General features: G+C 44.2%; 2 protein-coding genes across 3 annotated transcripts in view; both read left to right on the top strand.

The window, feature by feature from the left end:
• The first annotated feature begins 42,197 nt into the window (after nt 1-42,197).
• On the top strand, nt 42,198-57,176 carry LOC121560240 (collagen alpha-1(XXIII) chain-like). Of its 2 annotated transcripts, none has more exons than XM_041873260.1 (8): nt 42,198-42,282; nt 43,077-43,135; nt 43,218-43,307; nt 44,357-44,404; nt 44,707-44,892; nt 45,032-45,162; nt 55,380-55,555; nt 56,256-57,176. In XM_041873260.1, the coding sequence occupies exons 2-8, from the start codon at nt 43,093-43,095 to the stop codon at nt 56,386-56,388; spliced, it is 807 nt and encodes a 268-aa protein (XP_041729194.1). In that variant the 5' UTR covers nt 42,198-42,282; nt 43,077-43,092; the 3' UTR covers nt 56,389-57,176. The 2 variants fall into 2 exon arrangements, with proteins under 2 accessions (XP_041729194.1, XP_041729196.1); XM_041873262.1 differs by lacking the exon at nt 56,256-57,176 and adding an exon at nt 45,552-45,624 and having other exon boundaries at nt 55,380-56,141.
• A 12,533-nt stretch (nt 57,177-69,709) lies between these two features.
• LOC121560251 (somatostatin-2) overlaps nt 69,710-72,089 on the top strand; it is a 5,136-nt gene continuing 2,756 nt past the window's right edge. The window contains exon 1 of the mRNA XM_041873273.2: nt 69,710-70,040. Within this exon, the coding sequence (XP_041729207.1) occupies nt 69,894-70,040 (147 nt within the window). The 5' untranslated portion in view covers nt 69,710-69,893. The remainder of the gene's footprint in view (nt 70,041-72,089) is intronic.

Raw genomic sequence — 72,089 nt, 5'->3', positions numbered from 1 at the left:
ACCACAGGCCTTTTTAGGTTGGAGGGTTTGTATTTTGACCTGTGGTTCATTCAATGTAATTGGAGAATCCAGTGGGTTCTGGTAGTCTTTAATAGTTGATTCTAAGATTTGTATTTGATCATGTATATGTTTTTGCTGTTTGTTCATTGTTATAGGGCCGAAAAGACTGGAGAAGTGGTTTATCTATACATCTCTGTTTTAGATAGATAACTCTTCGTGTTGTTGTGTGTTTAGTGTTTTACAATTTTCCCAGAAGTGGTTAGATTCTATGGATTCTTCAATTACATTGAGCTGATTTCTGACATGCTGTTCCTTATTTTTTCATAGTGTATTTCTGATTTCTGTATTGTTTTAGTGATTCTGCTACAGACCTATATCCATCCTGCCCTGCCTTTCGAAAGTATTTGAAAGCCAAGTTAACAAACAGATCACCGACCATTTCGAATACCACCGTACCTTCTCCGCTATGCAATCCGGTTTCCGTGCTGGTCATGGGTGCACTTCAGCCACGCTCAAGGTCCTAAACGATATTATAACCGCGATTGATAATAGACAGTACTGTGCAGCCGTCTTCATCGACCTGGCCAAGGCTTTCGACTCTGTCAACCACCGCATTCTTATTGGCAGACTAAATAGCCTTGGTTTCTCAAATGACTGCCTCGCCTGGTTCACCAACTACTTCTCAGATAGAGTTCAGTGTGTCAAATCGGAGGGCCTGTTGTCTGGACCTATGGCAGTCTCTATGGGGGTGCCACAGGGTTCAATTCTTGGGCCGACACTTTTCTCCGTGTATATCAATGATGTCGCTCTTGCTGCTGGTGACTCTCAGATCCACCTCTACGCAGACGACACCATTTTGTATACATCTGGCCCTTCATTGGACACTGTGTTAACAAACCTCCAAACGAGCTTCAATGCCATACAACACTCCTTCAGTAGCCTCCAACTGCTCTTAAACACTAGTAAAACTAAATGCATGCTTTTCAATCGAACGCTGCTGGCACCCGCCCACCCGACTAGAATCACCACTCTCGACGAGTCTGACCTAGAGTATGTGGACAACTACAAATACCTAGGTGTCTGGTTAGACTGTAAACTCTCCTTCCAGACTCACATAAAGAATCTCCAATCCAAAGTTAAATCTAGAATCGGCTTCCTATTTCGCAACAAAGCCTCCTTCACTCATGCTGCCAAACATGCCCTCGTAAAACTGACTATCCTACCGATCCTTGACTTCGGCGATGTCATTTACAAAATAGCCTCCAACACTCTACTCAGCAAATTGGATGTAGTCTATCACAGTGCCATCCGTTTTGTCTCCAAAGCCCCATACACTACCCACCACTGTGACCTGTACGCTCTTGTTGGCTGGTCCTCACTACATGTTCGTCGTCAAACCCACTGGCTCCAGGCCATCTATAAATCACTGCTAGGCAAATCCCCGCCTTTTCTTAGCTCATTGGTCACCATAGCAGCACCCACCCGTAGTCTGCGCTCCAGCAGGTATATCTCACTGGTCATTCCCAAAGCCAACACCTCATTTGGCCGCCATTCCTTCCAGTTCTCTGCTGCCAATGACTGGAACGAATTGCAAAAATCTCTGAAGCTGGAGACTCTTATCTCCCTCACTAACTTTAAGCATCAGTTGTCAGAGCACCTTACCGATCACTGCACCTGTACACAGCCCATCTGAAATTAGCCCACCCAACTACCTCATCCCTATATTGTTATTTATTTTGCTCTTTTGCACCCCAGTATCTCTATTTGCACATAATCTCTTGCACATCTATCATTCCAGTGTTAATACTATTGTAATTATTTTGCACTATAGCCTATTTATTGCCTTACCTCCATAACTTGCTACATTTGCACACACTGTATATATATTTTCTGTTGTATTTTTGACTTTATGTTTTTTTACCCCATATGTAACTCTGTGTTGTTTTTATCGCACTGCTTTGCTTTATCTTGGCCAGGTCGCAGTTGTAAATGAGAACCTGTTCTCAACTGGCTTACCTGGTTAAATAAAGGTTAAATAAAAAAATTATTTAAAAAAAGGCGTAGGCTCAGGTTTTATGGGTCTCTATGTTTTTGGTTGGATAGGTTTCTCAATTTCTTTCTTAGGTTTTTGCATTCTTCATCAAACCATTTGTTGTTAATTCTCTTAGGTTGTCTGCTTAATTTTTTTTTTTTTTTGGGGGGGATAGGGAAGCTGAGAGATCAAGTACACTGTTTAGGTTTTCTATTGCCAAGTTTACACCTTCACTGTTACAGTGAAACATTTTGTCCAGGAAGTTGTCTAAAAGGGATTGAATTTGTTGTTGCCTATTTGTTTTTTGGTTGGTTTCCACACTACTTTCCTTCCATCTATAGCATTTCTTAATATTATGCAGTTCCTTTGGCTTTGATGCCTCATGATTGGGTATTGCTGTGTTCAAGTAGACTGTGATTTTGCTGTGATCTGATAGGGGTGTCAGTGGGCTGACTGTGAACGCTCTGAGAGACTCTGGGTTGAGGTTAGTGATAAAGTAGTCTACAGTACTACTGCCAAGAGATGAGCTATAGGTGTACCTACCGTAGGTGTCCCCTCGAAGCCTACCATTGACTGTGTACATACCCAGCGTGCGACCGAGCTGCAGGAGTTGTGACCCATTTTTGTTGTTAATGTTGTCGTAGTTGTGCCTAGGGGGGCATATGGGGTAGGGAATGCTGTCACCTCCAGGTAGGTGTTTGTCGCCTTGTGTTTTGAGGGTGTCAGGTTCTTGTCCAGTTCTGGCATTTAGGTCGGCACAGACTAGTATATGTCCCTGTGCCTGAAAATGATTGATGTCCCCCTTCAGGATGGAGAAGCTGTCTTCATTAAAGTATGGGGATTCTAGTGATGGGGATATAGGTGGCACACAGGAGGACGTTTTTCTCTGTTGAGATTATTTCCTTTTGAATTTCTAGCCAAATGTAAAATGTTCCTGTTTTTATTAATTTAATAGAGTGAGTTAGGTCTGCTCTATACCAAATTAGCATACCCCCTGAGTCCCTTCCCTGTTTCACACCTGGTAGTTTGGTTGATGGGACTACCAGCTCTCTGTAACCTAGAGGGCAACCAGTGGGTCCATCTCCTCTATACCATGTTTCTTGTAGGATGACAATGTCTGTATTTCTGATTTCTTGGGGTCCCGCAGGTCTGGGAGAGTGTCTCGCTGGTCTGGGCGGGATGTCTGTTGATCTGTTGCTCCTGTGTGAGGTGTTGGGGCTGCGGTTGAGGGTGATGTCCTTTAGGGTCCTGGCGAAGGTGGGCACTGCTGCCTTGTATTGGTGGACCTGGTTGTAAAGGCTGTTCAAGTCCAGGGTGGAGTGCTGGGCCAGGTAAACATCTGGTTTTGAGGCACAGTCACGGAAAATACTTGCATTTACCCGCTGTATGGCAGCAGGGTGAAATTATTTTTGTGGTAGCAGGGTGGAGATAACCACTCTCAGGTCATTTGTGCCTGTGTGTATTATTATGTGGCTGGGTGACCCTAGTTGGTCCTCAGACAAAAGGTCTAGGGCGCGCTGGGTGTTTGGGCACCAGAGTTTAGAGACTGTGTTTGGGAAAAAGTTTATTTTCTTGTATATATTTTCCATTTGAGTCCATAAGGAGTACAATCTGTGGCTTGTGTATGTCCTGTACCCATACTGTTCCAGACTTGTACAGGTTGACATTGGCTGACTCAGAGTCCTCGTTGTCTAGTATCCTGAGTTTCCACCCATCGCTAACACCCCAATATAGCACTGTGCCATGCCAGGGGATGGTCTGTGCGGAAGATGTTCCCGTTTTTGTAGTAGTCATCGAAAGGTGTCTCTGGATTGTCCATGAGGAGCTTCTTTTTGTACTCTTTCCATGCCTTCTCATTTTTTACATCCAGGGGGTACTGTATTGTAATTACGTCTGCACAGAGGGAGGGGGCTTCAAAGGCCTCTGCGTTTGGGTGGGGGAGGCTGTGAAACTCTCCTGCCATTGTTGGGCCCAAGGCCTTTGACACCTCTCACGTCACACCTCAGTGCTAATTGAAGTTGCAGGTGGATCTGTTCTATCCTAGCAAGCTTGGTAGCCTTAACTTAGCATTCAGTCCTTATAAACTAAAATATATTAATATATGTAATTTATTTTTCTTCTTGGCTTTAAAAGTAGCTTCAGACTAAACATTACTCATTCAGTTCCAGGTTGGATGGTATTTTCAGGTTTCTGTTGTGCTTCTTTTGCTGGTTGTTGGTTTGCCAGAGCATTTGCTGTATAGTCCTTGGGAGTAAGAATCTTTGGTAGTAGGAATCCTTCCAGGTAATTTTGTCCAACATCAGGTTGTAGGTTTGGAGTTTTGATTTGGAGTGAAGGTTATTTTGTAGAGGGTAGAATCCTGTATATGTCCTTGTGGAAAAATCCAATTTTATCTCATTCTGAATCTATCTTTTTGTAAAAACATGCTGAGAAATTGAGGAGCTAATCTGCTCATGCCATCTCTTTCTCTCTCGCTCTCTTCACAGGGTGAGCCTGGGTATCCAGGTTATGATGGGTTGCCTGGAGTGGTTGGTTATCCAGGTTTTGAAGGTCATCCTGGACCTTTTGGCCTTAAGGTGAGAGTCTCACTATATTTGTCATTACATGAGACATAGGTGTATGCTCTGTGTGTGTGTGTCTGTGTCTGTTTGTTGGTGTGTGTGTGTGTGTGTTAAGCACATGTGTGTTAAAACATTGTATCAGTAAATAATGATTTTGTGTGGGGAGATTTTAGAATTATTTTGTGTTGATTAAATGTGTTGCCAACTGGCTGCGTGTATTTGGATTCACAGGGAAATCTTGGCTTTCCTGGATTGTCAGGTCCCAAAGGCTCACGGGTATGTTTGGAAAACAGTGTGTGTGATTGACTGCACGTGATTATTGTTTACATTACTGGGCTGTACTTGTTACGCCTAATGGGTTTGCTCCATTGTTTTAGGTCACACCCAAACTCCCTCTAATTCACTGTTTTGCCAGTTGACTCCAATGCTAGGATCGACTCTAACAGTACCTATTGTTTTAACAGGGTCTCCCTGGGAAACCTGGGTTCTCCAGACCACCTGGGCAGCCAGTAAGTAATACTCTCAGGCTATGTCCCAAATCTACCCTATTCCCTATAGTGCACTACTGTTGACCAGAGCCCAATGGTTTTGGTCAGTATTGCTTTTCCTCTGAACACATCGACAAATGTCACCGAAGAAGCATCGTTACCTGTCACTCCACAAAAGCCATGACTCTTGCAGAGCAAGGGAAACAACTACTTCTAGGTCTTAGAGCGAGTGACGTCACCAATGGAACTCCACTTGCGCACACCGCTAACTAGCTAACACTTTCACATCGGATACAATTGCAGTAATTACTCTTCACTAGATGACTGTTAAGTAAGTATAATTATACTAATACTTAGTGTGACCTGCTTCAGCAGTCACACTCTTAATCTTTCACTTATTTCTGACTTTTTATTAGATGTGCTTGCTGAAAGCAAGAACAACCACTGAATCCGACATACTTTTTTATTATTATCCGCTGGCACCTGTAGCGCCATAACCGTAAAAGATATCAACACCAAAACAACTTTAAAACGTGCAAATTGACTGTCTTCAGGGTTCTGGGGGGGAAATGATGATACTACTTATACATTGAACACTACAACCCAATTTGCATAAATCCCTATGCATTTCAATGGCCATAGGTTAACATGGCTAAAGTTTTGTTGGTAACTAGTTTTCAACAGTTTAAGCTACAAACACCAAACCAACTTTAAAATGTTCAGAATAACTCACAATAGATAGCTACTCAAAATAGTTTTTAACCGTTCACACTTTTTAAACTATAATTTCCATAAAAAAAATAAAATAACTAATAACATAAATACCTTATTTACATCAGAATTCAGCTCAGGTACATCTTGTTTCCATTGATCATCCTTGAGATGTTTCTACAACTTGATTGGAGTCCACCTGTGTTAAATCCAATTGATTGGACATGATTTGGAAAGGCACACACTTGTCTATATGAGGTCCCACAGTTGACAGTGCATGTCAGAGCAAAAACCAAGCCATGAGGTCGAAGGAATTGTCCGTAGAACTCTGAGACAGGATTGTGTCGAGGCACAGATCTGGGGAAGGGTACCAAAACAATTCTGCAGTGTTGAACATCCCCAAGAGCACAGTGGCCTCCTTCATTCTTAAGTGGAAGAAGTTTGGAACCACCAAGACTCTTCCTAGAGCTGGCCGCCCGGCCAAACTGAGCAATCGGGGGAGAAGGGCCTTGATCAGGGAGGTGACCAAGAACCCGATGGTCACGCTGACAGAGCTCCAGAGTTCCTCTGTGGAGATGGGAGAACCTTCAAGAAGGACAGCCATCTCTGCAGCACTCCACCAATCAGCCTTTATGGTAGAGTGGCCAGACAGAAGCCGCTCCTCAGTAAAAGGCACATGACAGCCTGCTTGGAGTTTGCCAGAAGGCACCTAAAGGACCATGAGAAACAAGATTATCTGGTCTGCTGAAACCAAGATTGAACTCTTTGGCCTGAAGGCCAAGTGTCACTTAAGGAGGAAAACTGGCACCATCCCTACATGGTGGTGGCAGAATCATGCTGTGGGGATGTTTTTCGGCGGCAGGGACTGGGAGACTAGTCAGGATCGAGGGAAAGATGAACAGAGCAAAGTATGGAGAGATCCTTTTAGAAAACCTGCTCCAGAGTGCCCAGGACCTCAGACTGGGGCCAAGGTTCACCTTCCAACAGGACAACGACCCTAAGCACACAGCCAAGGCAGGAGTGGCTTCGGGACAAGTCTCTGAATGTCCTTGAGTGGCCCAGCCAGAGCCCGGACTTGAACCCGATCTAACATCTCTGGAGACCTGAAAATAGCTGTGCAGCAACACTCCCCATCCAACCTGACAGAGCATGAGAGGATCTGCAGAGAAGAATGGGAGGAACTCCCCAAATACAGGTGTGCCAAGCTTGTAGCGTCATACCCAAGATGATTTGAGGCTGTCATCAGTGCCAAAGCTGCTTTAACAAAGTACTTAGTAAAGGGTCTGAATACTTATGTAAATGTAATATGTAAGTTTTTATTTATTTATAAATTACCAAAAATGTCTAAAAACCTGTTTTTGCTTTGTCATTATGGGGTATTGTGTGTAGATTGATGAGGGATTTTTATTTTATTTTAATACATTTTAGAATAAGGCTGTAACATAACAAGATGTGGAAAAAGTCAAGGGGTCTGAATACTTCCCGAATGCAAGACCCAGATGTTTTCACGAAACCTGGATACTTTGAAAGGTTGAATAGACTTAAATAAAATATATCTCTCTCTCTTCCTTCTGTCAGGGTGAGAAAGGAGATGTGGGTTACCAGGGACCTCCTGGAACAGAAGGTTCAATGGTAGGTCCTACTGCCTTCAATTGGCTATTGTACCAGTCAGTCAGTCAGTCATGCAGGACTGAATCCACACTTAATTATTTTCTGTCCGGGTTACGTGCATGGTTAGAGTCAGAGTTACGTGCACGGATCTCAAGTCAGTATTCCGACCTCAATAAATATGGTTGGGGTCAATTCCATTTAAATTCCAGTCAATTCAGGAAGTACACTGAAATTCAAATCTCTTAAATGCTTTTCAATTAGGAAAATGTGAAATTGAAATTTGGTTTACCTTATGAATTGACTGAAATTCTAATAGAATTGACCCCAACTCTGCCCTACACTCATGTTCAGTATTGCATTCACTCTACTGTCTTTGTAATGTATACATGTGGGTCATCCTCTCTGTGACTGTGTATTTGTGTGGATTCAGGGTGACAAAGGTGACAGCGGACCCACAGGTCCACCAGGGGATGTGAGTGACAATATATTCTTCCATCATTATCATGTTCATATTAATGTCATATCAATATCAAATCAATAGTTGACAATGGTGAAACAATAGCAAATAGTGCCTTTAATTAGTTAACTTAGTTAACATACACATCTTGTATATCTGCAAATCTGAAAATACACCCTATTCTACTGTCGTATCGGGTGAATGGTGGCAATTATTGCTGTCAACAAAGAGTCCGCTTATGCTGCACAATGATTTAGAGGCTTTTATTAATATCACAAGGTTACAGCATAAGTTACAGACCCGCGGTGTCCGGAGAACGGCGTCCCAGATTGTCATGGCCGTTCTGCCCTTTCTGTAGTCTAGCCCCTATTTATAAACAATGCAAAAAGATGCTCCCTCTTCTGGCCAATCACCAGTCTCCCCTGTCTACAACACACTTCCTGTCTGTTGTATGTGACGTTACACTAAAACATTCCCTTTTGATACTAACATAAACAACATTCCATTTCTTCATGAAAAACATTTAAACAAAGACATAATCTTCATATACGATACTACCATCTCAATTTAAATGTGTTGTTTGTTTGTTTGTCTTATTATGCACTTTGAGATTATTTTCTGTAATGAAAAGCGCTATACAAGCTAAATCAATTATTGTTATTATTATTATTCCCCATATAGTGCACTGCTTTTTACCAGAGCCTTAGCACTTTTCACCAGAGATGCAACAGCTGTGGTCAAAAGAAGTGCACTAAGGGGAATGGGGTGTCACTTGAAAGTCAGCCTATTATACAGTGTATCAATCTGCAATGCTGGTCCCTTGGACTTTGGCTAGTTTTAAGCTCTGCTTGATTTACTTCACCTACAGTTGATTCAGATCAATGGGATAATCAAAGGCTTGCCGGGTTTGCCTGGGCCCCTCGGACCCTCTGGCTATACTGGTGGTCAAGGTACGCCAGCACACTGACAACTAATTACCTATTCCCTATATAGCGCAATACTTTTGACCAGAGCCCTATAGGTCCTGGTCAAAAATAGTGCACTAATATAGGGAATAGTATGCCATTTGGGATGCATTTGGGATGCAGACATTGTTAGACAAATGCTGGGAAATGTACTGTAGACCACTGAGTGAGTCAGTCTCTCTTTCTCTCTCTCTCTCTCTCTGCATGCTGGGAGTGTTGGTGCATGCTGGGAATTGTATGAGCAAGTGGAAGTGGTGTCTGGAGTTAGATTGCCTGTGTTCCTTTTTGTTTCCTTTTTCTTGGTGGTTTTCCTTGTTCTATGCATGATTAAAGGTTTTTCAGTGGTAGAATTAGGTATATTGTATTTCTTGTTGGAATTGCCCTGGTTTTGGTGGGGATGGCGACCCACATGGGGACGCCGTCCCTGTCACTTTGGCACGGCTTCAGGTGTGTTACTGAAACTACTGTCACTGTTGAGGAGTTTCTGGTCGCCGTAGGAGAGAAGGTAGGCTATGAAAATGTTTCTTATGCGTCGCGGATGAATAAAGCGGTGGTGGTTTTTCTTAATGAAGAGCGTCTTGTCGATCGGATGGTTGAGCATGGCATACTTCTTAAAGGTATGTTTATTCAAGTTATGGCGCTTTTTTCTCCGTCAACAAGAGTTTCAATTTCGAATTTTTATTCCCAATGAGCTATTGGAGCGTGAGTTATTGCAGTTTGGGAAGTTTGCAAGTTCAATTAAAACTGTCCCGCTGGGTTACAAACATCCGGCTCTGAATCAGGTTATGACATTTCGGCGACAGGTGTTTATGTTTTTGGACTCACCGGAGCAGACTTTGGAGTTATCGTTTAAAGTAAAGTATGACAACAGACTGTATATGGCTTATGCTAGTACGGGTAGTCAACTGTGTTTTGAGTGTGGGGATGTTGGCCATAAGCGACATGCTTGCCCAAAAAGGGAGAAGGCGGAGGCCGGGACGCAGGTGGTCCTCGTAACGCCTGGGCCCACTGATGTAGGGTGAGGTGGGCCGACAGTGGTAGAGCAGCCACAAGCACCTGTTGCTGAGGAACAAGTTGTTTGTGTTGAGGGCACAGAGTTGCAACTTGGACCAGAGGGGAACATAGCGTCTGATGTGCAGCAGAAAATATTGTTGTAGGAGGTAAAGACGGATCTGGGGAGCCATTTCCCCAGACTGGTGAGGAGATGCCCAGTACGAGTGATGGGGTACAGGAGGGGGTTCAGGTGGAGCTAGTCTCCCAGGCAGTGGAGGAGATGCCCGGTACGAGTGATGGGGTGCAAGTGGGGAGTGTTGAGAGGGATGTGGCAGAGGGGAGTCAGGGGTCTGTGGCCTCAGTTGAGGAGGATCAGGAGAAGGATATGGACATTTCTGATATCTTTGTTGACATGATAGCAGCTGGCGATGACTCAATTTTCAATCTAGATTAGGTAAATGGGTTCCTGGACCAGACCGTTGGGAAATCATTTAAATTGGCAGATTTGTTTGATGTTGATATGATTGTGAGGTCAGCTGTGGTGTTACGGTGGGGTTAGACCAGTTGAGTGTGAAGAAGTGTTTCCGCTTGAGGAAATGTGTTACTGCTGTCACAGCAGCAAAAGGTAGTGGGAAACATGGTAAGGTTAAGAGAAAATTAAAACAATGATAATTATCATGCTTTTTTCTCTTTGTCTGTTTACTTTGTGGTTTCTTCTGTTTTTCCTTTCTCTTTTCTATATGGAGGTACTAAGGGTAGGTTCTCTCAATATTATTGGGGGAAGGGACAGGAATAAGAGGGCTTGGGTATTAGAAGTAATAAAACAGAAAGGGCTTAATGTAGTTTTTCTACAGGAGATACGTAGTGATGAGGCTAATGAGGTTGACTGGGGTATGGGGTGGGAGGGGCAACATATACTCAGTCATGGTACTAATTTCAGTGATGGGGTGGTCATTTTGTTTTCCTCAGGCTTAGGGGTGACTGTGGTATCGACAACAGAGATTGTCAAGGGTTGAGTTTTATTTTTTTATTTTTTATTTTTTAATGTTTATGCTCCTAATGAGGGTACAGAGTGTATTGCTGTATTTGATAAAATAAAGGAAACCTTAAGACAGTCTGACCAAGAGGGGTGTATGGTTTTAGGGAGGCACTGGAACTGTACAGTGGATTTTACTGTTGATCACACTGCTGAAGAACCTCACCTGTGGTCAGCTACTTGTCTGTCTGGTCTATTAACTGAGTTTGAGCTTTCTGATGTGTGGAGAGTAAGACATGCTAAAGTTAGTTAGTACACATGGCTAAAAGTTAATGAAGGTCGTGTTAGTGCAGTAAGGTTAGACAGGTTGTATGTATCTGAGCAGTACTGTAGTAGGGTTGTAAGGTGTGACATTACTCCTGTGGGTTTCTCTGATCACCATATTGTCACTGTTGATATTCACTTGTCCTGTCCACGAAGGTCATCACCTTATTGGTATTTTAATGTTAACTTATTACAAGATGCCATGTTTTGTGAAATGTTTTTGTTGTTTTGGGAAAAATGGGGGGTATTAAATTGCATTTTGAGTCCTTGAGACAATGGTGGAAGGTTGGGAAGACCCAAATATGTGTGTTTTGTCAACAGTATACTGCTCTGTCTAGTTTTGAAGTTAAAGAGACTATCAGGGCCCTTGAACACGACGTCAAATCTATTGAATTGAAGTTGCTCACTCAGAATGACCCCGGACTAGTCATGAACTTACAGGACAAGAGACATGAACTGAGGTCATTTTTACATGAAAGAGTGAAGGTGCCTTGATTAGTTCTCACTTTGCTACATTCAAGGATATGGATGCTCCTAGCGCTTCAAAAAAAAAAACTAGGGCAGTCGACATTGCAACGCAAACAGATGGTCTGCCTTCGTCTCCCTGATGGGAAGGTGACCACGGATGACGGTGAGATGCGCCAACATGCCGTGGATTGTGATCCTCTGTGTGCTGAACAGTTGTTACATGGACTTCCTAAATTGGGCCCTGAGCAGAGAGCTGCTTTGGACATTACTCTGCAGGAGCTGTCCACTGCAGTTATGCAGCTCTCATCAGGCCGAGCCCCTGGCATCGATGGTTTACCATCATCTGATTTCTATATGTGGTCCTCTTTAGCTCAATTGGTAGAGCATGGCGCTTGTAACGCCAGGGTAGTGGGTTCGATCCCCGGGACCACCCATACATAAATATGTATGCACACATGACTGTAAGTCGCTTTGGATAAAAGCGTCTGCCAAATGGCATATTATTATATTATTATTTATAAGCACTTACGGGGGTCTATTGGGGGGGATTTTTATGAAGTGGTGTTTGAATCTTTTCATGAGGGTTTGCTTCCTGTATCCTGTCAACGTGCTGTGCTTTCATTGTTGCCAAAAAATGGGGGGATTTGGCTCTTTTAAAAAACTTGTGACCTGTTGCATTGCTGTGTGCAGAATATAAACTTATATCTAAGTGTCTCTCAAACAGGTTGAAAGAATATCTGGAGCTGTTGGTCCACAAGGACCAGTCTTATTGTGTACCTGACCGCTCTATTTTTGATAACTTGTTGCTAATAACAGATGTTTTAGATATTTGTTAACTGTCTGATGTGAATGTGGGTTTGCTTTCTTTGGATCAGGAGAAGGCTTATGACCGTGTGGACCACCAGTACTAATTGCTCCTGTAAGTCGCTCTGGATAAGAGCGTCTGCTAAAAAAAATTAAGTAAGTAAGTAAAGTACTTGTTCAAAACAATGAAAGCCTTTGGGTTTGGGGATGTTTTTTGTCTTGGATGAGTTTACTGTATGCTGACCCTCTTGTATGGTGAAGGTGGGGGGTGGTTTGAGCTGCCCAATCCCTGTCCATAGGGGTATTAGGGAGGGATGCCCAATTTCAGGACAGTTATATAGTCTGGCAATTGAACCAATGCTTTGTTTTTTAAGAGCGAGGCTTACTGGTTTCTCTGTGCCAGGGGTTATGAAGGGTCCCACGATAGCACTGTCTGCGTATGCAGATGACATGACAGTTTTTATTACAGGGGGTGAGGATGTTAAGGTTCTCTCAAACGCTCTGAAGGTGTATGAGGGGGCCTCCTCAGCTAGAGTCAATTGGGAAAAGAGTGAATCGCTGTGGGCAGGTCAGCTTCAGACAGGGTTCGCTCCACATTTACCAGGGGGGATTCAGTCGGGCAGAGATGGAATGAAGACTTTGATGGTTTTTCTAGGCTCCGATGTCTTTCAAAAAAAGAACTGGGAGGGTGTAGTGGAGAAGGTGTGTGCCAGATTGTCTAGGTGGAAATGGGTGCTGCCCCAGCTGTCTTAGAGGGGAAGGGTGCTGGTAGCCAATAACCTAGCCGCCTCTACCCTGTGGACCAGACTAATGATTTTACAGCCACTGGGGGGGCCTGATACAAGAGCTTCAGAGGACCCTTGTCAATTTCTTCTGGTCTGGACAACATTGGATTAAAGCTGTAGCCCTGTACCTGCCACTGCACCAGGCCTGGTGGACATTTCTTCTAGGATCATGGCTTTCCGGCTTCAAGCAGCCCAGAGACTGTTGTACAGTGACGGTTCTAGTTGGGTCGATACAGCCTACACATTGATGAGGAGAGCAGGCTGTTTGGGCTTAGACAAGCACCCTTTCCTCTTAAAGCTAGAGGGGGGTGATTTGTCTGGCCTGACTCCATTCTATGAGTCTGTTATGCAGGCTTGGAGAGTTTTTGACATGTCCCGTAAGGCCGGCACGCCACCAGGGATGTGGCTTTTTGAAGAGCCTCTGTTTTATAACACTGTCATCCAGTCCCGTGCTATGGGTTCAGCCAGCCTACGTTCATGCCTGTAAGGTGTGGGGTGTACCAAGCTGGGTCATCTGATGCGGAGCAGGAGCAGATCATTGGAGGAGTTGGGAGAAAGAGCGGGGATCCGATCATCTCGCCTACTGAGGAAGGTCGTAGCTGAGATCTGCGATCCTTGCCAGTATTTCATCGGTAGTATGTGACCAATACTTCCAACTCTGATCGGTGGACGGAGGGTCTGGATTATGTGTTCCCTGCGCTGAATGTTAGTGCTGCGGTGGAGGCATTAGAGGAGGACGTGAGGATGCTGCTTTCCTTCGATACCCCGGAGCTGTGGGAGTTGAAGAGGCGGGAAAGTGTGTAAAAGTGTCCCGTGCGTCTTCCCTGGAAGGGGTAAAATCGACGAGGTGGGCGGGTGTGTTTGGTCCAGGCGCTTCCCTAAAAGGCTGTTGGCGGTCTTTATATATACTGCCAATTGATAAAAGGACAGCTGACCTCCAATGGAGGATAATACATGGAGCCATAGCCACCAACATACACCTGGATCCTACTGTTGGGGAGGGGTGTCCATTCTGTGCTGAGTCTGAAACTCTGGCACATCTGTTTTTACAGTGTCCCAGGTTGGTCGGGATGATTGACCTGATCACTAGTTGGTTCTCAGCTCTGGGAGAGGTTTTCTCTTCCCAACTGTTTATATTTGGACCAAAGTACAGGTTTAGTCGAAGGGGTGTGTTTCTCTTACTTAACTTTGTGTCAGGGGCAGCTAAATTAGCTATTTGGAAGATAGTATTCGGGGACAGGGGTCTGTGGATGTGGTGGGCATGCTGGAGGGGATGTTGGCAGCGAGACTGAGAGTTGAGTTTGCCTATTACAAACTGGTTGATAACATTGGGCTGTTTATGAGCATATGGGGTGTTCAGAGGTTGTTGTGTTTAGTTACTGTGTAGGAAGATTTGGTGTTGTGTTTTTAATTGATGTTTAACCATGTTTTTGTTTGTTTGAGTGTTTATTGTGTTGTGGATTCCCAGACCCAATAAAGGTCTCTCTCGCTCTCTCTCTCTCTCTCTCTCTCTCTCTCTCTCTCTCTCTCTCTCTCTCTCCGAAATGCCACGTGCGTACACTTATATCAGTGCATTCGTAAAAACCTAACCATTACGAAACTTATATTCATTCAAATAAGCCTAACGTAGCCAATTAACAATTAAATTTTTTGTTGACCAAATTCAACACAAAAATTCCTCACTTTTTGGGCTTATTTTCGAGGACAGATTTTGGGCAGAGTAAAACCTCTCACTTCGCCTCTTCCTCTCTGGTTGATACCTTGTCAAACGAGTTTGATACCAGACATCTGCGTCTAGGTTCTCTACTCTGGCCCCAATTAACTATCGACCTACCAGGAACATTGAAATTGCAAGGCTGGTAATTAATCTAAAATACGTTAAAGAATATAGGATTATATTTCATACAAACGTTTAATCTTAAATATCAACATAAATATAATATAATGTGTGTCATTTGAAATACCTTGATGAGACTATAATTTAATGAAAACATAGATTATACATTTTAGATGTGGACATTGATATTTTATTTTCCGCTCTTGATAATCATTTATTTATTTGCCTTTATTTAACCAGGTAAGTCATAGAGTACCACAGTATGAGTCATAATACCCATAAAACCTAGTGGTCAAACAGGGAAATGCTTCCAATCATTTTTCCGCCATACATTTTTCACATAGGGGAAAAATGAAAGATAGAAAAACGATTGGAAGCATTTACCTGTTTGACCACTAGGTTTTATGGGTATTATGATATGTCCACTGTGGGGCTCTATAGAGAACACATTCTCTTTTGCAATAACGACCTGACCAAGATGGAGCAATAAACCATGCAGCAAAGCAAACAAGTGACGACATTTCAGACAAAGCAGACAATGGCGAAGATGCATAAAGATTGAGGTATTCAGATATGACGTAATTGTTTTTAGCAATACCCACAGAGTTCTTAAACTACGGCGCACAACATGGTTCAATGTGCCAGTAAATCAACACAATCTACTTTTTCGTTATTTCAAATTGCTGCCGTCTTGGAGCTAGAATTGGGATCATATACAGTTGAAGTCGGAAGTTTACATACAACTTAGCCAAATACATTTAAACTCAGTTTTTCACAATTCCTGACATGTAATCCTAGTAAAGATTCCCTGTTTTAGGTCAGTTAGGATCACCACTTTATTTTAAGAATGTGAAATGTCAAAATAATAGTGGGTCCCAGTGGGTCAGAAGTTTACATACACTCAATTAGTATTTGGTAGCATTGCCTTTAAATTGTTTAACTTGGGTCAAACGTTTTGGGTAGCCTTCCACAAGCTTCCCACAATAAGTTGGGTGACTTTTGGCCCATTCCTCCTGACAGAGCTAGTGTAACTGAGTCAGGTTTGTAGGCCTCCTTACTCGCACACGCTTTTTCAGTTCTGCCCACAAATGTTCTATAGGCTTGAGATCAGGGCTTTGTGATGGACACTCCAATACCTTGACTTTGTTGTCCTTAAGCCATTTTGCCACAACTTTGGAAGTATGCTTGGGGTCATTGTCCATTTGGAAGACCCATTTGCGACCAAGCTTTAACTTCCTGACTGATGTCTTGAGATTTTGTTTCAATATATCCACATAATTTTCCTTCCTCATGATGCCATCTATTTTGTGAAGTGCACCAGTCCCTCCTGTAGCAAAGCACCCCAAAGCATGATTCTGCCACCCCCGTGCTTCACGGTTGGGATGGTGTTCTTCGGCTTGCAAGCTACCCCCTTTTTCCTCCAAACATAACGATGGTCATTATGGCCGAACAGTTCTGTTTTTGTTTCATCAGACCAGAGGACATTTCTCCAAAAAGTAAGATCTTTGTTCCCATGTGCAGTTGCAAACCATAGTCTGGCTTTTTTAAGGCGGTTTTGGAGCAGTGGCTTCTTCCTTGCTGAGCTGCCTTTCAGGTTATGTCGATATAGGACTCGTTTTACTGTGGAGGTCTACAATTTATTTTATGAGGTTTTGGCTGATTTCTTTTGATTTCCCCATGATGTCAAGCAAAGAGGCACTGAGTTTGAAGGTAGGCCTTGAAATACATCCACAGGTACACCTCCAATTGACTCAAATGATGTCAATTAGCCTATCAAAAGCTTCTAAAGCCATGACATCATTTTCTGGAATTTTCCAAGCTGTTTAAAGGCACAGTCAACTTAGTGTATGTAAACTTCTGACCCACTGGAATTGTGATGCAGTGAATTATAAGTGAAATAATCTGTCTGTAAACAGTTGTTGGAAAAATTACTTGTCATGCACAAAGTAGATGTCCTAACGACTTGCCAAAACTATAGTTTATTAACAAGACATTTGTGGAGTGGTTGAAAAACAAGTTTTAATGACTCCAACCTAAGTGTATGTAAACTTCAGACTTCAACTGTATACTGTGCTAATGCCGATACAAAAAAAAAGAGTAATGGAGAGCAATGTACAATACAGAGAATTTAGCAAACGAGGCATTTGTGGTAAGTACATGGGGCGCCATCTTTATGCACCTTCGCCATTCTTAAAGATTCAACACAAAAACAGAAGAGGTAAAGTCATTTACAACATGGGAGGGTGCAACACATATCATTAAAAACACAGGGGACACAACTAGTTACTACTGACTCTAAAAGCAGTCACAGGGGTGGATACCAGGTCATCCATGCCGTGTTCAAGTGCTTGTTTCCTTTGAAATGGGGTCTGTTTGAATAGACTAAAATTAACAGCTTTGTATACGTAAAAAAACATGGCATGCTAGCTCCATCCTTGTGGCTAATTCCATGAATAGAGAACAGAAGATTATATGTTCCAATCTCACTGATGCCAACTCACAATAAAAAAATACATGTGTTTGCATGATTAATGCCTGAGGAAATTAATTTCCACATTTCCTGTTGTGCTTGGAGTTCAAAAAAGTTAACCCAAAATAAGCTAGCAATGTTATTACAACTCTCATTGAAACATTCAGTGAACGTTTTAAGGAAGTTATTCAAAAACCTCCAACTGTGACCGACCGGCTCGATTCGGTCTTATGTAGCAAAATTTGAAATTGTGTTTTTTACATTGGATAAAAGTAGAGACTCAGAGCTAGAAAATGGTATATCATACACTACAGTTGAGGAACAATGGGAAAGTAATTCTGCTTGTAAAATCACTTTTGAGAAAATGGCAGAGGAGTAGGGCTAGCTTGCTAGCTACTTCCAGACACAAATGAGAGAACAGCTCACTCTGACCATTTTACTCGCCCTAGCAGAGCTGTTTAGGCTGTTTTTATGTTATCCAAAACGTTGGTGACTGCAACTGTGCTGCTGGCAACAATTTAATTATGCTTTTTTGCCAACGTTTACTGACACCGGCCATATTCAACGGGTGTTGAGTGTTCGCAAATTTGTGAATTATTCTGCGCTCTGGCACATTCAGACGAGAGTGCCCTGAAATCGGAGTAGATAGCCAGAGCGAATTTACCAGCTATGTCTATCGACAGTTGTCGCAGTGACATCATTAACATTCTATTGAAATAGTTACTTGCATTGTGGAGTCGTTTGTTTAGACATGTAGCTAGCTAGCTAAACAATGAACCATAATCCCAACTAATAACGTTACTACCCTGCATGAATATGTAGCTAGCTAGCTAAACAATGAACCATAATCCCAACTCATAACGTTACTACCCTGCATGAATCTGTAGCTAGCTAGCTAGCTAAACAATGAACCATAATCCCAACTCATAATGTTACTACCCTGCATGAATCTGCAGGTAGCTAACCAACCAGGTTCAATGTTAGCTAGCTAACATTAGGCTATAACTAGCAATGCAAATGGCTCTGAGATATGAATAATATTACTACAGGTTCAATGTTAACTAACTAACATTAGGCTATAACTAGCAATGCAAATGGCTCTGAGATACGAATAATATTGCTACACAGATCATACATGTAACGTTAGCTAGCGAGCCAGCCAGCTAACGTTAGCTAGCTTGCTAACAGTACATTTTAACTTGAAATGAAAATGACTTTCTGACTAAATTTGAAACGTGTAGTATCTGAAAATGTAGCTAGCTAGACTATCTTACCTTTATACATGGATGGATGCTTCACCCTCTCTGTCATGGATGCCATGGTTGCCCTTAGTTTGAAGATATAATCCGGAGACAGTTGTTTTATACAACAGCCTTCTGTGTGTTCTCTTTTCGACTCTGTCTGCACATTTGAAATCAAATGCCAGAATGTTCTCCATCTCCTTAGTTATCATACTCCAATTCCACTGATTTCAAAACTAGGTCCTCCAGAAAGTGGAGAGCAACACGTATGCAGTTCTACTACGTGATATCTTTCAAATAAGCCATGTTAGAAAGGATTACCTACACATACTGACCAGCTCATGTTATAGACAGAAGTGTGCAACATGGCAGACCAATCCGAACTCATCTCTCGGGATGTCCAGCCCACTCATTATATCAGCTAATCATGGCTAGCGGGAAGGTTGCTGTCTTTTTCCGTGGCTGAACCAACTATGCTCATAATTTAACAATTGTATTCGTATTTACAGATGGCATACACATTTGTTATTAAGGCACATGAAAGTTCACATGTTCCAGAAGGCATTTCTGCCAAAAAACGCATTTTGATAAAAAACAAAGTTTATATTCAAATGGCTCTCCTGTGAAATAGTGACGTGAGACATACGCCTAGTTTCCTGAAACGAGTCACAAATAACCTATCATTTCCGTTCTCAGAGCGTTAATAACACCTCTCAGGAAAACTTTAAAGGAACCAGAGTAAAACGTTCTCAGAACCTCCCTGCAACCTAAAAATAAATGTTCCCAGAACAGGAGAAATGTTCACTTCTGTTCGCAAAACGTTTAAAGGAAACGTATTACTTCGTTCCCACAATCATTGTGAAATCAAAAACATACATACCCAGGCAGGGGAGGATGGATATAGTCCGGTAGAAGTTGGGATCAGTGATCTCACCACCTTTTGAACAGTTGTTGAACATATGCATATTTCAAGTCTTTGGGGATGGAGGCAGACTCCAGAGATAGGTTGAGGAGATGAGAGAGGGGAGGAGATGACAGGTGCAGCTATTTTTAGGAAGAATGGCTTGATTCCATTGGCTCCAGTAGGCTTCTTCACATCGATTAGACAAAATGTAATTATTGGATTACATAAATTGGAAATTAACCAAGACTTATAAAGAACTGATATTGGCAAGATGGAGGGAATGTTGGAACATAACTAATGAAATTAGAGTTAAAATTTGCGCTTAATCCAGTATAAACTAATGTATATAATTTATTAAACAGGAGACAAAATTCACAAATTCTACAGCACAACGGCAGAGTAATGTCTTAAGTATTAAATTAATAGTGCTCAATAATCCATGCCTTCTGGGAATGTTATAAAATCCAAAAGTTATGGGCGGAGTTAGAAAGTCATCCGTCAGAAGTATTACAATGTAAATGTACTTTGAATCCGTCTGTCTGCATATTTGAAGACATGGCATATGAGGGTGCAGCGAGATACCCGATGGGTTGGACGATACTTTTCTCATCAATCATCTTTAAAAAACGTATACTTAAAAACTGGAAATCAACCATTCCTCCATCGTTAACACAACTGAAAGGTCAAATACTGTATTATCTAAATGTTGAAAGTGCTTGGGCGATGGAGAGAAACAAAATGGTGCAGTTTGAGGCAATGTCGCGGAGAGTGATGCTGGAGATGGGGGTGTGAGCATAAAAAATCTAATACAAAAAATTAATAAATTGAAAATTAAAAAGTAATGAGTGCACCAACATGAGTTTTCCATTCATATAACCTGTACGATTTATTGCCACAGTATAATTGCTGTCTTAAATGAGAAATGACTTTATTTCAGTTGTACTGAATGATTGTCAAATAGTTAAATCCCCCCTTAGTCTGCGCAGTTACCAGGTTTTATTTCTACTGAAGATAAAACCCCGTAAAGAGCTTGGGCATTTTTGGGAGAAAGCGGGACTAAGTTAACACTGACCTCACATGTAGCTCTGCTTTTAGGGAACGTGACATTTTGGTAGCAATTGAGATCAGCTGTGCAGATGATCACTCACACACACACACATACACACACACACACACACACCAAGCTGACCATTCTATTGTGTTTTCAGGGATCGGTAACACCAATACATGGACATAACAACAGCTCTTTTATGCCATGTCATGTCATACAATGACTAGACCCAGGAATTATGTCTGACCGGGTGACGTTTTTCAAAAGCTATATCACTACGGCCCTACGTTTTTCCATGTTAGGTCACGTGGTCAGGAAAAAGGCATTATTCCTAGCTGTCAAACCTATTATCCTTTGTAGTAGATCAACCAATCTGGTTTGAATGCTTGAAAAAATCAATTTCCTTGTTAAAGGCTTTCATCCATGCTAGATCAAACAATGTTGGGGTGATACACAAAGTTGAATTTAGACTTTGAAGGCAATTTTCAAGGGGTCAAATTGATATAATGGAAATAGTAATAGGTTTAGGTGAAATATCCTGCAATTCTTAACAAAAATGGAGTGGATTATCAAACATAAACACTTAGACTATGGAATGGATGCATCAATAGTTACTTTTCATACAGTTACTATGCTTTAAGACATGCAAATATACAGAAAATATGAAAATTCAGATGTGTTCAGCTACAGTTGTTGTCTGTAGCCCGCTAAGGACCATTCTCAGATGATAGACCCTCTCAGAAAACTGTGGGAGACCCTACTGAACCAGGATAACTTTACCTCGTAAGAATCTGACTTTCTGGGCCAGAGTTATTGAAACTGTAATGCCATTTCTAAGTGGTAAAATGTATGTACAAGCAGCCACAGATTCTGACCAAATTTACTGAGTATATCAATACAAACTGACTATTTAATAATGTATACATACTTAGACTTTGGATTATAGTTACTTTTGGCATAATTATTATGCTTTAAGGCTTAAGCCATGCATATACACAGGAAAAGCATGTGCGTAATTTTCTCAGACAGTGTAAATCCCCTCTAACTACTCAGAAAGACATTTCTGAACAATAAGCACTTTACCTTGTGAGGATCGGACATTCTGAGGCAGAGATATTGGCGAGATATTGGAACTACTGCTGTCAAAGTTGACAATGTTGAGGTAATGATAGATTTCGTCCATATTCATATTCACGTCCATATGACTAACATCCGAATGTATACTTAAATATACAGTGGGGGAAAAAAGTATTTAGTCAGCCACCAATTGTGCAAGTTCTCCCACTTAAAAAGATGAGAGAGGCCTGTAATTTTCATCATAGGTACACGTCAACTATGACAGATAAAATGAGGAAAAAAAATCCAGAAAATCACATTGTAGGATTTTTTATGAATTTATTTGCAAATGATGGTGGAAAATAAGTATTTGGTCAATAACAAAAGTTTCTCAATACTTTGTTATATACCCTTTGTTGGCAATGACACAGGTCAAACGTTTTCTGTAAGTCTTCACCAGGTTTTCACACACTGTTGCTGGTATTTTGGCCCATTCCTCCATGCAGATCTCCTCTAGAGCAGTGATGTTTTGGGGCTGTCGCTGGGCAACACGGACTTTCAACTCTCTCCAAAGATTTTCTATGGGGTTGAGATCTGGAGACTGGCTAGGCCACTCCAGGACCTTGAAATGCTTCTTACGAAGCCACTCCTTTGTTGCCCGGGCGGTGTGTTTGGGATCATTGTCATGCTGAAAGACCCAGCCACGTTTCATCTTCAATGCCCTTGCTGATGGAAGGAGGTTTTCACTCAAAATCTCACGATACATGGCCCCATTCATTATTTCCTTTACACAGATCAGTCGTCCTGGTCCCTTTGCAGAAAAACAGCCCCAAAGCATGATGTTTACACCCCCATGCTTCACAGTAGGTATGGTGTTCTTTGGATGCAACTCAGCATTCTTTGTCCTCCAAACACGACGAGTTGAGTTTTTACCAAAAAGTTCTATTTTGGTTTCATCTGACCATATGACATTCTCCCAATCCTCTTCTGGATCATCCAAATGCACTCTAGCAAACTTCAGACGGGCCTGGACATGTACTGGCTTAAGCAGGGGGACACGTCTGGCACTGCAGGATTTGAGTCTCTGGCGGTGTAGTGTGTTACTGATGGTAGGCTTTGTTACTTTGGTCCCAGCTCTCTGCAGGTCATTCACTAGGTCCCCCCGTGTGGTTCTGGGATTTTTGCTCACCGTTCTTGTGATCATTTTGACCCCACGGGGTGAGATCTTGCATGGAGCCCCAGATCGAGGGAGATTATCAGTGGTCTTGTATGTCTTCCATTTCCTAATAATTGCTCCCACAGTTGATTTCTTCAAACCAAGCTGCTTACCTATTGCAGATTCAGTCTTCCCAGCCTGGTGCAGGTCTACAGTTTTGTTTCTGGTGTCCTTTGACAGCTCTTTGGTCTTGGCCATAGTGGAGTTTGGAGTGTGACTGTTTGAGGTTGTGGAAAGGTGTCTTTTATACTGATAACAAGTTCAAACAGGTGCCATTAATACAGGTAACGAGTGGAGGACAGAGGAGCCTCTTAAAGAAGAAGTTACAGGTCTGTGAGAGCCAGAAATGTTGCTTGTTTGTAGGTGACCAAATACTTATTTTCCACCATGATTTGCAAATAAATTCATAAAAAATCCTACAATGTGATTTTCTGGATTTTTTTTCTCATTTTGTCTGTCATAGTTGACGTGTACCTATGATGAAAATTACAGGCCTCTCTCATCTTTTTAAGTGGGAGAACTTGCACAATTGGTGGCTGACTAAATACTTTTTTTCCCCACTGTACATACTTGGAAAATGGCAATGTCCATCATTACAATTAATTTGATATTTGCTGATCGTAATGACATACAAATACACAGGCTTTCTAAAGCATTGGGTGCCATTTGTGCTGAGGTACTCCAATGGCCTTTCAAGAGGAATTTAGCCACCCAACACTTCATCAAACTTTAGAGGGTGGATAAATTCAGATAAAATGGTATCACAGAGCACGTCATCAAATGCTTAATGTGTATTTATTTGTGTGTCATACAGTAAGTAAGGGATAATCAACAAGGGGCTATGTGTTCTATGGAAAATAATGCATAACGTGGAAGGTTTATGCCACGACAAGCTAGCGAAGTGGCAATAACCTTCCACGGAGTTTCATTATTTTCCAGAGAACGCATACAGCCCCGAGTTGAGTATCCTGCATATACCACGGCTATAATTTAACATATTTGCCGCTAGAACCATCAGCAAATATCCAATAAATTGTCAAGATGGAAGTTGCCATTTTCCAAGTATGTATATTTAATTACACATTAGGATATTAGGCATTTGGAAGTGAATATGGACGAAATCTATCATTACCTCAACATTGTCAACTTTGACTGCATTAGTCCCAATATCTCTGCCTTAGTTCGAATATCTCTCCAATATCTCTGCCTCAGAATGTCCGATCCTCATGTAGCACATAGGGTAAAGTGCTTAATGTTCAGAAGTGTCTTTCTGGGTAGTTAAAGGGGATTTACACTGTCTGAGAAAAGTATTTTTGTTTGCTAAAGTCCAAGTTTGACCAAAAATGATGGAACATATGCTTTTCTTGTGTATATGCATTGCTTAAAGCATAATAATTATGCCAAAAGTAACTGTTTATTCAATATTTGTTATAGTAAATAGTCAGTTTGATATGCTCAGTAAATTTGTTCAGAATCTGTGACTATCCTATTTGGCTGCTTGTACATTTACCCCTTAGAAATGGCATTAAAGTTCCAATATCTCTGGCCCAGAAAGTCAGATTCTAATGAGGTAAAGTTTTCCTGGTTCAGTGGGGTCTCTCGCGGTTTTCTGAGCAGGTCTACATCATCTAAGAATGTTCCTTAGTGGCGCTACAGACTACAACTGAAGCTGAACACATCTGAATGTTCATATCTTCTGTATATTTGCATGTTTTAAAGGATAATAACTGTATGAAAAGTAAATATTAATGCATCCATTCCATAGTCTAAGTGCTTATGTTTGATAATCCACTCAGTTTTTGTTGCGAATTTCACAATCACCCGACCTCAACCCAATTGAGATTGTTCTGGATAAGTTGGACCGCAGAGTGAAGGAAAAGCAGCCAACAAGTAATCAGCATATGTGGGAACTCCTTCAAGAATGTTGGAAAAGCATTCCAGGTGAAGCTGGTTGAGAGAATACCAAGAGTGTGCAAAGCTGTAATCAAGGCAAAGGGTGGCTACTTTGAGGTATCTAAAATATAAAATATTTTGGTTACTACATGCTTCCATATGTGTTATTTCATAGTTCTGATGTCTTCACTATTGTTCTAAAATGTAGAAAATAGTAAAAATAAAGAAAAACCCTGGAATGAGTAGGAGTGTCCAAGATTTTGACTGGTACTGTACATTATTTACACTACCGTTCAAAAGTTTGGGGTCACTTAGAAACGTCCTTGTTTTCGAAAGAAAATTTAAAAAATGGTCCATTAAAATAACATCAAATTCATAAGAAATACAGTGTAGACATTGTTAATGTTGTAAATGGCTATTGTAGCTGGAACCGGCTGATTTTTTATGGAATATCTACATAGTCGTACAGAGGCCCATTATCAGCAACCATCAATCCTGTGTTCCAATGGCACGTTGTGTTTGCTAATCCAAGTTTGTCATTTTAAAAGGCTAATTGATCATTAGAAAACCCTTTTGCAATTATGTTAGCACAACTGAAATCTGTTGTGCTGATTAAAGAAGCAATAAAACTGGCCTTCTTGAGACTTGTTGAGTATCTGGAGCATCAGCAATTGTGGATTCGATTACAGGCTCAAAATGGCTGGAGGAGTGCTTGATTCCATCTGTCAAGCATGGTGGAGGCAATGTGATGGTCTGGGGGTGCTTTGGTGGTGGTAAAGTGGGAGATTTGTACAGGGTAGAAGGGATCTTGAAGAATGAAGGCTATCACTCCATTTTGCAACGCCATGCCATACCCTGTGGACGGCGCTTGATTGGAGCCAATTTCCTCCTACAACAGGACAATGACCCAAAGCACAGCTCCAAACTATGCAATAACTATTTAGGGAAGAAGCAGTCAGCTGGTATTCTGTCTATAATGGAGTGGCCAGCACAGTCACCAGATCTCAACCCTATTGAGCTGTTGTGGGAGCAGCTTGACTGTGTGGTACGTAAGAAGTACCCATCAAGCCAATCCAATTCGTGGGAGGTGCTTCAGGAAGCATGGGGTGAAATCTCTTCAGATTACCTCAACTAATTGACAACTAGAATGCCAAAGGTCTGCAAGGCTGTAATTGCTGCAAATGGAGGATTATTTGACGAAAGCAAAGTTTGAAGGACACAATTATTATTTCAATTAAAAATCATTATTTCTAACCTTGTCAATGACTACATTTCCTTTGCATGTTGCTATATTTCATATTCAAACTCATTTCGTGTATGTTTTCATGGAAAACAAGGACATTTCTAAGTGACCCCAAACTTTTGAACAGTAGTGTACATGCACACTTCGACTGCTAAACAATGGCCTTACAAATCTACATTTCACATGACATCCTGCCTAACTTTGTGTATCACCCCATCATTGTTTTAACTTTGTGTATCACCCCATCATTGTTTGACCTAGTATGGATGACAGCTCAAGCACCTTTTCCAGGTTTTCTTCTCTACCATAGGTTAGTATGTGTAGAATACTCTATGGCTGCCTCTGTATTTACAGCATTTGTGTTTCTCCAGGTCGAGATGGTGCTCCTGGCTCTAAAGGATTTAGAGGAGTCAAAGGTCTTGACGGTCCACCAGTTCCACAGGTGACTTGACCTGGACTGACAGACATTATGGAATCACCCCAGATTCAGATACAAATTCTTTATGTAGGATGTTTTTACATTGTATGGGGGAGTGTTTTTTCTAATGATTTTTTTGGGGTCACGTCCTCTGTCTTTGTATCTGTAGGCTCCCTATGGTTTACCAGGTGTACCAGGCTCTACAGGGCCCAAGGGGGAGAAAGGTCCTATGTCCCCAGGAGACAGGGGACCTGTGGGCTCACCCGGGGCTCCAGGAGTTCCTGGGAGCGATGGGACTGACGGGGTCCCTGGATTCCCAGGACTGAAAGGCCAACCTGGGCTAAAGGGCAACCCTGTGAGTGTGATCCGCTCCACCTCCACCATTACATACTGTACAATTCGTGCCAATGACTGGAGGATGGTCATTGTAACTCAGTAATATCTGATTAAGGATCAGAACCATTGTATTAGTGAATAGCGTGAGCATTCTGTACACTGATTTGGGACCTGACCACACGGTCTTAATAGGCTATACTCTTGGCTGTTGTTATAGCCTGTAACTAGTGCCTGTGGATTTCCATGGCCAGACCATGTGATTTGGAAAAACTTGGAGGCCCTACCCATGATGTATCCAGAGTTAACTTTTTGGTGTCTGTTTGCTGTAGGGACCTCCGGGGCCCAGGGGTGATCGGGCGATGCCGGCTCTCAGGGTGTGCATGGATGAACAGGCCAGATGGGGACTCAGGGCCCCCCAGGTGTGGGGCCCTCAGGGAGCCCTGTACAGAATGGTAACCTGGGGGTGCATGGCCTGCGAGGGAGACCTGGAGATCCAGGTACAGTAAGATAATGATGTTTTCAAGAGAAAAAGCAACCTATTTCACAGAATGTGTGAGTGTGTCTCACTCTTGTCTACTTCGTATCTCACTGCTGCCAAGCGCCCTGAGTTTTCTATGACTCTTCTCACTGTTGTCTCGCGCTCATCTCCTCCTGCAGGAGAGAAAGGCTCAGCAGATGAGACGATAACAACCACAGGAGACCCAGGACTGAAGGGAGAGAAGGGTCTGCAAGGCAACCCAGGACCATCAGGTGAGGGCTTTAGCCATGAGCTATGGGGGAGTTTCTTGGCATTAGCAGAGAATTGATAGGATCACTGGCTTGGTAATGGTGTTAGTATGGTCTTTTAGCATACATTCTTATCCACAGCAAATTACTTAACTATCAACATGTGGCCCATGTGGGAATCCAACATGCAGCCATGGTGTTGCCAGCACCAGTTTCTAACCCATTGAAATATTGTATAATTGCCTATATGTTTTCAGGGAATCCTAGTATAAATGGCTATCCTGGCAACTTCGGCGCCAAGGAGGATAGAGGTCTGTCTGTCCGGGGCCCTCCTGGCAACACTGGGCCTAAAGGTGAGAATGACTTCACTATCCAAGAACCCTAGCTCTGTTGTATCCTGGTAAGATCCTAGGTGGGCAACATAGCGTGTAGAGTTTTGTTCCAGCCCAGCACTAACAACACACCTAATTCAGGTAATCATGATAATTTGAAGACAGCCATTAGGTGAATCACAGGAGTTAGAGTTGGGCTGGAACAAAAGCCTGCACACATTGCACACCCTGTATTACAGTTTTACTCCATTGCATAGAAGTGTTTTTTGGAACTGTGGTCAATTTTTTTTTTCTTTTGACAGGGAAGACATATTGAGCCATAGGTATTTTTTCCAAATGTGCCCTGTATAATACAATATAAAATGCACAATAATACTATATATATATTGTGATGTCACGAGAGGCTGTGTCCTGGAGGGACGTTACATCCCCCTGAGGTGGCTGCAAACCCAGACAGCTATGGCTCCATCTGCTGGTATGGTCGGGAACTCCACCCCTCTATGGCCAATCTTCCCACGCAGCTGAAACAAATGAGGAGCTGATGAGCTGAAGGTTTGGGAAGGGAAGAGACACAGTCTCCAAGCTGGGCTCTCTGGAGGACAAGAGTGCTGCACGTCCACTTCCATGAGGAATATAAGGATTTGGAGATACTTACCTTTGGGGAAATACTCACCTTTGGATATATGCACCTGTGGAAATACGTGTGGGACATTTGGAAGGACGTTTTGCTGGGTTGGCCACTAGCTGCAACGTGGAATACAGTAAGGCTGGGGAAAAGTTATTTGAGCGAGGGAGAGTTATGATTTTGGATGTGGAAGAGACATCCCTGAACTGTTAACCCTTAAGAGCCACCAGAGAACAGAATTGTGTTATAATTTCGTTAGTTTCCCAAGACCTTTAATAAAATCCTTGTTTTGGTTGAACCTGGTCTCCTTGCACTACTTGAGCAATCCCGCTGAAAGCTGTGTAGCCTCTCGTGACATCACAGATGGTGGAGAATACGGGCACGCTCAAGCGTTAATAGTGCATGTCAGAGGAGGATACCGAAGGTTTGATCACCCAGTTTTCCAAGTTGGCCGTAGGCTCCCGCCGACTGAAATGGAGGACATATTGAAAGCCCTTGTTGCTGGCCAGCAAGCCCAGATGCAAGCAAACGTGGCTCTCTTGGAGGAGCAAAAGAAAGCCAACCTTCTGAAGGCAGAGGAATTGCAGTTGCAGAGACAGAGGGTGGTCCAAAATACCCGCCCAATAAAGGCAAGTGACTTTATATCTAAGATGGGAGCTACCGATGACATTGAGGCATACCTGCATGCATTTGAGGCCACGGCCACTAGGGAAGCCTGGCCCAAGCAACAGTGGGTTGGTCTGTTAGCCCCCTTTCTAACCGGGGAATCGCTGAATGCTGTCCGGGACCTGGGCCCTGACCAGGTTACTGACTATGATGCCCTGAAGTCTGAGATCCTCAGCAGATATGGACTCACAAAGTTTGGTATGGCCCAGCGCTTTCACAGCTGGACCTTCCAACCAGACCAACCTCCTCGGGCGCAGATGCATGAACTTGTCCGAATCGCAAGGAAATGGCTGGATCCGCAGAGGAATACAGCAGCGGCGGTGGTGGAGGCCGTTGTGGTGGATCGTTACCTACGCGCCCTGCCTTATGAGGCAAAACGGTTCATCAGTCAACAGGCCTTGACCACGGCTGATCTGACCGTGGAAGCTGTGGAAAAGTACCAGGCCACAGCGGAGATGCTGAATGCTTCCCGAAAAGACCCCAGGAGTGCGGCCCCACCCCAAATGGGAAGAACCCGTCCAAAGGACCCCAAGGTCTCGAACCCAGCCACGTCAGGACTTATCCCGGCTCCAGGGGGAGCCAGAAACCAGGCGGGTCCAAGAAGAGTACACCAGGAGGGGGAAACTCGACAGTGTTACCGGTGTGGGGAGATGGGACATATCTCCTGGCAGTGTGGGAAACCAGCCGATGAACCTATGCCCACTGCGGAGTCCTCCAGCTCAGCACCCACACACCGTTTTGCCTCGCTCTTGGGAGTCGTAGATGGCGGCCCAGATCAACCCCCCCACCTGCCCGGTAACTGTGAATCACCATGATGTGGAGGCCTTACTGGATTCTGGTAGCCGGGCCACCCTGGTGCGTAAGGATTTGGTGGGCCCAACGTGTCTGACCCCGGGGAAAGTCCTCCCAGTTTCCTGTGTCCATGGGGACACCAGAGAATACCCCATTACTGAACTTACAATGACCAGCACACGGGGAACCATACACACGACGGCGGGGGTGGTTGATTCCCTCCCCGTCCCTGTCCTAATTGGACGAGACTGCCCAGCCTTTTACCCACTCTGGAGAGAGTCTCAGGAGAGGATAACCCGAGTACCTCGGAAACGGAGAGGCAAGACTCATCCTGGGAAGGCTCCGGTGCAATCCTCCGAGTTACTCACTCCCGCCCGGGCTCTGATAGGGATGGCAGGTGCCCAGACCGACACAGAGACGGAGCTACAGAATCTGGACAAAGAACTGTCTGGTCTGAAGGGGACCGCTGAGAGGTATCGTTTGTTAAAGCAACAGTTAGACATGAAGACAGAAGAGTTAGATATCCTCCAGGCTAAACTCCAACAGAGCTCCTTCCCTAAGCAACAGGAGGAGCTGGAGAGGCTGCGCAGGACCATCGAGGAGTGTGAGGAGACCCTGCGCAGTAGTAAGGAGGTCCAGAAGAAGGCAGAGGAGAAGTACAAGGTGTTGGAGAACAAGATGAAGAATGCGGAGGCAGAGAGAGAGAAGGAACTGAAAGCTGCTCAACAGAAGCTAAACTCTGCTAAAACCAAGGCTGATGCGTTCAGTAAGAAACTCAAGGAGAGACAACAGGAGGCTGAGTCCCTGGTCCTAGAGTTGGAGGAGTTGAAGAGAGAGCAGTCTGGCAAGCACCACGGCAATGCGGACGCCCTCTCCCGGCGTGATGCCTTCTTCGCTGCCTTTACCCGACGAGGACGTCGGTCCCGAGGAGGGGGGATGTGTGATGTCACGAGAGGCTGTGTCCTGGAGGGACGTTACATCCCCCTGAGGTGGCTGCAAACCCAGACAGCTATGGCTCCATCTGCTGGTATGGTCGGGAACTCCACCCCCTCTATGGCCAATCTTCCCACGCAGCTGAAACAAATGAGGAGCTGATGAGCTGAAGGTTTGGGAAGGGAAGAGACACAGTCTCCAAGCTGGGCTCTCTGGAGGACAAGAGTGCTGCACGTCCACTTCCATGAGGAATATAAGGATTTGGAGATACTTACCTTTGGGGAAATACTCACCTTTGGATATATGCACCTGTGGAAATACGTGTGGGACATTTGGAAGGACGTTTTGCTGGGTTGGCCACTAGCTGCAACGTGGAATACAGTAAGGCTGGGGAAAAGTTATTTGAGCGAGGGAGAGTTATGATTTTGGATGTGGAAGAGACATCCCTGAACTGTTAACCCTTAAGAGCCACCAGAGAACAGAATTGTGTTATAATTTCGTTAGTTTCCCAAGACCTTTAATAAAATCCTTGTTTTGGTTGAACCTGGTCTCCTTGCACTACTTGAGCAATCCCGCTGAAAGCTGTGTAGCCTCTCGTGACATCACAATATATATACAGTGGGGGAAAAAAGTATTTAGTCAGCCACCAATTGTGCAAGTTCTCCCACTTAAAAAGATGAGAGAGGCCTGTCATTTTCATCATAGGTACACGTCAACTATGACAGACAAAATGAGAGAAAAAAAATCCAGAAAATCACATTGTAGGATTTTTAATGAATTTATTTGCAGATTATGGTGGAAAATAAGTATTTGGTCAATAACAAAAGTTTCTCAATACTTTGTTATATACCCTTTGTTGACAATGACACAGGTCAAACGTTTTCTGTAAGTCTTCACAAGGTTTTCACACACTGTTGCTGGTATTTTGGCCCATTCCTCCATGCAGATCTCCTCTAGAGCAGTGATGTTTTGGGGCTGTCGCTGGGCAACACGGACTTTCAACTCCCTCCAAAGATTTTCTATGGGGTTGAGATCTGGAGACTGGCTAGGCCACTCCAGGACCTTGAAATGCTTCTTACGAAGCCACTCCTTTGTTGCCCGGGCGGTGTGTTTGGGATCATTGTCATGCTGAAAGACCCAGCCAAGTTTCATCTTCAATGCCCTTGCTGATGAAAGGAGGTTTTCACTCAAAATCTCACGATACATGGCCCCATTCATTCTTTCCTTTACACGGATCAGTCGTCCTGGTCCCTTTGCAGAAAAACAGCCCCAAAGCATGATGTTTCCACCCCCATGCTTCACAGCAGGTATGGTGTTCTTTGGATGCAACTCAGCATTCTTTGTCCTCCAAACACGACGAGTTGAGTTTTTACCAAAAAGTTATATTTTGGTTTCATCTGACCATATGACATTCTCCCAATCCTCTTCTGGATCATCCAAATGCACTCTAGCAAACTTCAGACGGGCCCGGACATGTACTGGCTTAAGCAGGGGGACACGTCTTGCACTGCAGGATTTGAGTCCCTGGCGGCGTAGTGTGTTACTGATGGTAGGCTTTGTTACTTTGGTCCCAGCTCTCTGCAGGTCATTCACTAGGTCCCCCCGTGTGGTTCTGGGATTTTTGCTCACCGTTCTTTTGATCATTTTGACCCCACGGGGTGAGATCTTGCGTGGAGCCCCATATCGAGGGAGATTATCAGTGGTCTTGTATGTCTTCCATTTCCTAATAATTGCTCCCACAGTTGATTTCTTCAAACCAAGCTGCTTACCTATTGCAGATTCAGTCTTCCCAGCCTGGTGCAGGTCTACAATTTTGTTTCTGGTGTCCTTTTACAGCTCTTTGGTCTTGGCCATAGTGGAGTTTGGAGTGTGACTGTTTGAGGTTGTGGACAGGTGTCTTTTATACTGATAACAAGTTCAAACAGGTGCCATTAATACAGGTAACGAGTGGAGGACAGAGGAGCCTCTTAAAGAAGAAGTTACAGGTCTGTGAGAGCCAGAAATCTTGCTTGTTTGTAGGTGACCAAATACTTATTTTCCACCATAATTTGCAAATAAATTCATTAAAAATCCTACAATGTGATTTTCTGGATTTTTTTTTCTCATTTTGTCTGTCATAGTTGACGTGTACCTATGATGAAAATTACAGCCCTCTCTCATCTTTTTAAGTGGGAGAACTTGCACAATTGGTGGCTGACTAAATATTTTTTTCCCCCACTGTATATACAGTACCAGTCAAAAGTTTGGACACACCTACTCATTCATATTTTTACCTTTTTGTACATAGTAGAATAGCAGTGTAGAATAGCAGTGAAGACATTAAAACTATGAAATAACACATATGGAATCATGTAGTAACCAAAAAAATCTAAATATATTTTATATTTAAGATTCTTCAAATAGCCACCCTTTGCCTTGATGACAGCTTTGCACACTGTTGGCATTCTCTCAACCACCTGGAATGCTTTTCCAACAGTCTTAAATGAGTTCGCACATATGCTGAGCACTTGTTGGCTGCTTTTCCTTCACTCTGCCATCAGACTCATCCCAAACCATCTCAATTGGGTTGAGGTCGGGGGATTGTGGAGGCCAGGTCATTACATTTTACATTTACGTCATTTAGCAGACGCTCTTATCCAGAGCGACTTACAAATTGGTGCATTCACCCTATAGCCAGTGGGTTAACCACTTTACAATATATATTTGTTTTTTAAGGGGGGTAGAAGGATTACTTTATCCTATCCCAGGTATTCCTTAAAGAGGTGGGGTTTCAAATGTCTCCGGAAGGTGGTGAGTGACTCCGCTGTCCTGGCGTCGTGAGGGAGCTTGTTCCACCATTGGGGTGCCAGAGCAGCGAACAGTTTTGACTGGGCTGAGCGGGAACTATGCTTCCACAGAGGAAGGGAGCCAGCAGGCCAGAGGTGGATGAACGCAATGCCCTCGTTTGGGTGTAGGGACTGATCAGAGCCTGAAGGTACAGAGGTGCCGTTCCCCTCACAGCTCCATAGGCAAGCACCATGGTCTTGTAACAGATGCGAGCTTCAACTGGAAGCCAGTGGAGTGTGCGGAGGAGCGGGGGTGACGTGAGAGAACTTGGGAAGGTTGAACACCAGACGGGCTGCGGCATTCTGGATGAGTTGTAGGGGTTTAATGGCACAGGCAGGGAGCCCAGCCAACAGCGAGTTGCAGTAATCCAGACGGGAGATGACAAGTGCCTGGATTAGGACCTGTGCCGCTTCCTGTGTAAGGCAGGGTCGTACTCTCGGAATGTTGTAGAGCATGAACCTGCAGGATCGGGTCACCGCCTTGATGTTAGCGGAGAACGACAGGGTGTTGTCCAGGGTCACGCCAAGGCTCTTCGCACTCTGGGAGGAGGACACAACGGAGTTGTCAACCGTGATGGCGAGATCATGGAACGGGCAGTCCCTTCCCCGGGAGGAAGAGCAGCTCCGTCTTGCCAAGGTTCAGCTTGAGGTGGTGATCCGTCATCCATACTGATATGTCTGCCAGACATGCAGAGATGCGATTCGCCACCTGGTTATCAGAAGGGGGAAAGGAGAAGATTAGTTGTGTATCGTCAGCGTAGCAATGATAGGAGAGGCCATGTGAGGATATGACAGAGCCAAGTGACTTGGTGTATAGGGAGAATAGGAGAGGGCCTAGAACTGAGCCCTGGGGGACACCAGTGGTGAGAGCACGTGGTGCGGAGACAGCTTCTCGCCACGCCACTTGGTAGGAGCCACCGGTCAGGTAGGACGCAATCCAAGAGTGAGCCACGCCGGAGATGCCCAGCTCGGAGAGGGTGGAGAGGAGGATCTGATGGTTCACAGTATCAAAGGCAGCAGACAGGTCTAGAAGGACAAGAGCAGAGGAGAGAGAGTTAGCTTTAGCAGTGCGGAGAGCCTCCGTGACACAGAGAAGAGCAGTCTCAGTTGAATGACCAGTCCTGAAACCTGACTGGTTTGGATCAAGAAGGTCATTCTGAGAGAGATAGCAAGAGAGTTGGCTAAAGACGGCACGCTCAATAGTTTTGGAAAGAAAAGAAAGAAGGGATACTGGTCTGTAGTTGTTGACATCAGTGGGATCGAGTGTTGGTTTTTTGAGAAGGGGTGCAACTCTCGCTCTCTTGAAGACGGAAGGGACATAGCCAGCGGTCAAGGATGAGTTGATCAGCGAGGTGAGGTAGGGGAGAAGGTCACCGGAGATGGTCTGGAGAAGAGAGGAGGGGTTGGGGTCAAGCGGGCAGGTTGTTGGGCGGCCTGCAGTCACAAGTCGCAAGATTTTATCTGGAGAGAGAGGGGAGAAAGAAGTCAAAGCATAGGGTAGGGCAGTGTGAGCAGGACCAGCAGTGTCATTAGACTTAACAAACGAGGATCGGATGTCGTCAACCTTCTTTTCAAAGTGGTTGACGAAGTCATCCACAGAGAGAGAGGAGGGGGGAGGATTCAGCAGGGAGGAGAATGTGGCAAAGAGCTTCCTAGGGTTAGAGGCAGATGCTTGGAATTTAGAGTGGTAGAAAGTGGCCTTAGCAGCAGAAACAGATGAAGAAAATGTAGAGAGGAGGGAGTGAAAAGATGGCATGTCGGCAGGGAGTTTAGTTTTCTTCCATTTCCGCTCCGCTGCCCGGAGCTCTGTTCTGTGAGCTCGCAATGAGTCATCAAGCCACGGAGCTGGAGGGGAGGACCGAGCCGGCCGGGAGGATAGGGGACACAGAGAGTCAAAGGATGCAGAGAGGGAGGAGAGGAGGGTTGAGGAGGCAGAATCAGGAGATTGGAGGGAGAAGGGTTGAGCAGATGGAAGAGATGATAGGATGGAAGAGGAGAGAGTAGTGGGAGAGAGAGAGCGAAGGTTGCGGCGGCGCATTACCATCTGTGTAGGGGCAGAGTGAGTAGTGTTGGAGGAGAGCGAGAGAGAAAAGGATACAAAGTAGTGGTCGGAGACATGGAGGGGAGTTGCAGTGAGATTAGTAGAAGAGCAGCATCTAGTAAAGATGAGGTCAAGCGTATTGCCTGCCTTGTGAGTAGGGGGGGACGGTGAGAGGGTGAGGTCAAAAGAGGAGAGGAGTGGAAAGAAGGAGGCAGAGAGAAATGAGTCAAATGTAGACGTAGGGAGGTTGAAATCCCCCAAAACTGTGAGGGGTGCGCCATCCTCAGGAAAGGAACTTTTCAAGGCGTCAAGCTCATTGATGAACTCTCCAGGTCATCTGATGCAGCACTCTGTCATTCTCCTTCTTGGTCAAATAGCCCTTACACAGCCTGGAGGTGTGTTGGGTCATTGTCCTGTTGAAAAACAAATGATAGTCCCACTAAGCCCAAACCAGATGGGATGGCGAATCGCTTCAGAATGCTGTGGTAGCCATGCTGGTTAAGTGTGCCTTGAATTCTAAATAAATCACAGACAGTGTCACCAGCAAAGCACCCCCACACCATAACACCTCATCCTCCATGCTTTACGGTGGGAACTACACATGCAGAGATCATCCGTTCACCCACACCGCGTCTCACAAAGACACGACGGCTGGAACCAAAAATCTTCTTATTTTTGTCCTTTAGTAGTGGTTTCTTTGCAGCAATTTGACCATGAAGGCCTGATTCACACAGTCCCCTCTGAACAGTTGATGTTGAAATGTGTCTGTGACTGTGGGCTGCAATTTCTGAGGCTGGTAACTCTAATGAACTTATCCTATGCAGCAGAAGTAACTCTGGGTCTTCCATTCCTGTGGCGGTCCTCATGAGAAACAGTTTCATCATAGCTCTTGATGTTTTTTGCGACTGTACTTGAAGAAACTTTCAAAGTTCTTGACATTTTCCATATTGACTGACCTTCATGTCAATGAAACTGATTGGCTCAAACGCATTAAGAAGGAATGAAAATCCACATATTAACTTTTAAGAAGGCACACCTGTTAATTGAATGCATTCCAGGTGACTACCTCATGAAGCTGGTTGAGAGAATCCCAAGAGTGTGCAAAGCTGTCATCAAGGCAAAGGGTGGCTATTTGAAGAATCTCAAATCTCAAATATGTTTTTATTTGTTTAACACTTTTTTGGTTACTACATGATTTCATGTGTTATTTCATAGTTTTGATGTCTTCACTATTATTCTTCAATGTAAAGTATAGTAAAAATAAAGAAAGGCCCTTCAATGAGTAGGTGTGTCCAAACTGTTGACTGGTAGTGTATATATAGTGTATATATAGTGACTTTGGAAAGTATTCAGACCCCTTGACTTTTCAACATTTTGTTACTTTACAGCCTTATTCTAAAATGGATTAAATAAAACACATTCCTCAGCAATACCCCATAATGACTAATTGAAAAAAGTGTTTTAGAAATTTTTGAAAAGGTATTAAAAAGAAAAAAAAGAAATACCTTATTTACATAAGTATTCAGACCCTTTGCTATGAGACTCGAAATTGAGCTCAGGTGCATCCTGTTTCCATTGTCATCCTTGAGATGTTTCTACAACTTGATTGGAGTCCACCTGTGGTAAATTTGTTTGATTGGACATGATTTGGAAAGGCACACACCGGTCTATAAATGGTCCCACAATTGACAGTGCATGTCAGAGCAAAAACCAAGCCATGATGTCGAAGGAATTGTCCGTAGAGCTTAGAGACAGGATTGCGTAGAGGCACAGATCTGGGTAAGGGTACCAAAAAATGTCTGCTGCATTGAAGGTCCCCAAGAACACAGTGGCTTCCATCATTCTTAAATGGAAGAAGTTTGGAACCACCAAGACTCTTCCTAGAGCTGGCCGCCCGGCCAAACTGAGCAATCGGGGTAGAAGGGCCTTGGTGAGGGAGGTGACCAAGAACCCGATGGTCACTCTGACAGAGCTCTAGAGTTCCTCTGTGGAGATGGGAGAACCTTCCAGAAGGACAACCATATCTGCAGCACTCCACCAATCAGGTCTTTATGGTAGAGTGGCCAGATGGAAGCCACTCCTCAGTAAAAGGCCCATGACAGCCTGCTTGGAGTTTGCCAAAAGGCACCTAAAGACTCTCAGACCATGAGAAACAGGATTCTCTGGTCTATGAAACCAAGATTGAACTCTTTCGCCTGAATGCCAAGCGTCACGCCTAGAGGAAACCTGGCACCATCCCTACTGTACTCCTGAGTGGCGCAGTGGTCTAAGGCACTGCATCGCAGTGCTAACTGTGCCACTAGAGATCCTGGTTCGAATCCAGGCTCTGTCGCAGCCGGCCGCGACCGGGAGACTCATGGGCGGCGCTCAATTGGCCCAGGGTAGGGGAGGGAATGGCCGGCAGGGATGTAGCTCAGTTGATAGAGAATGGCGTTTGCAACGCCAGGGATGTGGGTTCGATTCCCACAGGGGGCCAGTATAAAAATAAAAAAAAGTATTCACTGTAAGTCGCTCTGGATAAGAGCGTCTGCTAAATGACTAAAATGTAATGATGTAAATACTGTGAAGCATGGTGGTGGCAGCATCATGATGTGGGGATGTTTTTCAGTGGCAGTTACTGGGAGACTAGTCAGGATCGAGGGAAAGATGAATGGAGCAAAGTACAGAGAGATCTTTGATGAAAACCTGCTCCAGAGCGCTCAGGACCTCAGACTGGGGCTAAGGTTCACCTTCCAACAGGACAACAACCCTAAGCACACAGTCAAGACATTTCAGGAGTGGCTTCAGGACAAGTCTCTGAGTGGCCCAGCTAGAGCCTGGATTTGAACCCTATCGAACATCTCTGGAGATACCTGAAAATAGCTGTGCAGCGATGATCCCCATCCAATCTGACAGAGCTTGAGAGGATCTGCAGAGAAGAATGGGAGAAACTCCCCAAATAAAGGTGTGCCAAGCTTACTTATGTAAATGTGGTATTTCCATTTTTTATTTGTAATACATTTGCTAAAATTCCTAAAAAACAGTTTTTGCTTCGTCATTATGGGGTATTGTGTGTAGATTGATGAGGGGGAAAAAACAATTTAATCAATTTTAGAATAAGGCTGTAACGTAACAAAATGTGGAAAGGTTCTGAATACTTTCCGAATGCACTGTATATATACACTACCGTTGAAAAGTTTGGGGTCACTTAGAAATGTCCTTGTTTTTGAAAGAAAAGCAATTTTTTTGTCCTTTAAAATAACATCAAATTGATCAGAAATACAGTGTAGACATTGTTAATGTTGTAAATTGCTATTGTAGCTGGAAACGGCTGATTTTTAAAGGAATATATTTTATTTAGAAAACAAGGACATTTCTAAGTGACCCCAAACATTTGAACGGTAGTGTATATATATATATGCAACGATTTTACGGAGTTACAGTTGATTTAAGGAAATCAGTCAATTTAAATAAATGATTTAGTCTCTAATCTATGGATTTCATATGACTAGGCAGGGGCCCACCCACTTTGGAGCCAGGTCCACACACTGGGGAGCCAGGCCCAACCAATCAGAATTAGTTTTTACCCACAAAAGGGCTTTGTTATACAGACAGAAATAGTCCTCAGTTTCATCAGCTGTCTCGGTGGCTGGTCTCCTGCAGGTCTCCTGCAGGTGAAGAAGAAGGATGTGGTGGTCCTTGTCTGGCGTGGTTACACGAGTTCTGCAGTTGTGAGGCCGGTTGGACGTACAGTACTGCCAAATTCTCTAAAACGACGTTAATGGTAGAAATTAACATTCAATTCAAAGGCAACAGCTCTTTTGGACATTCCTGCAGTCAAGCATGCCAATTGCATGCTCCCTCAAAACTTGAGACATCTGTGGCATTGTGTTGAGTGACAAATCTGCATATTTTAGATTGGCCTTTTATTGTCCCCAGCACAAGGTGCACCTGTATAATGATCATGCTGTTTAATCAGCTTCTTGAAATGCCACACCTTTCAGGTGGATGGATTATCTTGGCAAATGAGAAATGCTAATTTACAGGGATGTAAACAAATTTGTGCACACAGTTTGAGAGAAATAAGCTTTTTGTTCAGTATATATACACATATATACACACACATTAAAATATGAAATGTCCAAATACTTTTGCCAATCTTCTGATCACTTTCTTGCCTTTGTATCTGGATTGCAGATCATAGACGCCCTTTTGCAAAACTATGAATACAAATGGCATCAGTGATGCAAAATACAATAATTGTTTTGTTTCCAGAATATTAACACAAAGTTTTCATTAAATTTTTTTACATTTTAGTCATTTAGCAGACGCTCTTATCCAGAGCGACTTACAGTTAGTGAATAATTTTTTTTTTTTTATATACTGGCCCCCCGTGGGAATCGAACCCACAACCCTGGCGTTGCAAACGCCATGCTCTATCAACTGAGCTACATCCCTGCCGGCCATTCCCTCCCCTACCCTGGACCAATTGTGCGCCGCCCATGAGTCTCCCGGTCGCGGCCGGCTGCGACAGAGCCTGGATTCGAACCAGGATCTCTAGTGGCACAGTTAGCACTGCGATGCAGTGCCTTAGACCACTGCGCCACTCAGAAGACAAATGTGCAAATGTGTTCACTATTTCCAGCAATTAGTAAATACTAGTGCACAACATTCTAAATCACTCCATCAGTGCTATATAGGGTATAAATCAGGGCCCAGTGCCTAGTGAAAGTCTACACACCCTTTACAGTCTTTACATTTTGCTGCCTTAAAATTAAATGATTAGGACAAATATTTGATTGATGTGTATGTAAACGTTTAGTGAAAATGCATTAAAGGAGAATCATTCTAAACCTTTTGATATTTTCTTTTTCCAATTTTGATCATCATGATTTAGTGATATTGATTTAATTAGATTTTTTAAAAGTCAGACTAATTTCTGTTTTGTCAGCTTGACTCAAGAGGTATGCATTGTTGTGTTAATATTTTGTGTAGGTAGTTATTTTGATGTATTTGCTTAATTAACGGTATCTTATAGTTTTGATAAATGTATTTGCTGTTTTGAGAAGGCAACTACATTTTGAAAATGCATTTTATATTTTGCAAAAGGTCACAGATCTTCAAACTACATTGTTCCAAAAAATGCTTGTACGCTATTGAGAAAAACTGTAGATGGAGCTCATGTACAGATTCAGTCATGAAAGACTGTTTCCAACATCTTCTCCCAGGTGAGAAGGGCCAGCCAGGGGTTGCTGGTGCCCCAGGGGTTGGTAGTATGGGACGACCAGGACCATCCGGAGCTCCCGGGATGCCAGGCCCTAAGGTCAGTGGAGCACAACGTTTTGTGTGTGTGTGTGTGTGCGCATGCGTGAGTGTGTGAATGAGTATGTGGGTGTGGGTGTGTGTGTGTTTGTCCTTCTGCTGTGTGCTGTCTTTGTGTGTCCATACATAGTCATTGTGTGTTGTATGCGTTTTTAGAGTGATTTCAGACCAGGCCTCCCAGGGCTGCCAGGTAGACCGGGCCCCACAGGAGAGGATGGTTCTCTGGGGCTGACTGGAGACTGCCTGGGCTTGGTGGATCGCCTGGCCTACCAGGAAGAGATGGTCCACAGGGAGACAGAGGTGAGTAGACACACACACACACACACACACACACACACACACACACACACACACACACATGCAGTCTGATTGTTGCTGTTGTCTATCATCAGGCAGTAAAGGTGCTGAGGGCTTGCCTGGTCTGCCTGGGGATGCTGGGGTGTGTACGCCAGGCAGTCCAGGCCCTCTGGGGGCTTTTGGTCTCAAAGGAATCATCGGCTTCACAGGTAATTACATATCCTTATCCCCATCCCTCAGCTGTTTACCAAAACAAGTGGCAAGGGACCCTTTTTGTTTTGTTTTTTTATCCCAGAATGTAGCTGTAAGCATCTCTGTCAGAACACTGCTCATAAAAGTTGTAGCTGTGACTCTACAGTACATATGACACATGCATATAGTCCTCTCTGTGTGTTCCTCCTCATTGTCCTCTCCCTTTCCCCTGTCTCTCTCTTCTCTCCCACTTGTATTCTCTCCTCTCCCAGCTGTCTCATTCTCCTTTCCCCTGTCTTTTTCTCCTCTCCCCCCATCTCTCTGTCCTCTCCCTCTGTCTTTCTCTCCTCTCCTCCGTTTCACTCTCCTCTCCATGTATCCATGAGTCTCTACATGCACAGGGATTCAGGTCTGTCTGGCAGAGGGGCCCCGGGATCGATGGGGCCGTTTGGACGGCCCGGATTTGATGGACCCCCGGGACCTGGGGGGGCTGCCGGCCTGAAGTGATTCAGAGGAAGAGATAGTGTACCAGGTTAGACCACTGGGACCTCTGTTGCTTTAAATATGCAGAAGATGTGCCATTGTGTGAGCAACTGTTATTAACCTGTGTGTGTTCTCCAAGGCCTGAGAGGAGACATGGGGCCGTCAGGAGCGTGTGGTACACCAGGACCAGACGGAGGCCCAGGACCAGGGGGACAACCTGGCCCTGAAGGTAGAACTGTACAATACTTGTATGCACACACACACACACACGCTATGATGATGATGATGATGACGATGATTGCTGTCTCAAGGGCTGATGGGTGCTGATGGGGTGAAGGGCCGCATAGGACCCAGGGGAACTGTGGGAGATGCTGGAGCTCCTGGAGATATTGGAGTCACAACATACATTGAGGTCCCTGGGGACCCTGGGGACACAGGACCTACAGGTCAGTCTCTGAATGACCCCTGACTCTGAATGACCCCTACCCCCCATCAACACTACAAACTCCAACCCTGATTCTAGAACATTAGCTGCACCCTATCTTTATGGACTTACACACAATAAGCTATTCCTTTCTCCCCTTGAGTTTTTAGAAACATTTATGTTGGTCGATACCAAAACTGCTATACCGTTTTCATCAGAAGAAAAATATGCATTCCTCATTGATAATAGCAAAATATTGTTTCTGAATTTCAAAAATAGTTTGAGAGTAATGCTCTGTTCTTGAGCGTAAAACAATATTTCCTGTTGTGAAGGCTATTTTCAGATTAAGAAGTAACAACTAATTAATGCACGACGTATCAACGTGCCTTTACAGTAGATATATAAATATAGCATAACTATCAGAAATGTATTTGATGCTGTTGACAATTTCTCCTTTGGGGATTAATAAAGTGATTATTTATGATATCAATATTCCTTTTCTTCTTCTGAGTTGTATGATGGTTATACAGTCCCAAAATGTGTTAAGGCCTTTTAGATCTAGTGACCCCTGACCTCTGACCCTGCTCTCTTTTCTCCAGGTCTAAGGGGTTTAACATGTGCCAAAAGAGATGTATGATTGGACCCAATGGAGCCAATGGTAAGGATGGGATTCCCGGCAGCGCCGGACCACAAGGTACCCAGCACTGTGACACGCTATTGAAAACACCCCTGTTTTGTAGGTCCCGTTGGCGACCCAGACAGAGATGGCCAGAAAATAAGTATTGGATTCCATGGAAACCCTGGAGTCGCAGGAGACATGGGTGTGCCAGGTAACATACTCAAAATTATAGAGATACAGGCCGTGTCCAAAATCTGTCTTGCCTAATACTTACTAAAAACAACATGCTGTGTACTAATGATACCACATACTATTTAGAACTTACTGGTTAGTAAAAATGTATGCAGTAAGCAACAAATATCAATTTAATGTACTAGGCTCACCCATATTAAGAATGTGTCATCTAATGCGCAATTGCGAAAATAAGATTATCTTCCTCAATAGCATACAACGTATTCCTACTACATGTAGATGAAAAGCCGAATTGAATATGACATCCTGGCATTTAAAGCATTCCTACTTTAAAACGTTATATTTTCACATACATAATCAGCCTACTACTTAGAACGCAAGTTTGGATATTCGGACACGACCACAGTAAATCATATCTCTAATCGATGAATCTATGTGCTGAAAACAAGCATCATCAAATGAGCAGTTAATTAACGGCCATATTGAATTCTTATTTGGTGTCAAAAATAGTTATTTAGAGGATTGAGATACAGAAGGACACTCACAGGTTTGTATTCGCTCCCGGGTGAAGTTCCATCTGGATCCAAAAGGATTATACCTGGAACCAAAAAGGGTTCTCCGAGGAAATCTCTTATGGGGACAGCTGAATAACCCTTTTAGGTTCTAGATAGCACTTTTTTTCTAAGAGTTTAGAACACTCCCTCCAGGGTTTGGGATCAATTCCAATTGAAGTCAGTCAATCCAGGAAGTGATTTGAATTTAAAATTCGAAAATGGAAAAACTTTTGATATAAATAGCTTCTCCATTTTAGTTTATTGAGAAGGCTTTGAAAATATATTCCCTTTTTTCAAATATTGAATTGGAATTTCAGTTTACTTCCTAAATTGACTGACTTGAGTTACCCCAACCCTGCCTCCATGTAATGCAAAGGTCTATGAAGTTCATATTGGGAAATGTTTGTATGGTCTTGATATGCTGTAGCCATTTCAGGGTTAGAACTCACATATAGCCTTTTTTACACATTCACAGACATGATCTCTCTGTGTTGATTGTCTGTTCTCTCTACAGCCCCTGGAATTGGACCAAAAGGCACAGACGGAAAGACGGGTCAATCTGGTGAGTCTGTGCGACACAGAGATAGTTGCATGCATGTGTTTTGTTGTACAATGTGTGCGTCCCAATAATATATCTGGTCATCTATATGCTAGTTAGTGACATTTACTCCTTTCAAATAGCATGTTGTTTACAATGTTAAGACATAGTGAAATAGGGTTACTAATGTCACCTCAAGGCTCAGCAACTCTGGGTCTCTCAACCTAAGGTATAGTGCTACCAGACGGTAATGATTCACTGCCAAGTATTGAACGCTACAAAAGAGATATCCCTTCACTGATCCCTTCATCTGACTAATTCTGTAGGACTTAAGGGGGATGTGGGGTTGCCTGGCCGCTTTGGCCCCCCTGGTCTCTCGGGGCCTTTGGGGGACATTGGACCTCCTGGCCCCCCTGATCCTACGGGACTGCCTGGAAGTCCTGGCCGGGATGGAATGTGCTTTGAAGGGCTAAAAGGAGACGGTGGACAAAATGGCGCCCTTGGACCCCAAGGTGTGTAGGCTGCATCTCAAAGGATACCCTATTCCCAATATAGTGCACTACTTTTGACTAGAGCCCTCTGTTTATTTTTATTTTTTGCTGCGTTGCTTCCATGACCTCTGAGCATGCTCCCCCCTCTCTGTGTATTTAGGTATGCAGGGGCCACGGGGCCCTCCTGGTCAACCAGGACCCGGCTTTAAAGGAGATAAGGTGAACAAAGGTGCTATGGGCCTCCTGGGTACGCCTGAGTACAGAGGAGACACAGGGGTACAGGGCAGACCGGTGAGTCACACACCACTGATTTACTCAACCATGCTTAAAGGTAGACTCCGTGAGATGACATCATCATAAACGTTGGGCCAACTTTCGACCTATAGACATATATCCACATCAATAGTAACCAAATCTGCCAAGACTGCCATTGTTGGCCCTTCCCGATGTGAACATGTTACAATGGAGAGTCCACACATGAAGAGCCAATAATCAGTTATTATTCATGAAGATGTCACCTTGCACACACACACTCATCTGAAATAAAGGTGAAGTTTCCCCTAATTACAAATCTAGTATCATTTCCCCCTCCCCCAATCCTGATCTTAACCAGTAGTGGGGGAAATGCGAAAGTGACCCAACACCGAATGGGTGCGCTGAAAAGGATGTGTTTTCTACAGGGTAACGATGGCAGACCAGGTGGTCTGGGAGCAAAAGGGGAGATGGGACAGTTAGGAGACATGGGAACAAACGGTAATGACCAATTTGAAACTTTATTAACAACCTCGATACTCTGTACATGCATTCAGAATGTAATTTCTGTTAGTATTGGTCAGTGCTACAACTTTCATCTGGGGAAGGCAATCCAAAATGTTATTGTGGCAATCCAAAATGTAACTGTAGTCAGACAGCAATACTTGCAGTACTGTTAACGACTTACTAACACACTCCTATTTGCCATATCTTCAATCTAAGCCTACTAGAAAGTGTGTGCCCTCAGGCCTGGAGGGAAGCAAAAGTCATTATACTACCCAAGAACAGTAAAGCCCCATTTACTGGCACAAATAGCTGTCTAGGCCCCTTAGTAAACTTCTGGAAAAAATGGTGTTTGACCAGATACAATGCTATTTTACAGTAACAAATTGACTACAGACTTTTTTATAGGAAAGGACATTCAACAAGCACAGCACTTACACAAGTGACTGATGATTGGCTGAGAGAAATTGATGATAAAAGATTGTGGGAGCTGTTTTGTTAGACTTCAGAGTGGCTTTTGACATTATCGATCATAGCTTGCTGATGGAAAAACGTATATGTTATGGCTTTACACCCCCTGCTATACTGTGGATAAAGAATTACCTGTCTAACAGAACACAGAGGGTGTTATTTAATGGAAGCCTCTCCAACATAATCTAGGTAGAATCAGGAATTCCCCAAAGCAGCTGTCTAGGCCCCTTACTTTTTTCAATATTTTCTAATGACATGCCACTCACCTTGAGTAAAGCCAGTATGGCTATGTATTGCGATGACTCAACACTATACATGTCAGCTACAACAGCGAGTGAAATCCCTGCAACACTTAACAAAGAGCTGTAGTTAGTTTCAGAATGGGTGGCAAGGAATAAGTTGGTCCTAAATATTTCAAAAACTAAAAGCATTGTATTTGGGACAAATCATTCACTAAACCATAAACCTCAGCTAAATCTTATAATAAATAATGTGGAAATTGAGCAAGTTGAGGTGACTAAACTGCTTGGAGTAACCCTGGATTTTAAACTGTCATGGTCAAAACATGTTGATACAACAATAGCTAGTTTTTTTTTTAAATTTTCCCTATACCCATCATGAGTTTGCTACAACCTAGCCTACAAATGAAAGTACAGAACGTAGGTGCACAGGTCGAGAGACAAATTGGAGTATTCAAGGTGACAGACAGTGACACATTCAATACCACCTTGCACACTCTTGCCTGCATCTAGCTGATTTGGGGTGTAACCATTAGTCCATTAGTCCACTAAAACAAGAGTTTCTATTGGACAAATTCAGGTAGGTCCATCCCGTTTCATTTAAGAAACTTTTTTCAACTGAATCGGTGGAATGAATACATCCCCTGCACACTCAGTTCACTTTCATAGCAGCCACATACGGCATCATAACTTTTCTCGTTTTTTCTTTTCTACGCGCTCTCCTCTCAACTTTTCCCTTTGCTTGTGGACTTCAGCGCACAACACAACAGCTGCCTGTGAGTTATAATTAATTTTAAGGTTCTTCTATTGGTTTTTAAATCAATTCACAATTGTGCACCCCAATACATGTCAGACATGCTTTTAAGTTATGTACTCAGTAGGTCCCTCAGGTCCTCTGGCACTGGCCTTTTAACTATCCCAAAGCCTAGGTCCAAGAGGCATGGAGAGGCAGCCTTTAGTTATTATGCCCCCAGCCTCTGGAATAGCCTGCCAGAGAACCTGAGGGAGGCCGACACTGTGGACATATTTAAAAGAGATCTTAAAACACACCTTTTTAACTTTGCTTTTCCTTAGGGAGCTTATAGTCTTTCAGATTTTATTGTTATTCTTTCGTTTTTTATGCACTTGTGGTAAATATTTCAGTTTTTCTTTTCATAGTTTTTTATTAGTTTTTTCCTGTGAAGCACATTGTGTTGCATTCCATGTTTGAAATGTGCTGTATAAATAAAGCCTGATTTGATTTGACCATAACGCTAACCGCTACAAAGCCTATCGTTGACACCATATTAGCTAACGTCATAGTCAACATAGCTACTAGCACTCAATCAATCAAATGTTATTTGTAAAGCCCTTTTTACATCAGCAGATGTCACAAAGTGCTATACAGAACCCAGCCTAAAACCCAAAATAGCAAGCAATGCAGATGTAGAAGCACGGTGGCAATGAAAAACTCCCTAGAAATGCAGAAACCTAGGAAGAAACCTAGAGAGGAACCAGGCTCTGAGGGGTGGCCAGTCCCCTTCTGGCTGTGCCAGGTGGAGATTATAACAGTAAATGGCCATTAAGGCCAGATTTTTCTCCAAGATGTTCAAACGTTCATAGATGACCAGCAGGGTCAAATAATAATCACAGTGGTTGTAGAGGTTGCAACACGTCAGTACATCAGGAGTAAATGTTACTTGGCTTTTCATAGCCGGGCATTTAGAGGTTGAAATAGCAGGTGTGGTAGAGAGAGAGAGAGTTGAAAACAGCAGGTCTGGGACAAGGTAGCATGTCCGGTGAACAGGTCAGGGTTCCATAGCCAAAGGCAGAAGAGTGGAAACTGGAGCAGCAGCATGACCAGGTGGACTGGGGACAGCAAGGAGTCATCAGGCCAGGTAGTCCTGAGGCATGGTCCTAGGGCTCAGGTCCTCTGGGATGGGAGGGAGAGAGGGAGAGAGAGAGAATTAGAGGGAGCATACTTAAATTCACACAGGACACCGGATAAGATGGCTGCCGTTTTAACGAATTGGCGCCGGAGAAGATGGCTGCCGTTTTACAGCTCTCTAACCAATTGTACTATTATGTGTGTTTTTCCGCGTTATTTGTAATTTATTTTGTACATAATGTTTCTGCCATCGTCTCTTATAACCAAAAAGAGCTTCTGGATATCAGGACAGCGATTACTCACCTCGTATTGGACGAATAATTTTTCTTCAACGAGGCGGCCGCGAAGGATATCCTACAGACACCCGACAAGGCCCAAATCCCCGTCATTCGCATGAGGAAGAGACAGAGATATCGTGGACGTAGGTCGGGGTGCCTTGTAAGGATCCGACGGCGAGCGAGTAAACTGCCGCTCCCATCAATGCTATTAGCCAATGTTCAATCATTGGAAAATAAATTGGATGACCTAAGATTACGGTTATCCTACCAACGGGACATTAAAAATTGTAATATCTTATGTTTCACCTAGTCGTGGCTGAACGACGACATGGATAACATACAGCTAGCTAACTTAAATCCGTTCTACCTAATTTCTACCAGCATGTTAAATGTGCAACCAGAGGAAAAAAAACTCTAGACCACCTTTACTCCACACACAGAGATGCATACAAAGCTCTCCCTCGCCCTCCATTTGGCAAATCTGACCATAACTCTATCCTCCTGATTCCTGCTTATAAGCAAAAACTAAAGCAGGAAGCACCAGTGACTCGGTTAATAAAAAAGTGGTCAGATGACGCAGATGCTAAGCTACAGGACTGTTTTGCTAGCACAGACTGGAACATGTTCCGGGATTCTTCAGATAGCATTGAGGAGTACACCACATCAGTCACTGGCTTCATCAATAAGTGCATCGATGATGTCGTCCCCACAGTGACCGTACGTACATACCCCAACCAGAAGCCATGGATTACAGGAAACATCCGCACTGATCTAAAGGGTAGAAATGCCGCTTTCAAGGAGCGGGACTCTAACCCGGACGCTTATAAGAAATCCCGCTATGCCCTCCGACGAACCATCAAACAGGCAAAGAGTCAATACAGGACTAAGATTGGATCGTACTACACCGGCTCTGATGCTCGTCGGATGTGGCAGGGCTTGAAAACTATTACAGACTACAAAGGGAAGCACAGCTGCGAGCTTCCCAATGACACAAGCCTACCAGACGAGCTAAACCACTTCTATGCTCGCTTCGAGGCAAGCAACACTGAAGTATGCATGAGAGCACCAGCTGTTCCGGATGACTATGTGATCACGCTCTCCGTAGCCGATGTGAGTAAGACTTTTAAGCAGGTCAACATTCACAAGGCCGCAGGGCCAGACGGATTACCAGGACGTGTACTCCGAGCATGTGCTGACCAACTGGCAAGTGTCTTCACTGACATTTTCAACATGTCCCTGACTGAGTCTGTAATACCAACATGTTTCAAGCAGACCACCATAGTCCCCGTGCCCAAGGACACTAAGATAACCTGCCTAAATGACTACCGACCCGTAGCACTGACGTCGGTAGCCATGAAGTGCTTTGAAAGGCTGGTCATGGCTCACATCAACACCATTATCCCATAAACCCTAGACCCACTCCAATTTGCATACCGCTCCAACAGATCCACAGATTATGCAATCTCTATTGCACTCCACACTGCCCTTTCCCACCTGGACAAGAGGAACACCTACGTGAGAATGCTATTCATTGACTACCGCTCAGCATTCAACACCATAGTGCCCTCAAAGCTCATCACTAAGCTAAGGATCCTGGGACTAAACACCTCCCTCTGCAACTGGATCCTGGACTTCGTGACGGGCCACCCCCAGGTGGTAAGGGTAGGTAACAACACATCTGCCACACTGATCCTCAACACAGGGGCCCCTCAGGGGTGCGTGCTCAGTCCCCTCCTGTACTCCCTGTTCACCCATGACTGCATGGCTAGGCACGACTCCAACACCATCATTAAGTTTGCCGACGACACAACAGTGGTAGGCCTGATCACCGACAACGATGAGACAGCCTATAGGGAGGAGGTCAGAGACCTGGCCGTGTGGTGCCAGGATAACAACCTCTCCCTCAACGTGGAGACTACAGGAAAAAAAAGAGTACTGAGCACATCCCCATTCTCATCGACGGGGCAGTAGTGGAACAGGTTGAGAGCTTCAAGTTCCTTGGTGTCCATATCACCAACGAACTATCATGGTCCAAACACACCAAGACAGTCGTGAAGAGGGCACGACAAAGCCTATTCCCCCTCAGGAGACTGAAAAGATTCAGCATGGGTCCTCAGATCCTCAAAAAATTATACAGCTGCACCATCGAGAGCATCCTGACTGGTTGCATCACCGCCTGGTATGGCAACTGCTTGGCCTCCGACCGCAAGGCACTACAGAGGGTAGTGCGTACGGCCCAGTACATCACTGGGGCCAAGCTTCCTGCCATCCAGGACCTCTATACCAGGCGGTGTCAGAGGAAGGCCCTCAAAATTGTCAAAGACTCCAGCCACCCTAGTCATAGACTGTTCTCTCTGCTACCGCACGGCAAGTGGTACCGGAGTGCCAAGTCTAGGTCCAAAAGACTTCTCAACAGCTTCTACCCCCAAGCCATAAGACTCCTGAACAGCTAATCATGGCTACCCGGACTATTTGCACTGCCCCCCCACCCCATCTTTTTACGCTGCTGCTACTCTGTTAATTATTTATGCATATTCACTTTAACTCTACCCACATGTACATATTACTTCAACTACCTCAACTAGCCGGTGCCCCAGCACTTTGACTCTGCACCGGTACCCCCCTGTATATATAGCCTCCCTACTGTTATTTTATTTTACTTCTGCTCTTTTTTCTCAACACTTTTTTGATGTTGTTTTATTTTACTTTTTTATTAAAAATAAATGCACTGTTGGTTAAGGGCTGTAAGTAAGCATTTCACTGTAATGTCTGCACCTGTTGTAATCGGCGCATGTGGCCAATAAAATTTGATTTGATTTGATAAGACAGGAGAATAACATCAGATATAACAGACTGACTCTAGCCCCCCGGCACATAGACTATTGCAGCATAGATACTGGAAGCTGAGACAGGGGGGTCGGGAGACACTGTGATCCCGTCCGACGATACCCCAAGACAGGTCCAACATGGCAGGATATAACCCCACCCACTTTGCCAAAGCACAGCCCCACACCACCAGAGGGATATCAACAGACCACCTACCTACTACCCTGAGACAAGGCTGAGTATAGCCCACGAAGATCTCCTCCACTGCACGAGCCCGAGCGAGTGACAAACAGGACAGGAAGATCACGTCAGTGACTCAACCCACTCAAGTGATGCACCCCTCCTAGGGACGGCATGGAAAGCACCAGTAAATCAGTGACTCAGCCCCCGTAATAGGGTCAGAGGCAGAGAATCCCAATGGAGAGACAGGAACCGACCAGGCAGAGACAGCAAGGGCGGTTTGTCGCTCCAGTGCCTTTCCGTTCACCTTCGCACCCCTGGGCCAGACTACACTCAATCATAGGACCTATTGAAGAGATGAGTCTTCAGTAAAGACTTAAAGGTCGAGACCGAGTCTGCGTCTCTCACATGGCTAGGCAGACCATTCCATAAAAATGGAGCTCTATAGGAGAAAGTCCTGCCTCCAGCAGAGGAAATTTTAGGGACAATAAGGAGGTCTGCGTCTTGTGACCGTAGCGTACGTGTAGGTATGTACGGCAGGACCAAATTGGAGAGATAGGTAGGAGCAAGCCCATGTAATGCTTTGTAGGTTAGCAGTAAAACCTTGAAATCAGCTCTAGCCTTAACAGGAAGCCAGTGTAGAGAGGCTAGCACTGGAGTAATATGATCAATTTTGGTTCTAGTCAAGATTCTAGCAGCCGTGTTTAGCACTAACTGAAGTTTATTTAGTGCATTATCCGGGTAGCCGGAGAGTAGAGCATTGCAGTAGTCTAATCTAGAAGTGACAAAAGCATGGATTAACTTTTCTGCATAATTTTTGGACAAAAAGTTTCTGATTTTTGCAATTTTACGAAGATGGAAAAAAGCTGTCCTTGAAATATTCTTGAAATGTTCGTCAAATTAATTGTCAGATCCAACAGAAGATCTCTTTGTTTCTTGGGACCTAGAACTAGCATCTCTGTTTTGTCCGAGTATGAAAACAAAACATTTGCCGCCATCCACTTCCTTATGTCCTCTGTAGCTCAGCTGGTAGAGCACGGCGCTTGTAACGCTAAGGTAGTGGGTTCGATCCCCGGGACCACCCATACACAAAAAATGTATGCACGCATGACGGTAAGTCGCTTTGGATAAAAGCGTCTGCTAAATGGCATATATTAAACACATGCTTCCAGGGTAGGCAATTTTGGGGCTTCACCATGTTTCATAGAAATGTAGAGCTGTGTGTCGTCCGCATAGTAATGAAAGTTAACATTGTGTTTCCGAATGACATCACCAAGAGGTAAAATATATAGTGAAAACAATAGTGGTCCTAAAACGGAACCTTGAGGAACTCCGAAACTTACAATAGATTTTTCAGTGGACAAACCATCCACAGAGATGAACTGATACAGTGGGGAGAACAAGTATTTGATACACTGCCGATTTTGCAGGTTTTCCTACTTACAAAGCATGTAGAGGTCTGTAATTTTTATCATAGGTACACTTCAACTGTGAGATACGGAATCTAAAACTAAAATCCAGAAAATCACATTTTATGATTTTTAAGTAATTAATTTGCATTTTATTGCATGACATAAGTATTTGATACATCAGAAAAGCAGAACTTAATATTTGGTACAGAAACCTTTGTTTGCAATTACAGAGATCATAAGTTTCCTGTAGGTCTTGACCAGGTTTGCACACACTGCAGCAGGGATTTTGGCCCACTCCTCCATACAGACCTTCTCCAGATCCTTCAGGTTTCGGGGCTGTCGCTGGGCAATACGGACTTTCAGCTCCCTCCAAAGATTTTCTATTGGGTTCAGGTCTGGAGACTGGCTAGGCCACTCCAGGACCTTGAGATGCTTCTTAGGGAGCCACTCCTTAGTTGCCCTGGCTGTGCGTTTCTTGTCGTTGTCATGCTGGAAGACCCAGCCACGACCCATCTTCAATGCTCTTACTGAGGGAAGGAGGTTGTTGGCCAAGATCTCGCGATACATGGCCCCATCCATCCTCCCCTCAATACGGTGCAGTCGTCCTGTCCCCTTTGCAGAAAACCATCCCCAAAGAATGATGTTTCCACCTCCATGCTTCACGGTTGGGATGGTGTTCTTGGGGTTGTACTCATCTTTCTTCTTCCTCCAAACACGGCGAGTGGAGTTTAGACCAAAAAGCTCTATTTTTGTCTTATCAGACCACATGACCTTCTCCCATTCCTCCTCTGGATCATCCAGATGGTCATTGGCAAACTTCAGACGGGCCTGGACATGCGCTGGTTTGAGCAGGGGGACCTTGCGTGCGCTGCAGGATTTTAATCCATGAAGGCGTAGTGTGTTACTAATGGTTTTCTTTGAGACTGTGTTCCCAGCTCTCTTCAGGTCATTGACCAGGTCCTGCCGTGTAGTTCTGGGCTGATCCCCTCACCTTCCTCATGATCATTGATGCCCCACGAGGTGAGATCTTACATGGAGCCCCAGACCGAGGGTGATTGACCGTCATCTTGAACTTCTTCCATTTTCTAATAATTGCGCCAACAGTTGTTGCCTTCTCACCAAGCTGCTTACCTATTGTCCTGTAGCCCATCCCAGCCTTGTGCAGGTCTACAATTTTATCCCTGATGTCCTTACACAGCTCTCTGGTCTTGGCCATTGTGGAGAGGTTGGAGTCTGTTTGATTGAGTGTGTGGACAGGTGTCTTTTATACAGGTAACGAGTTCAAACAGGTGCAGTTAATACAAGTAATGAGTGGAGAACAGGAGGGCTTCTTAAAGAAAAACTAACAGGTCTGTGAGAGCCGGAATTCTTACTGGTTGGTAGGTGATCAAATACTTATGTCATGCAATAAAATGCAAATTAAATCATACAATGTTATTTTCTGGATTTTTGTTCTAGATTCCGTCTCTCACAGTTGAAGTGTACCTATGATAAAAATTACAGACCTCTACATGCTTTGTAAGTAGGAAAACCTGCAAAATCGGCAGTGTATCAAATACTTGTTTTCCCCACTGTATATGATGGTTTGTATAGACATTATGGACAGTGTATGAATAGCAAAGGTGTGACAAGCAGTAATTATATAGGATGAGCCTTGACTATAATACAGTATATACATTGGGGCGGCAGGTAGCTTAGTGGGTAAGAGCGTTGTGCCAGTAACCGAAAGGTCGCTGGTTCTAATCCCTGAGCCGACTAGGTGAAAAATCTGTCGATGTGCCCTTAAGCAAGGTACTTAACCCTAATTGCTCCTGTAAGTCGCTCTGGATAAGAGCGTCTGCTAAATGACTAAAATGTACATATGAAGTGGGTAAAACAGTATGTAAACCTTATTAAAGTGACCAGTGTTCATTGACTATATACATAGGGCAGCAGTCTCTAAGGTGCAGGGTAGAGTACCGGGTGGTAGAACTCTTCGTAAGTCTATGGAAGGAGGTGAGAACCATGAGCCTCCTAGGTTTTGTATTGTGAAGTCAATGTACCCAGAGGACGGAAAATAGCTGTCTTCCTGCTACACCATGGTGCTACCCTAGAGGGTGCTGTTGAGGCTACTGTAGATGTTCATCGCGAAACAGTGTGCTTTAATCATTTATTTGGTGATGTGAATATATTTTGTATCATTTTATCTAGAAGGATAACTTTTTTAATATTTCACTATTTTTATTTTTACGAAATGTACTGAGTAGGATGGTCCTCCCCTTCCTCCTTTGAAGAGCCTCCACTGACACACACACCTTGCATCCTCCTCCCTATCTTTATATACCACTGGTTCCTCATCCATACATGGAATCTTACTTATTAACCCTGACTTATAAGTCTCAATTGCAGAGTGCCCAAAAGTGTTAAACAGACACTGTGGAGGAAGGTCTGTGAAAAGAGTTACTGTGAAAAGAGACTGTCTATGGGATTGTTTCCTCAGGTATCCAAGGTGACCCGGTCCCTACTTTGCAGGGCCATTAGAGGACAGCTTCCTATTCACCCATCACAGCCAGAGGCAGAACGTGCCCCAGTGCCCAGGGGGCAGCAACCTCATCTACGCCGGATACTCCCTCCTCTTCATCAATGGCAACAACAGAGGTCATGGCCAGGATCTGGGTCTGAGTATACACACACATGTGCATGCGCATCCATCCATGGATAAATACATATACATAGGCATGCATGCATTCACGCACACGCACACAACAGATGAGGCCATGCCAAGCGACATGGCCCTCATCTCTGGTGACTCACTGGAGAGATATGTCAGCAGATGCTGCTCTAGTATACACTGGTTTGAACAGATTGTCCTAGACATAACACAGGAAGGAACTCCATTGTCACTCCATAAGTAAATATGGGTCTGCCCCGATAGCCGGGAATCCCCACTCTGCTGGGTAAAATGCCCCTGAGGGGATGTATTGAATTGAATTGTAAATTGAATTGAATTAGGGTTGCAAAATTCCAGTAACTTCTCCAAAATCCAGAAATCCCGGTTGGAATATTCCTGGAATCAGGAAGGAATGAGCAGGACATTTGGAATCCTCCAACCAAGATTTTTGGAAAACCTGGGAATTTTGAGAAAGTTACTCACTCCACAGCTAGCTTGAATTTTGCAACCCTAAATTTAATTGAATTGAATTAATTGAAAATTATGCTGGCATGACAAGTTTCCTTGTCTGCCCAAGCATGCTCTTCAGAGTCAATGTGATGTATGTTTATGAACTGATGTATGTATTGCATGTATATGTATTTTTTTTTACTGGCAAATAAAATCAATTAATCATACCGTATTTGGTCTCTCCCTCTCTTTCAGGTGTGCAGTGTGTGAGACCAAAGCAAAGATCATCGCTGTTCACAGTCAGACCAACCAGATCCCTGTTTGTCCACGGGGCTGGCTCTCTCTCTGGGCTGGCTACTCTTTTGTCATGGTAGGAACTACAGTCTAAGAAAGAGGAACACTTGTATGGATGGGTTAATTCAGTAGCTGAATGAAATGCAAGTACACTTTTACCTGAACACATTTTTTACCTGATCAGGAAAACCTCAAGGCCAGGAAGAACTCTAGGCCATAGTATAATGGCAGTAACTGAAATCTATGCTTACTTGCTTATGGCGACGCAATGCCATAGCAATAGAGAGGTTAGAGAAGGTTGCCAGTTTGAATCCCATGTCTGATAGGGAAAAATCTGTTCAAGAGTGGGCCAGAGGGTTGCTGCCATCAGTGTCCTAGATGCCATCACCTGCCTTTGTACCTGTGAGCAAGGCACTTAACCCCTAAACTGCTCAGCGGGCACTGCACTAGTAGCTGCCTACTGCTCCACCCTCTTCAACCAAGGGCTGGATTCAATCTGTAGTGCTGAAGTTCGGCGTTACAGCGTGATAAAAATGTAAAGGCATGGTTCCCGCGCTAGCGGAGTCTGTATTCACAGTAAAGGATGCATATGTCTGGCTCAATTGGAAATGACCTTTCAATTTTGATTGCACAATCAATCTGTAACGCTTCAGTGATACAGATTGAATCGAGCCCCATATGTGTGTATGTGTTTGTGTATATCAGAGGGGTTGGGCACAGCAGAAGACCCATTTCCATCTTCCGTTCTTCATGGACACTGCAAGATCCTCCGTTCTTAGCAAATGTTATCCACAAATGTCTATAGGGTGGCTTACAGTGTATTCAGAAAGTATTCAGACCTATTCCCTTTTTTTTATTTTTTTTTATTTAACCTTTATTTAACTAGGCAAGTCAGTTAAGAACAAATTCTTATTTACAATGACGGCCTACCAAAAGGCAAAAGGCCTCCTGCAGGGACAGGAGCTGGGATAAAAAAATTATATATATATATAGGACGAAACACACATCACGACAAGAGAGAGACCACAACACTACATGAAGAGAGACCGAAGACAACAACACATGATGGCAGCAACACATGACAACACAGCATGGTAGCAAAAAATGACAACAACACCGTAGCAACACGACATGGCAGCAGCACAACATGGTAGCAGCACAAAACATGGTACAAACAATATTGGGCACAGACAACAGCACAAAGGGCAGGAAGGTAGAGACAACAATGATTCAGACTCCTTCCCTTTTTCCAGATTTTGTTACGTTACAGCCTTATTCTAAAATTAATTAAATAATTGTTTCCCTCATCAATCTACACACAATACCCCATAATGACAAAGCGAAAACAGGTTTTTAGAATGTTTTGCTAATTTATATAAAAAATAAAATACAAACTTATTTACATAGTATTCAGACCCTTTTGTATTTGTATTTTATTAAGGATCACCATTAGCTGTATGAATGTATGATACCTGTCACGAGTTACAAAGCCAGAACCCAGAAGCAGACCAGGACAAGGTAAGTTGAAACGAAGGTGAGTGTTTATTTACAAATTCAAGAGTGGTGCTGAATAATCCAGGGAACAGAGCGGGCGGCGTTGATTAGTTGTTGGGGGTGCAGTGGTTGATCCAATCATGGCTCGGCAGCCGCGGACCACCAGGCAGAGGTTGGATGAAGGCTCCGGACGAGTGACTGCAGATGGAACAAAACGGAGGTAAGTAAACAACAAACCAACAAGGTGCAAAACAACAAAGACTAACGCTAGAGGCTCTAAGACTGATACTCTGGTAAACCTACTGTTCATGGCTAACGATCCGGCAGGGAATGGATGTTAGGCCAGAGCCTAAGAAGGGTGATGATCAGGACCAGGTGTGCCGATTGCTGATGGGATGCAGGTGCGGAAATCAAGAGAGCTCCCCGGAGCGTTCCAGAACCCTCGGGAAACTGGAGATCCCGAGCAGAAAAACTAGTCCACAGACAGGACCCGACTCAGACTGCCGGGATCGTTACAGTACCCCCCTCCGACGAACGCCACCGGGCGGACTCCCGGAGCGCCAGGATGGAGGCGGTAGAAGTCACGGATGAGGTCAGCATCTAGGATCTGTCGCCGCGGAATCCAACTCCTCTCTTCAGGACCATACCCCTCCCAGTCCACGAGATACTGGAAACCCCGGCCCCGCCGTCTGGAATCCATGATGCGTCGCACCGTGTAGGCAGGACCACCTCCGATCATCCGAGGAGGAGGAGGAGGAGGCGGAGGAGGCAACAGAGGACTGAGGAAAACAGGCTTGAGGCAGGAGACATGAAAGGTGGGATGGACTCTGAGCGACCTCGGGAGTTTGAGTCGAACTGCCACCGGATTGATCACCTTCTCCACCACAAACGGACCAATGAACTTCGGTAACAACTTCCTAGACTCAGTCCGTAAAGGGAGATCCCGTGTGGCCAACCAGACCCTATCTCCGATGGTGTAGGTGGGAGCGGGGATCCGGCGACGATTCGCCTGGAGCTGATACCGGTCCGAAACTCTAAGGAGTGCCCTTCTGGCCCGATGCCAGGTCCGGTGGCAACGACGAATATGGGCCTGAACAGAAGGCACTGAGAGCTCCTTCTCCTGAGAAGGGAACAAGGGAGGTTGGTAGCCATACAGGCACTGGAAGGGAGACATCCCAGTGGCAGATGTAGGGAGAGTATTGTGGGCATACTCAACCCAAGGCAACTGAGAGACCCAGGAGGTGGGGTTGGAAGAGGCCAGGCAGCGTAGCGTGGATTCCATCTTCTGGTTGGCTCTCTCCGCCTGACCATTAGATTGGGGGTGAAAACCAGATGTGAGACTGACTGTAGCTCCAATGGCCAAACAGAAGGACTTCCAGACAGCAGAGGTAAACTGAGGGCCACGGTCGGAAACGATATCACTGGGCAACCCGTGGACCCTGAAAACCTCCCTAACCAGGATCTCGGACGTCTCCGAGGCAGAGGGAAGCTTGGCAATTGGCACAAAGTGGGCGAACTTGCTGAATCTGTCCACGATAGTTAGAACGACCGTGTTCCCCTCAGAAGCGGGCAACCCAGTGACAAAGTCCAGGGGCCAGATGCGACCATGGTCGCCGGGGAATAGGAAGGGGGTGAAGTAGTCCAGAGCTGGGCCGATTGGTACCCTTATTCTGCGCACACACTGGACAGGCAGCAACATAACCCCGAGTATCCTCGGCCATGGCAGGCCACCAAAAACGTCTGCGAAGAAACGCCATCGTCCGAGCCACGCCAGGGTGACAAGCCATCTTGCTGGCGTGGGACCATTTGAGGACCGCAGGACGAACCGACTCAGGCACAAACAACCGACCGGGTGGACCGTTACCGGGACCGGGCTGCGTCCGAAGAGCCGCCATCACCTCCTCCTCAATCTTCCACCTAACAGCTCCCACGACGCAGTTCCGGGGGAGAATTGTCTCGGTCTTGGACCCACTCTCCTCCGTCTTGGAGAACATCCGAGACAAGGCGTCCCGCCTTGCCGTTCTTAGATCCAGGTCGGAACGTCAGGGAAAAATTGAATCGTCCGAAAAACAACGCACCACCTGGCCTGACGGGAGTTGGGAGACGTCTAGCCGATTGCACGTAAGCAAGATTCTTGTGGTCAGTCCAGACAACAAACGGTTGCTCCGCCCCCTCCAACCAGTGGCGCCACTCCTCCAAGGCAAGTTTCACCGCGAGAAGCTCCCGGTTACCCACATCGTAATTCCTCTCCGCAGGCGAAAGGCGACGAGAGTAGTAGGCGCAGGGATGGAGTTTACTGTCCGTGGAGCATCGCTGCGACAGGATGGCGCCAACTCCCACATCAGACGCGGCCCACTTCAACGACGAACTGACGGGCCGTGTCCGGTTGAGAGAGAATCGGTGCGTTGGTGAATCGCCTCTTCAAATCCAGAAACGCTCGATCCGCCTCCGGATTCCACTTGAAGCTCCTGATACTGGAAGTCAAGGCAGTTAACGGAGCGGCCACACGGCTGTAATCCCGGATGAATCTGCGGTAGAAATTCGCAAACCCCAAAAAATCTCTGGAGCTGCAATCTCGTACCGGGCTGGGCCCATTCCAGAACCGCTCTAACCTTCTCCTGGTCCATCCTAATCTCTCCCCTGGAGATGATGTACCCGAGAAAGGATGTCGTGTGGGCGTGAAACTCGCACTTCTCGGCCTTCACGAACAGGCGATTCTCCAACAATCGCTGCAGAACCTGCCGGACATGCTGGACGTGGTCGGAAGGTTCCTTCGAGAAGATCAGAATGTCATCCAGGTAAACAAACACAAAGAGACCGATCATATCTCTCAGGACGTCGTTCACCATACTCTGGAATACCGCTGGAGCATTGGTCAGTCCAAACGGCATCACCTGATACTCGAAGTGACCCATCGGTGTATTGAAACCCGTCAACCACTCGTCTCCCTCTCTGATCCGGACCATGTGATACGCATTGCGTAGGTCTAGCTTGGTGAACACCGTAGCACCCTGTAAGGAGTCGAAGGCAGAACTCATCAAGGGCAGGGGATACTTGTTCTTGACCGTGATGTCATTCAACCCCCCGATAATCAATACACGGTCGAAGAGAGCCATCCTTCTTACCCACAAAGAAGAATCCTGCCCCCAGGGGTGATGACGAGGGACGAACGAGACCAGCAGCTAGGGACTCCTTGATGTAGGTCTCCAAAGCCTCACGCTCAGGGCGGGAGATACTGTATAACCTTCCCTTGGGGTAGACAGCTCCAGGGAACAGGTTGATGGCACAATCATATGGTCGGTGGGGAGGGAGTGACAGAGCCTTCTGCTTACTGAACACTTCCCCCAAATCGTGATATGTCTCGGGAACCAGGGACAAATCTGGGGGTTTAGCCTCAATCACCTGACTGGGAACCGAATGGGGACAGGCAGTCTTGAGACAGTTAGCATGACAATCAAGGCTCCAACTCGTTACCTTGCCCGTCACCCAATCGAACGTGGGATTGTGTTCCTTCAGCCAGGGGTATCCAAGGACCAGAGGAACATGGGAAGACGGCAGAATGAAGAATGAAATCATCTCCGAATGATTCCCCGACAACAGCATCTTAACCGGTTCAGTCCTCATCGTGATACGTGCCAGACTACTGCCGTTCAGAGTGGTCGCTTCAATGGCTTCCGGCAATTGCTCCTTGGAAAGCCCCAGCTGTTCCACCAACTCGGCATCAAGAAAGCTTCCATCGGCACCTGAATCGATAAAGCGTTAATCGCTAAGCTCTGATTCCTGTTCACAAGGGTAGCCGGGAAACGGGGTCTGACAGAGGTACTGAGAGGTTGAAACTGGCTCGCTAAAAGTCCTCCCAACTTTAGCGAGCCGGGCAGTTTGACGACCGCCGGGAACAAGTGGAGATGTAATGTCCCGAGCTACCACAGTAGAGGCAGCAGTTGGTCTTACGTCTATGTTGACGCTCCTCCTTGGTTAACCCGTGCCGCCCCCACTTGCATGGGTTCAGAATCGGAAGAGAGGACCTCTCCACTAATCCTTTGTGGTGGAGAATGATCGACGTGTTCTGGTCCACCACCCGACCCGACTGGGAACTGAGAAGCTGATCGATTGGACGGACCCCATTGCTTCTCCCTCCTTCGCTCTCGGACTCGATTATCCACCCGAATAGACAAGGCTACCAAGCTGTCCAGGTCACTAGGCTCCGGATAGGAGATCAACTCATCCTTGAGCTGCTCCGACAGACCCTGGTAAAAGGCCGCTTGCAGAGACTCCTCATTCCACCCACTCTCCACAGCCAACGTCTTGAACTCGATCACGAAGTCGGCCACGCTGCGAGTTCCTTGGTGAAGCGAAAACAGGCGCCTAGCTGCGTCCCTCCCTCGGACGGAATGGTCGAAAAGCTTCCTCATCTCGGCCGTGAACCCCTGGTATGAAGCCATGCAGGGGTCTTGTCGTTCCCAAACGGCTGAAGCCCACTCCAGCGCTCGACCACGCAGCAACTCAATCACAAAGGCTATCCTAGCCTTGTCTGTGGCATAAGAGTAGGGCTGTAGATCGAACACTAACCCACACTGCATAAGGAAAGAACGGCATCCTCCCAGCTCCCCTCATATTTATCCGGCGCGGAACCTTGGGCTCACGGAAGGACACCGCTCCAGACGCGGCAGGCGAGATGGGTGAAACCGGTAGTGGATCCTCCACCGGAAACTTGCGCTGGTTCTGGACCTCCGTCAGACCGGTAGAAAGGTTCCGAACTGCCAACGCGATCTCCTGTAGCTCCGTGCTATGATGGCCCAACATCTTCTCCTGATGGGTAATGGCATGGCGAACAGAGTCCAGGTCCGCTGGGTTCATTACTGGCCGGATCGTTCTGTCACGAAGTTACAAAGCCAGAACCCAGAAGCAGACCAGGACAAGGTAAGTTGAAACGAAGGTGAGTGTTTATTTACAAATTCAAGAGTGGTGCTGAATAATCCAGGGAACAGAGCGGGCGGCGTTGATTAGTTGTTGGGGGTGCAGTGGTTATCCAATCATGGCTCGGCAGCCGCGGACCACCAGGCAGAGGTTGGATGAAGGCTCCGGACGAGTGACTGCAGATGGAACAAAACGGAGGTAAGTAAACAACAAACCAACAAGGTGCAAAACAACAAAGACTAACGCTAGAGGCTCTAAGACTGATACTCTGGTAAACCTACTGTTCATGGCTAACGATCCGGCAGGGAATGGATGTTAGGCCAGAGCCTAAGAAGGGTGATGATCAGGACCAGGTGTGCCGATTGCTGATGGGATGCAGGTGCGGAAATCAAGAGAGCTCCCCGGAGCGTTCCAGAACCCTCGGGAAACTGGAGATCCCGAGCAGAAAAACTAGTCCACAGACAGGACCCGACTCAGACTGCCGGGATCGTTACAATACCACCATACAACAATATTACAATGTACGTGTGTGTAAAGTGCGTGTGCTAGCGCCTGTGTGCTAATGTATGTACCTCTCCGGGGTCCTGCTTAGAAGAGTTCTGGAAGATTCCCTTCATTGAGTGCCATGGGCGAGGGACTTGCAACTACTACACTGACTCCTACAGCTACTGGCTGGTCTCGTTGGACCCCGAAAACATGTTCAGGTAAAACCAGCACATCGTGAATATTGTCTTCTTCATGTAGAAATTCATTATAGAGTACACATTTACCCGGAGTTTTCACATTATCAGGTACACTATTGATGAACTAGTGAGTGCTGTATGCAGACATTTACACTACCGTTCAAAAGTTTGGGGTCACTTAGAGATTTCCTTGGCCAATAAAAAGAAAAGATTAAGATGGGCAGTCTGAGATGGCTTTTTCTTTGCAACTCTGCCTAGAAGGTCAGCATCCCGGAGTCGCCTTTTCACTGTTGACGTTGAGACTGGTGTTTTGCGGGTACTATTTAATGAAGCTGCCAGTTGAGGACCTGTGAGGCACCTGTTTCTCAAACTAGACACTCTAATGTATTTGTCCACTTGCTCAGTTGTGCAACGGGGCCTCCCACTCCTCTTTCTATTCTGGTTAGAGCCAGTTTGTGCTGTTCTGTGAAGGGAGTAGTACTCAGCATTGTACAAGATCTTCAGTTTCCTGGCAGATTCTCGCATAGAATAGCCTTCATTTCTCAGAACAAGAATAGACTGACGGGTTTCAGAAGAAAGTTATTTGTTTCTGGCCATTTTGAGCCTGTAATCGAACCCACAATTGCTGATGCTCCAGATACTCAACTATTCTCAAGAATGCCAGTTTTATTGCTTTTTTAATCAGCACAACAGTTTTCAGCTGTGCTAACATAATTGCAAAAGGGTTTTCTAATGATCAATTAGCCTTTTAAAATGATAAACTTGGATTAGCAAACACAACGTGCCATTGGAACACAGGACTGATGGTTGCTGATAATGGGCCTCTGTACGCCTATGTAGATATTCCATTAAAGATCAGCCGTTTCCAGCTACAATAGCCATTTACAACATGAACAATGTCTACACTGTATTTCTGATCAATTTGATGTTATTTTAATGGACAAAAAAATAGCTTTTCTTTCGAAAACAAGGACATTTCTAATTGACCCCAAACTTTTGAACGGTAGTGTATATTCATTTGAAAACCATGTCTCAGTTTGTTCCATAATTAGATAATTTACTTTGTGCCTACATCTGCAACATCGCAGCAGAGTATTCAGTAATGCATTGCTGTAATGTGGTCTGACGTATGCTCACACGTCTTCTCCGGAAGCAGTAAACCCAGGCCTCAGACAGTGAAAGGAGACTACCCGGGGAGTATAGTCAGTCGCTGCAGGTCTGTATGAAGCAGTGGCAGAGACCCTAAGAGCTAGAACTGATAGGGAATTAACTGGAGATGCACCTCCCACTATCAGCCACTGTATGGCAATAGAGAGACTGATTAATTCAATAAAAACTTGTGTTTCAATCATGGTGCTTCCTGGGAGACCAAAGGATGTCTCAATTCTTACAAGCGCTGATCCTTGTTTCCATGTTTCATCCCCTCCAGTCTTCTCCTCGACTCACGCTGACATTTTCAGCAAGGGAAGGACAGAAGGAGAGTGCACAAGGAAACTAGGAAAGACTATTGAGATGCAACCCGGTAGTGGCCTCTGCTCAATTTGACGTTTTGTTCTCTGTTTTACTGTTTGTATTTTGTTTTTATTGTTAAATGACTGGACTGTTTTATGGGAGATGGTCAGTGTGATCCAGGACTAGATTCAATCAGTTCAGCATTAAGCCGTGATAACCGACAACTGCAGAGCATAATCAGCCAATGGCGCTATCGAATCAATATTTGTTGATAGGTCAAACAGTTAATACGTTGTTACGTGTGCTAGCAAATCAGAGGTCTTAGGTTCGAGCCTCGGTGTGGGACGAATCAGGAGGAAGTGATGTCATCAACATTAAAACTGAAAATGGTGATGGAGATAATAAATACAAGTTTAAAAAGTGGTGGAATTCCACTTTAACTGCCTGTCCAGTTACCTGATGGCCTGTATGTTTGCTGGATGTATGTTGTCTATTGGGTGCTATGAGTATGATAGCAATCTGGTAGAAGATTGGTACCTTATTGGGGGTACCTTACCCCAAAACCTAACCTTAACCATTAGGGGGATGAAAAAAGATGATCAGTCAGTTACAGGTCAGCTGTTAACACCAGACAGCTGAACTAGGATCAGTTTTGCTATCAGCAATTGAGTTTGGAGGGAAAAGCATTAATATTTAACTTAAAGCCAGCGAGTATAATGCATTATGATGCCATAATAATGCACTGTCATAAAAATGTATGATACCCTTACAATATCTTAGTAGCATCTCAGAGTGATCCCGAGTTATTAACAATATTTTTGAGTCACATAGAAAGATTTAACAGATGTATGTGTATAAAAGATTGAGAGCCAATATATGCTTATAACAAGTCATAATGCATTATACCTACATAAGTAAAGAGTTACCAAAAAAGCATTTAGCGAAGAAACATGTCGCTCATATCACTAGATCTCTTTTCATTAGAATGTCTTAGTAACTTTATCTTCGATTTCTAAACAGTGTAGTTGGTTGAATACTGCTGCAAACCAACAATGGACATAGAGCAATTATGTTGTAATAATCACTTTGTCAGGGAGATATTGAATAATATGATTAAGAATTTGTTAACATGCTCTCATCTTGGCCCTTTAAAAAGGTTGAGCTTTAGTGTAGTATTTATATGGAAAGATACAGTTATCATAATTTCACTGTCGATTGGCATGTTGCATAAACTTCAATTTTGACTCTTTCTATGTATTATTCCCAATGGAACCCTGGCCACTGTGTTGATCACATTTAATACCAAAGTGAGAAGGCTATGCATTTCCCATTTATCTGTACAATAATATCACCTTTGTTTCCTTATTGCTTTCCTATGTTGTGCCTCGCCTGCACCCTTTTTAACTGACATACAGTACCAAGTGCTTTTCAAACAAAATATTGTACTGTAACCTCCGAGAAATACCCAGAAAAGTGTTGTCTGTATGGATACCGTTGCACTTGACTCTTGTATAACCAACGCATTTCATTAACATTGTGTTCCGATGCTCATTTCTGTGTGAATTCCGTCACTCCCTAATGGTAATGTCGTTCATCTGCAAATTGTATTCTATAGCTTGTGTTCATTTATAGATGTATTTAAAAGAAGATACTTTTGTCAGCCTTGAGTTTAATGGTTTTCGGTTCCAGGAGGTGCTAAATTAACGCAAAGGTAAAGGAATTATTTAATTTTTAATTGTATATCATCTACTGTATCATGTTAATTTATCTCAGCCACAAGCATAGGGGTATGTTAAATTAAACTGCCCTGTATAACTGCCCATGGAAATGAACTCAAAGGTCGCTCTTGTTATTCTGTATTGTAAGCAGCAGCCACATTTATTAAACAAATAAGGGTCTGAAGCATTGCATGCCCAACGTTTTTCCCTCAGTGGTTCTAATGAACTGAAACAGTTCAGAATGGAATCTGTCTGTGTTTATCACAACTGTCGGTGTGTTTGTGTGCGTATGTGGGTGCTTGCATGCGTGCGTGCATGTGCGTCCGATGCAAATGTTCTGTGCCATTGAAATGCTGCAACCCCTAAATGTAATTTACAGTTGAAGTCAGAATTGTACATACACCTTAGCCAAATATATTTAAACTCAGTTTTTCACAATTCCTGACATTTCACCACTTTTATTTTAAGAATGTGAAATGTCAGAATAATTGTAGAGAGAATTATTTCTTTCAGTTTTTTTTTCTTTCATCACATTCCCAGTGGGTCAGAAGTTTACATACACTCAATTAGTATTTGGTAGCATTGCCTTTAAATTGTTTAACTTGGGTCAAACGTATCGGTTAGCCTTCCACAAGCTTCCCAAAATAAGTTGGGTGAATTTTGGCCCATTCCTCCTGACAGAGCTGTTGTAACTGAGTCAGGTTTGTAGGCCTCCTTGCTCGCACACGCTTTTTCAGTTCTGCCCACACATTTTCTATAGGATTGAGGTCAGGGATTTGTGATGGCCACTCCAATACCTTGACTTTGTTGTCCTTAAGCCATTTTGCCACAACTTTGGAAGTATGCTTGGGGTCATTGTCCATTTGGAAGACCCATTTGTGACCAAGCTTTAACTTCCTGACTGATGTCTTGAGATGTTGCTTCAATATATCCACATAATTTTCCTTCCTCATGATGCTATCTATTTTGTGAAGTGAACCAGTCCCTCCTGCAGCAAAGCACCCCACAGCATGATGTTGCCACCCCCGTGCTTCACGGTTGGGATGGTGTTCTTTGGCTTGCAAGCATCCCCCTTTTTCCTCCAAACATAACGATGGTCATTGTGGCCAAACAGATCTATTTTTTTTTCATCAGACCAGAGGACATTTCTCAAAAAAGTACGATCTTTGTCCCCATGTGCAGTTGCAAACCGTAGTCTGGCTTTTTTATGGCGGTTTTGGAGCAGTGGCTTCTTCCTTGCTGAGCGGCCTTTCAGGTTATGTCAATATAGGACTCGTTTTACTGTGGATATAGATGTTTTTGTACCTGTTTCCTCCAGCATCTTCACAAGGTCCTTTGTTGTTGTTCTGGGATTGATTTGCACTTTTCGCACCAAAGTACGTTAATCTCTAGGAGACAGAACTCGTCTCCTTCCTGAGCGGTATGACGGCTGCGTGGTCCCATGGTGTTTATAGTTGCGTACTATTGTTTGTACAGATGAACGTGGTACCTTCAGGTGTTTGGAAATTGCTCCCAAGGATGAACCAGACTTGTGGAGGTCTACACATTTTTTTTCTGAGGTCTTGGCTGATTTCTTTAGATTTTCCCATGATGGCACTGAGTTTGAAGGTAGGCCTTGAAATACATCCACAGGTACACTTCCAATTGACTCAAATTATGTCAGTTAACCTATCAGAAGCTTCTAAAGCCATGACATAATTTTCTGGAATTTTCAAGCTGTTTAAAGGCACAGTCAACTTAGTGTATGTATGTAAACTTCTGACCCACTGGAATTGCGATACAGTGAATTATAAGTGAAATAATGTAAACAATTGTTGGAAAGATTACTTGTGTCATGCACAAGTAGATGTCCAAACCGACTTGCCAAAACTATAGTTTGTTAACAAGAAATTTGTGGAGTGGTTGAAAAACAAGTTTTAATGACTCCAACTTAAATGTATGTAAACTTCCGACTTCAACTGTACATGTCCTTTTAACAATCCTCAAGCTCTGCTATGCCATTAATCGTACAGTTGTACAGTTCACCTGTCATTTCCAATAGTGTAGTTGCAACACAGTTAGAGAAATGTAGGTAGTTGTGACAATATTTCATTGTAATAAATGAGTGTTCATTTTTCCCTGCTAGTATATTTTGTTGACATCCAAAGATTTTTTATGAAGATGTATTCTATTGGGTTTTTATCCTGATCAAAATTGATTTAACGTCGTCCACCAGCTGCAATTGAGCCTAGGGATGAGGGTTAAAATTGCATTGACAACGTCTGGCAAAGTTTATTGTAGTCTGTAATCCATGGCCACACGGGAGCAGTGAAGAGCTACAGTAAAATGTAGCACAGTAGCAATATCTACAGTATGATGCAGCCTTCTGTGCAAATAAGCAGACATTTCAGCATAAACAGAAACAACTCTTGTAGAAAAAGATGTATCCTATGAATTAGATTGAGTCTGTGAAATCAGTAATTTGGTTTTATTCCAAGACATTCCATGTAATGCTGTCTGAGGGATATCAGACAGATAGCACTCAGTCTATTATTCCTTTCAGAATAGGCCTTTACAAATAAGCAAATCACACTTCAACAAAATACATATCCACAATACTGTATGCAAGTGAACTGTATGGTTTATACGATTTTAACCTCATAATTCATGGAAACTGTGTTAACCATTGCAAACAAAATGATAATTTTTATATTTTACATAAACAAAGTCTAATCTGTTGATCCCACTATAGCAATCAGTGGCAATATGTGTTGTTAATTAACCCACCTAAAATCCATTAGAGGAATCTTTTGTTCGGCAGTGTTCCGTGATGTCATCACTTAAGTTTAATATTTTGAACTTAAGTGATGACTCTTGCTTCCTGTTTTTAAAGGCTTTCATGAAGCAGACATTTTCTGTTTCTATTTGATTTAGATTAGCGGTGTGTACTGAATCCATATTGGCTAATTGTTTTATTGTCGCGCCTCCATCTAAAATCAATATGTCTCAGAGGAGCTGCATTTGTGACTAAATGGCTGAACAAAGAGACAAAGAGAAAGCGGAAAGTGTTTCTAAGTGGTTTATGACACAGCATTCCATCATCGCCGGGCAGCCGGTGGGGAAAGAGGTTGGGGGTCCACACCCGCCACATCCCTAACAGGCCACCTGTCACAACCCAGGAAGCAGAGTGACGAGCTGAGAGGACGAGCTCTTTATAAGAGCCCCACAGAACCCCCATCAACAGAACCAGGCCTGCTCCATACCAACTGATCCAGATCCAGCACACCCTGGTCCAGCTTAGTTCAGCTCGTTTCACCGCTTCTCGTCCCTGCAAACCCAACCCAGCTCTGTTGGACATGAAGTTCTGCCGAATACACTGTGCCCTAGCCCTGCTGGGTCTGGCCCTGGCCATTTGCAGCCAAGGAGCCGCCTCGCAACCCGACCAGGACCTCCGCAGCCGCAGACTCCTTCAGAGGGCCCGTGCCGCTGCCATGGCCACACAGGTAAGCAGCCTTCGGCACTGGCACACACCACAGGCGGCTGGTGGCACCTTAATTGGGAAGAACAGGCTCACAATAATGTCTACTATGGCATAAATGGAATGGTATCAAATACATGGTTTCCATGTGTTTGACACCATTCCATTCACTCCATTCCAGACATTATTATAAGCTGTCCTCCCCTCAGCAGCCTCCTGTGGCATACACATTCCTACAAGTGCCGCTATACTGCACACAGGTGAGAAGCCAATGGCATGGTCACACAGATAGCATGCACTGCTCGTGTCATGACACGAGACCATGCATACAGTAGCATACAGTATGGTACAACTCTCACAACGATTCAGGAACACCACTATTGACAGTATGAGAACATGATAATGTGTCGTTAGTAAAACAGGTACAGCATAGTCCACACTGTGACTCACATACAGGACAGTGTCTTTCGCTTCACAGTGAAACGGACTTACACACCAACCCACAATGGAATTCAGTTAAATAGTCTGTGGTCAGGTTATCACATACTCACACACATACTATACACATACTAGGGCATAGACTCACTACAGCTGACAGGTCTGGTATACCTCTTTAATTAGGCAACAATAGTAACAGTGACTAATGCAGGCAAATTCAAATCTGGACCTTGAAGCCAGTTCCACTGTTGATTTTCATTATTCCCCTCTAATCAAGGACTGATTTAGACCTGGGACACCAGGTGGGTGCAATTAATTATCAGGTTGAACAGAAACCCAGCAGTACTGTTTTAGTCATATACTGTTACTGTATACAGCACTCCCATCCCATAAGTGTTTTCTCTCATTCATGTGTTAAAGACATGATTTGGAATTGTTGGTGGACAGAGTCAACACAGACAGTCACTCTCTAGTAGGACCCACTGGGCATAAACTGGTTGAATCAACGTTGTTTCAACATCTTGTGACATGGAATCTACATGGAAAATACATTGCATTTGAGAAAAGTCAACGTAAACTGTTGTTTTGAGGGTGACATTTCAACCACAGGATTATGTCATCATGGTAACCAAATTTCAACATAGACAATCCTTGTATAAAATATGTTGAATTTGTACCTTTAAAACAACGTCATATCTTATACGTTATATCCACTATCAGAAGAAGAAAAAACAATAGGCTGGGCAACACCTCCTACTGGAGAATAGATTTATCTGCAGCTACCTTTTCGTCTCCCATTCAGGGTTTTAACCAAGCCCAGTCCTGCTTAGCAATGATATTTGTCACACTATTACCAATGTGCTATCGTGAGAATGATTGTTGAGATATCTCCACATAAAAACTAAATAGATTCACTGTTGCTATCCAAGTCATTCCAAAGGTAGGCCCCGTGTAGCTCAGTTGGTAGAGCATGGCATTTGCAATGCCAAGGTTGTGGGTTTGATTCCCACGTGGTGGCCAGTATGAAAATGTATGCACTCACTAACTGTATATCACTCTGGATAAGAGCTTCTGCTAAATGACTAAAATGTTTAACAAATGAAATGTTACCATACTTTATCACTCATATATCATCAAGGATGATATTTAGGCCTATATAGCATTTGCAAAGTCATCAGCAGCTATTGTTTAAATTCAACCTAGAATTCAACTAACAATATACAATACAATAGGTCTAGGGTTTCAAGCTCTGTTTGATTTCAAATGTAATGATATTTAGTGATATTGAATTGTGTTTTGTTGTCAACGCAACCAAATATCAACATTCTTCTGCTTGGATAGTTCCATCTGTGCCATGCACATCAACATTCAAGAATAGGAGTAAATCAAATCAAACTTCATTTAAAGTGCATTTAAAGTTTGATTTGATTTAGTCATAATCTTTAATTTAGAGTTGTGGTTGAGATGGAGACGTGAATCCAACATATAAATTATGAATTTGTAGACAAACTGGAATGAAAGCAGTGGCACAGATGGAACTATCCAAGCAGAATATAAATCTCCTTCAAATGTTGATATTTGGTTGTGTTGACAACCAAACAAAATTCTATATCACTTTTGATATACAATAAATTGC

The sequence above is a fragment of the Coregonus clupeaformis genome, chromosome 19 (genome assembly GCF_020615455.1).
Source record: "Coregonus clupeaformis isolate EN_2021a chromosome 19, ASM2061545v1, whole genome shotgun sequence".
NCBI lineage: Eukaryota > Metazoa > Chordata > Actinopteri > Salmoniformes > Salmonidae > Coregonus > Coregonus clupeaformis.
The sequence above is the reverse complement of the archived record's forward strand: the minus strand, read 5'-3'. Positions and strand labels throughout refer to the sequence as shown.

What these genes read in the sequence shown, in the direction of transcription:
- LOC121560240 (XM_041873260.1), top strand. Translation starts at nt 43,093, where the DNA reads ATGTGCCAAAAGAGATGTATGATTGGACCCAATGGAGCCAATG. An exon ending in CGGAAAGACGGGTCAATCTG is followed by an intron (nt 44,405 to 44,706) that starts GTGAGTCTGTGC and finishes CTAATTCTGTAG; the next exon opens with GACTTAAGGGGGATGTGGGG. An exon ending in TGGCGCCCTTGGACCCCAAG is followed by an intron (nt 44,893 to 45,031) that starts GTGTGTAGGCTG and finishes CTGTGTATTTAG; the next exon opens with GTATGCAGGGGCCACGGGGC.